General features: G+C 41.6%; 6 protein-coding genes across 12 annotated transcripts in view; 5 read left to right on the top strand and 1 right to left on the bottom strand.

Moving 5' to 3' along the window:
• Positions 1–1572, bottom strand: part of cybb (cytochrome b-245, beta polypeptide (chronic granulomatous disease)) — an 11055-nt gene extending 9483 nt beyond the window's left edge. Inside the window, exons 1-2 of one of the 2 annotated variants that reach the window (XM_010753425.3) lie at positions 1508–1572; positions 372–430 (exon numbers count right to left, since the gene is read on the bottom strand). In XM_010753425.3, coding sequence (XP_010751727.2) covers positions 372–416 — 45 coding nt within the window. In that variant the 5' untranslated portion in view covers positions 417–430; positions 1508–1572. Of the gene's footprint in view, positions 1–371; positions 532–1507 lie in introns of those variants that run through there. The other variant, XM_027291588.1, reaches the window with a different exon arrangement.
• Positions 1573–11685: 10113 nt separating this feature from the next.
• On the top strand, positions 11686–33254 carry crfa4 (cytokine receptor family, class I receptor 4). Of its 2 annotated transcripts, XM_027291595.1 has the most exons (9): positions 11686–12015; positions 18993–19099; positions 24424–24562; positions 25590–25759; positions 27645–27823; positions 28944–29097; positions 29213–29300; positions 29798–29867; positions 30080–33254. In XM_027291595.1, exons 2-9 carry the CDS (start codon positions 19012–19014, stop codon positions 30746–30748), a joined length of 1557 nt encoding a protein of 518 aa, XP_027147396.1. In that variant the 5' UTR covers positions 11686–12015; positions 18993–19011; the 3' UTR covers positions 30749–33254. The 2 variants fall into 2 exon arrangements, with proteins under 2 accessions (XP_027147396.1, XP_019113820.2); XM_019258275.2 differs by lacking the exons at positions 11686–12015; positions 18993–19099; positions 24424–24562 and adding an exon at positions 25280–25469.
• Positions 33255–35146: 1892 nt separating this feature from the next.
• On the top strand, positions 35147–44040 carry dusp27 (dual specificity phosphatase 27). Of its 3 annotated transcripts, none has more exons than XM_010753424.3 (6): positions 35147–35229; positions 37098–37238; positions 37599–37717; positions 39147–39378; positions 39575–39792; positions 40836–44040. In XM_010753424.3, exons 2-6 carry the CDS (start codon positions 37120–37122, stop codon positions 43634–43636), a joined length of 3489 nt encoding a protein of 1162 aa, XP_010751726.3. In that variant the 5' UTR covers positions 35147–35229; positions 37098–37119; the 3' UTR covers positions 43637–44040. The 3 variants fall into 3 exon arrangements, with proteins under 3 accessions (XP_010751726.3, XP_010751724.3, XP_019113816.2); XM_010753422.3 differs by having other exon boundaries at positions 37599–37726; XM_019258271.2 differs by having other exon boundaries at positions 35148–35229; positions 37105–37238; positions 37599–37726.
• A 1855-nt stretch (positions 44041–45895) lies between these two features.
• Positions 45896–58531, top strand: LOC104937237 (trichohyalin-like). The gene is made up of 4 exons (XM_027291824.1): positions 45896–46203; positions 46285–53622; positions 56006–56723; positions 57449–58531. The coding sequence occupies exons 1-4, from the start codon at positions 45961–45963 to the stop codon at positions 57508–57510; spliced, it is 8361 nt and encodes a 2786-aa protein (XP_027147625.1). The 5' UTR covers positions 45896–45960; the 3' UTR covers positions 57511–58531.
• Positions 58532–59900: 1369 nt separating this feature from the next.
• Positions 59901–70036, top strand: part of LOC104931488 (zinc finger protein 513-like) — a 27408-nt gene continuing 17272 nt past the window's right edge. Inside the window, exons 1-7 of one of the 3 annotated variants that reach the window (XM_027291594.1) lie at positions 59901–59964; positions 60320–60580; positions 62036–62158; positions 62419–62553; positions 62737–63237; positions 64226–64419; positions 64814–67037. In XM_027291594.1, the coding sequence (XP_027147395.1) occupies positions 60541–60580; positions 62036–62158; positions 62419–62553; positions 62737–63237; positions 64226–64419; positions 64814–65428 (1608 nt within the window). In that variant the 5' untranslated portion in view covers positions 59901–59964; positions 60320–60540 and the 3' untranslated portion in view covers positions 65429–67037. Of the gene's footprint in view, positions 60065–60319; positions 60581–62035; positions 62159–62418; positions 62554–62736; positions 63238–64225; positions 64420–64813; positions 67038–70036 lie in introns of those variants that run through there. The other 2 variants (XM_027291593.1, XM_027291592.1) reach the window with 2 other exon arrangements.
• Positions 67332–69389, top strand: plaat1l (phospholipase A and acyltransferase 1-like). The gene is made up of 5 exons (XM_019258313.2): positions 67332–67413; positions 68357–68486; positions 68696–68784; positions 68850–69014; positions 69144–69389. Exons 1-5 carry the CDS (start codon positions 67405–67407, stop codon positions 69207–69209), a joined length of 459 nt encoding a protein of 152 aa, XP_019113858.1. The 5' UTR covers positions 67332–67404; the 3' UTR covers positions 69210–69389.

Genomic DNA, 70036 nt, shown 5'->3' with positions numbered 1-70036 from the left:
AAAGGACCAATATTTTCTAGACATAGTGTCAGACCTGTTGTTTTGTTTGAATCATTTTTAAAATACCTGAAATTATTCAGGAGAGTCCAGGAGACTAAAAAGATGTTTTCTCATTTCCTGTATTAACAAACTTGCAGCCGTTGAAATTGAACTTGCAGGTTGGAAACTTTAGATATAGACGAATCTTTTCTCGATTTCTCAAGTTGTACAAGAACTTTGCCTTAACAAGGTAAATTCACATCACACTCAGTACTTCAAACTATTATTAGCTCAAATCGAGGCTGTGCACTGTTAAAATATGTGCTTTTGACATGCAGATTTAACAGTACATAAATGAAAGCAATATATAAAATTAGAGTAAATATACTTACAATAACAAAGATGGAGAGTCCCTCATTGGCAGCAAAGTTGCCCATGGTTAAAAGTGCTTCTGAAAAGGTGTGTGTGAGCCAGAGTGTATTAATGCGATAACAGAGAAGGAAGCAGGAAACAGTGAAGGAGGAGTGAAAAGTGCAGAGGACTGATTACTCATTTATAACCCTCTTTTTAAAAAGCAAATAAGGAAGTTTTTTTTTTTTTTCAGAAGGAAGCTGTGTTGTCTCCAGCAGCTCGGTTTCCTTTCAGTGATTCATTAATCTGACAAGAACCTCATCAAGTCTAGAAACGTATTCCTGTAAATTAAAGTCAGAGCAAACAAAAGGCCAAGAAAGAAACCATGGTAATAAACCTTTAGAAGCAACATTAATAAGAAACACTGGTTCTGTTCCAGTCATTCATATTCAGTACATACAGATGGATCATTTCCTAGCAGGCAAGTCAAAGATATTCAGCTTTAAATGGTATAAAGCAGCTTTGAAAGAGACATATTTCCCTAATAAGCAACTGAAATTATTAACTGCGAATTCAGACATTTGTCCTGTGAATATACACTGTATATCTGACCTTGTTCACTTCAGTCGGAGCCTGTATAACCAACAAATTTAAACATTTATTTCCTGTTTTGATGCAACAGAAACACAGGTCACAGTTTGTCCAACATTTTATTCTTTAAAACATAAACAAACAACTGTTTTTTTTCTGTGACTTTTATTTTAAGGAGCGGAAGCATTGCAGAGTCACAACTCATCCATCGATCAGGCCAATTTGCAGCAAGTGAACCGGAAAGCCTAAATTTAGCAGGTGTACTGCGTGCTTTTGTACTTTTAAAGGGCCGGTGTGTCGGATTTGAGGTCTGTATTTACAGAATATGGCAAAAATTGAATATAAGTCAACAAGAAGGCACCGGACAAGAGTAATAGTAGTAGTCTTTGGCGAGAGCTTGGTGAAAGACCACTGATGTATAGCGACTATTTGACGTGAATGCTGCATTATACATACTTCAAAATTCAAAATACTGCACACCAATCTCAAATACTTTTGATTAACATTGACGTTGTCCACTTCAAACCAGTGAAAACGCCAAATACAGAAATGACTAAAACTGTAAGAAGTAAATGAATTGTCTTACAGTGGTGACGCCCTGCTGCCACAATCCCAGGTTGTTGAGTCCTGGATGTGTTAACGCCAAAACCCAGGTGACTGTTGAGGAGGAAGTTGTTACTCGATGGCAACATTGTGAATTTCAGCAGAGGAAGTGGCAGATTTGTAAACCTGAAGTAAAACAGAAGATTAATTGCCACATGCTTCCTGTTTCCATCTAAACTACAGGAAGAGAAACACCTGAACCAACATCTAAATGTGGCTCACATCAGTAAAATTGTTGCATATAAGTGTATATGTAATAACTGGAGCTGTCAACTTCTGGAGCTTTTACCTGCTGGTATTCAAAGATCCTCAGAGACCCTTGAGACACCTTCAGATGTCTTAAGACAGGTCTACAGGTTGTTGATGGGCTCCCAAGTGGTACTACCAGAAGTACTTCAGGGGCTTTTTAAAGGTTCAGAGGTTGTTGAGAGACTTTCTGAGGACCTAAAGGACCTTTGGGTCCTGTCCAACCTGATTTTCCGGATGACCTGTCATAGGATCTAGTTGTCTTGAGAAGTTTCCGTAGGTCTCAGAGAGGTTCAGTTATGTTTAAGAGGGGATTCACGTTCTCTTGCAGATTTTAGGGACCCTTACAAGAATTAAAGAGTTCTCGCGGTTTCTTTCTTGTAGAGGTTTAACGGGACCTGGGGCTGGATTTACTAAACAAACATAATTCACTAATTATAACGTGAATAATCTGGTAAACATCCCAAAGTGTTAAAGTTAGAATTTAAAAAATGGTAACACAGTTATCAGTGCTGTGGCGCCGATGCTTTCAACTTTCACTCTGGATTATCGTCAATCAGATCGCTGCTGAGGGATTTAACGTCAGCGATTACATCACAACAATTGAGGATTATGTTCACATGTTATTGTTGGATGAAGTAAACTAGAAAATGCTTTCGAGCGAGATCTGCCTGGTGTTCACTGAATTCTATCTTCATAGTTTGTTTTATGTACTGTGTATGTCTTTATTGTAATACTCTTCAGTATCCGGAGATGTGTCTTACACGTACCAACGTAAGATTATTAAAATGACTGATGAGAGATTAGTGTCTGTTAATGCATCAAATCACATAACCAAGAATAGAGAGGCAATGTCTGTGTTTTACTGCCACCTAGCGTGATGAATGTACAAGTATTCAAGTACTGCACAAAACTGAGGATACAAATACTTTTTACCCTCTAAATTTCGGCAAATGAATAAAATAAAGTTTTTTACTGATCCCAGCAATTCAGAAGCAGTCTATTAAGTTATATATATGAAAATAACATGCAGGGTAAAGCACAGTAACTGTTTTGTAACCTCTAAACTAAATGAGATATCACATTGCACACTGGGTTTGGTTTCTATTCAAAGAGGCAAAATCTTTGTTTGTTTGCTCGATATATGAATATAATTATAAATGATAAATGCACTGAAGTAAATTAAATATAAAAAATCTGTATATCTTACTTACAGTGCTGAGTTTCAATAAATAAATATCTCCACAGGTGTTGCAGGTGTTCATAGGAAAAAAAAACAGATTTTTACTTCCATCACGACACATTTTCTTTTATTCTGTTATAAAAGCGGTGACAGTTATCGGGGTTTAAAGCTGCAGAGCTGATGCTTTCAATTTTCAATTTGGATCACTGCTGATTCTGCAGAGGGACTTAACGTCAGTGATTACATCACAGCAGTCAAGGTTTAAATGGCGAACATTATGCTACATGCACCACAAGTGAAATTACTGCCTTTGATACGTATGTGTCAGGATATATATATTTTATTTATAATTTTTTGATTGCAAAACACATTAAAATATAACATTAATGGACTTTGGGCTCTGTGGGGGCAACAGTTCTGGCCTCAAATCATCCATTAACTCCTGATAATGGACACCTTGTTGGGCATTATCCATCACTTATTTTATAGCACAAAGAAAATAACCAATGATCTGAGGACAATTACATTCATTTTGTGAGCACATTTGTTTGTCCGTGTTAAGTATATTTTGTAGAAATGTGTTTTCGGCCAGATGCTTGTGGAAGTGAGCGGGGTAAATGCATAATATAGACTGAACAAGTTGCAGAGTGACAAACACCAGATGTGACAGAATGAGCCCAACACTGAAGAGTATTATAGTAGTAGTAGTATTTGTATTTGACGTTCTGTAACTATAGACCTTTTTATTCTTTCATTTCTCTTTTCTTCTGTTCTTCTGTTCTTCTCCAAACAAAGAAGTGCTACTTACTCTTTAACTATTTAAATCCACATGGAGAAACTCAAAAGAAGGACATGCATAAACTTCAGTAACTTTGCTGAAGACTGATCCACACTCTTTCTTTACTTTACTAAAATGAGACGAGACTTACAATCTTAATGCATTTATGTGCATAAATTCTAGTTCCTGACCCCATTAATTCAACTAAATTCAATGCCGAATCATAACCAAAGTTATTTAATGACACTTTCCGTATCTATCTGTCTATCTGTCTATCTGTCTATCTGTCTAGGGTAGCTCAAGTCCCATTTGTTGATCTTTCTTGTACGTGTTTCCTTTAACGTGGTTAAGGGCTATCTGTTGGGACATCTTGGGAGAGGGGCCTCTCATTTCCTCTCATTTCCTCTGTCCCTCTCTTACACAACAATTATAATGTTGTTAACTTTGACTGCATGTTTTGGGGGCATAATCTCCACAGTATATAAGGGCTTGCCCCGCTTAGTTTGAGAGAGTTCTCGTTATCCGGCTGGAGGCTCTCCAAGTAACGTTTTACTTGATTACGATACTGAACTTATTGTAATAAATTTGTTATACAACGAATCTATCTATCTATCTATCTATCTATCTATCTATCTATCTATCTACCTGATTTTGATTGATTGTTGATTCGATGATTTGATTTATTGATTTTAACAGACAGAATCCAAAATAATTAGACATATTGCCAGTGTGTGACAATCTCTTAAATCATTAATAATAATAATAATAGTAATAAAAAGCCAAATGTCAAACTATGGTGCATTCTGAACAGGCATCGGCTGTTTTTATGACCGCTAAATCACACAAATTATGGGTAATTCTCCAGCCTAAACGACCTCTCTGCAGGACGTAGGAATTCTGTCCATATTTTGTGGATTTTCCAAGAAACATGCAGCATGGTTGCATGAATTCTCAGCTGATCCACAGCGTTTCATAGTTGATTTCACATAAAAATGCCCTTGGGAATAATCCTGTGAAGTACTGTGCGTCATTGATTCTCGTGTCGATCTGCTGCTGCATTCATACTTCAGAATGACAGACCTCGATATTTTCTTTAGCCGTTACAATATGACAGTCACCTCCACCCTGCTGCAGCAGTGAAGCAAACATCTTGTGTAAAGTGTCAGAAGTTAACACATAATGAAGCCCTGCCGCTGGGGGTGAAGGTTAAGTCAACACTCACATGGTATGTAATTTCGACGAAAGGCCCTTCTAGTGATTTTCCCTCCTAATCTGGGGGAAGGGGATTAGATTAAATCTGTTGCATAGTGACCGTGACATCACCACCGACCCGTTTCACAATGCACAGTCACAACAAGCTGCCAACTGAAAACGCCGCAGCTCAGACAACCAGAGCAGAAAGTTTCTGGTCTTTGTGGTGAGTCATTTTCACCACCGAGAAATTACCCAGTTTGTCCTCTTTGAATAAAAATAAATAAATCTATTGATAGTTAATTAACTAAGGTGGATGTAAACAGGAGGAGAAGAACTTAAATTCTGGTAAAATAACGGTTCACTTCATTTCTGGTGCTAAGTCTGAATATAGTGTTTTAGTTTTATATTCACTGAATGCTGGAAAATATATTGACTTTAAGAATAACAGTCTGTAATGTTTCTATATTATATTTGAACTTCAGAATAACAGTCTGTAATGTTTCTATATTATATTTGAACTTCATGATAATGTTTTTGCAAATTAAGGTAAGACACTACTTAAGCAATGCTTATTTCTGGTACTGTAGGTGGACCTTTAAACAGAATGTAAAGGCCCTCAGTGCTACTCTTGAACTGCTACACAAAAAGAAAATAATAAAAACTTGTAGCAAAAGACAGACAAGAGATGAAATCACAGCGTTCAGAAAAGAGATCAGAGAAAGACTGATCGACTTTGTGCACGGCGAAGAGGGATTTTAAATACCGACTTGAACAAGGTCATCTTTAAATTGTGATCAACGCTGATTGTTATAAACATTAGGATTATACTGGGCTGCAGATGTTTTAACTCTTATAGAGAGTGTGTGTGTGTGTATTCTGTCCTTTGCATATCTCGTGTACTTCCCTTATCTAGCACGTGTTTGCTGAAGCTGGCAGGAAAAGGTAATTAAAAATTGTTCAAGGGCAAGAGAGACAGGTTAAGGGAAGTGTCATATTGGACAAGAAACCAAAAAAGGAAATTGTTAGTGGGAAGATGTCCGAGACAGCCCATTTTGAGAAAATTGTATAAGAACCAACTGATAATGCTCCTCAGGGAGCCTTTTCTCTGTAACCCCTCTTGTGTGTTGCACTGTTAAACGCTCCTTCTTGTACAAGAATAATAAATTCAACCTAAACTTTGAAACTTTGAATCCAGTCCTCCTTATTCAAGGGTCCTTCCTTAAAAAAATCCCGTAACACTGATGCCAATTCAAAGCTAGAGGAGGTCCATTATCAGCTGCAAGTGCTTCCCGAGCTCGACCACAAAGGAGCGCGGACAGCACATTCAGAAATCACAGAGGATCTCAACGGCGCCAGAAAATCCTAAAGCCAACATCATAGAGGGCCAAAATAATGAGCGGCCTGGCTCAGGCAATGGGGAACTGGAGATGCAACACCAGGGGACAGTGAGAAAATTCCTGGAACAGTTGGTCACTGAACTTTAGGGGGTGGCTGTCGTCCAAATTTCTAAAGTTTCGGTCTCTGATTTATATCTCTAATTCTTTATTGTGAAATTGTTCTTCAAAACATATTCATGCCATCCAATAATGTTGATGAGAAGCCTGACCTCAAAACAGCTTCTCAAAATTTTAGTTTAAGGATATTTTATTGATTTAATATACTAGACTATCCTTTTGATTAATCATGGCATTATCTCTGGATTAACAATAAATTGTATAAATGTATGACTGCTCCGTATTAAAATGTATAAACAAACAGTAAAAAAAAAATATACATATTGGACATCATCTGTAAAATTTGCCAAAACAGGATCTTGACAAGTCCCAAAGAAGAAGAAAGATCCTACCTGAAGTCCAAATATGACACCCTGTCTTCAGTGCTTCAACTGCTCCAGAAGCAGGAACTGGAGGAGAAACTTCAAGTCCAAACGAGAATAAATCGGGATTTGAAACTCTTTATTGAGCAAAGTCATCGTCAGCATGCTGAGTTTCAGCTGGACTTGGAGCAGAAGAGCCACCAGGCCCTCAGGCGTGAGCTGAAGGAGGTCCAGCTAAAATCTATCTATTAATGAGGTAACTGCCATCAGTATTGATCTCAGGAACAAGCTGGAGGAAGCTCGTAAACAGCTCCAGGCGCAGAGGCTCCTGCTGAACCATCGAGCCAGAAGGGGCAGGGTGGTGACGCCAGTGAAGGATCCGCTTCTTGTGGAGGAGCTTGTGGAGAACGCAGTCGCTGAGGTTTGGGACATCCAAGAGTTAAAGCTTACACAGCAGAAAAGAGAGATTGCCTCCCTTGAGGCTGATGTGAAGTTGGCCAAAGATAGCCTGGAATTCCAACGTGAAGCAGAAAGAGATCACCTGGAAGTGGTTGAGCGGTTGTGGTCAGTGAGGTGCAAGGACCTGAAGATCAGGATAAAAGAACTGGAGGAACAGAAGAGACCCAGAAGAAAGAACTGATCTCCCCGAACGTTTGCATGCAACTCTGGACAAGCTGCAGGTGAGTACACACCGACTTTTTTTGTGGTTTTCCTGCAAGATGTTTCTGTACAGAAGCACTCCCCCAAAAAAACAACCAAAAATACAAAACCAACTTTTAGTTTTCACTCTAACCAATCTCACTCTTTACCCCCAGACCAAACCAGCCCAACCAACAACGACCAACAAGGCAAACAAGTAACATCTTCCCGTGTTCTTGTGGGTTTTCTCCGGAGTCTTGGGTTCTTCCACCTCAAAGAACCCCCCACCAAGAAAAAACAATAAAACAACAACATAAAGTCATAAATCAATTTTATTCTCTAAACTTTTCCTCATGTTTTTGAGGCCTTAAGACTTGAGATTTATCTGCTGACCCTTTGGAGGGTCTGTTTTGGAAACCACAGGTTCATAGTTTAAGCAGCTCCTGCAGTAAAATGCTGCTCTAACGTTGATGCATCAGTATTTTACTGCAGCGTATGAGTACATGACATTAATCTGTCCGACTCTGTATGTCATCACTGTCTCCTCGCTTCACTCCACACATATATGGGATGGGGATTCTTCTCTGCAGCGTCTATGCAGCGTTACAAAATGCATGAATGATGCATGAGCTCTTTCCTGCATGATGGGGATGTATATTAATATCATTGCAGATGTGTTTTTGTACGTACAAGAGAGTGTGTCGGTGAGTAGGCACGGTACCACACAGCCTGAAGAGGTTAGTATAATCTCACTGAAATATTGACATCCGTAATTCCAAAGGAAACACATTAACCAATGATATTTGTTATGTAGTCTAATTTTCTCAACCTTATTACTACCCTACAGCTTATTAAACGTGGTTTCTAGTGGTGGCAGCCAAAAGAGTTGACCGCAATCTTGGCACAAATTCAAACAACGTCTTTAAATCTACAGTACCGTACTTAACAGATATGATTTTTAGAGTAATTTATCCCAAATTACTACCAGAACCATTTGGAAATCCTTCTGCTGGAGGCCCAGAGGTCCAGACTTATACAGTGGGGCGATCGTTCCTTTGCCGTCGCTGCTCCCAGACTATGGAACAATCTGCCCGCCGACATTCGCACCACTAGTGATCTCAGCCTTTTTAAATCAAAACTTAAGACTCACTTTTTTAGATTGGCGTTTTATTCTGACTAGGTACACACGTTTTTTTTGTTTTTTTTAAATTGTATTTTCATTTGACTGTATTTATCTATCTTTGTACCTGTTATGGCTTTGTCGTAAAGCACTTTGGGTACCATCCTGCTATTGTAAAGGGCTATACAAATAAACTTGATTTAATTTGATTTAAATTAGTTATTACTGCTGCAATAAACATCAGAGTCTCAATCCAAACAAAAACCACAGTAACCACAGCAATAAGGCATTTTTTGTGCTGCAGAATGTCCGAATATCAGATCACTTTCTACCGAAAACCAGGAATCCATCATGCGTATGTTTGATATTTTCTGTTCAGATGCATCACACACGGATACGGGCATTTTTTCTTTATGTTTTTAGCCCTCCTAGTCCAGACTAAAATAGATCAGCAGACAGACTGTCTGGTTTCCCAGACAATATACTCTATTGACTTCTTTGTTGATGATTTTAAAGCATTATGGCAATGCGTTATATGTATTATATTCGGTTCCTGACATATTCTGTAAGTAATCCTACAGACAAGGCCTAGTGTGTAGGATTTAGTCCATTAATCCACCTATATAAAGCCTAATCTCCGCTGACATTTCATTTTCATGACGTCGGGGTTTCATTTCTTTAAAAGTTGAATCTGGCTCGTCTTCTTTTGCAGCGACGCTGCAACCAAGATGCTCTACCCTCACCCGAATGAACGGAAAACGCGAAGTGTGATAAGCGTGAAAGAGGACCCACGCCATTGTAGATCTAAAAGGCGAATCGGCAAATGTTAACATTCAAAAACTGAAATTTAAACTGTCTTGTGCTCTACGGTGTTACTTCTTTTACCGTCCACCACGTGCATTGAAACATTCGTGTGCTGTAGTGTTATTTGATGTGTAAACACAGGTTTATAGTGCAACCACAGGTGCTTTAGGATGCAGCTCCCCATCACTGATATGTTCTGCTCATAGGAAACTGCTTTCAAACACACACACCGCCTCTGCTCGCTCTTCCTTTACATCAGCTTGCATTTAGCCGCCTCGTCGCCTTCGCGGTTGTGTCGCAGGATCTGGAATGAATCATTCATTCAGAGCATGATGCACTCCGGCTAATTTGAGTCATGCCTCGTGGCTCCGGGGGCCTTGAGCAAGTCATGCTGTTCTCATTGGTTAAACATCAGTGAAGAGACAGTAAACGAACAGTCGAGGCCTCCCAGCATGGACTAAACAAGCTGCATCAACTCTGTGTCAGACTGATCTGGAGTAACTGCTTCACACATTCATCCTGCGATTAGAAGTAGAAAGTAGAAGACCAAAATACATTTTCAATAAGACATCATTGAGCCTCAAATTCAATTTGACCTCGAAAAACCACATGATGATCTCTGCAAATTAAGAATGATGAAGGTCCTGTGACGTGACTGAAAGCCCTGGGGTCTGCTCTCTCAGCTAGTGCTACCATGACAACAAGAACGGTTATTGAAACCCATTGAATATAAATTTTACTTTAAATGTGACTTCATTTCATACTAATCAATTCATTATGGGGAATTTTGGTGTTCATATTCCAGGTTATATGGGTTGGACAGTCTCAAAGCCTTCTGGGAACTGTAGTCATTGAATAGTTATGTTATCTACCTCATAAAATAAAAATGTGATGATTCGAAAAAAACACTGGGATGCCACGTTTAATTGAAAACAGAACAAAGGCAACTGAGACACTTTATTGTTTTTCTGGAAAATAATACGCCCATTTTGAATTTGATGCCAGCAACACGTTTGACAAAAAAAAGTTGGCAGAAGGTCAACAAAGGACACTAAATGAAAAACAGCTGGTGGAACATCTCACAGTGAATGAGAGCATCCAGAGAAAGACGGCGCTGTACAATGTCAAATTGTAAAGAATCTGTGGATTCGTCTACAAATCATAAGATCATTAAAAGATTTAGAGAAACACGAACCATGTGCTCAGTGGTGCATTAAGCCAATTTGATTTGCGGCCATAAAGTTACTCGGATCTTCTGTATATGCTTCAGCACTGTGTCTTCCACCGGCTGAACTTCCAACCTCCAGTTGCCCCTGATTTAACTATTCTCCAAGAAAGATGAGCTGGGCTACTGAAAACCTTCACACACATCTTAGAGACTTTCCAAATGTTATTGGACCAGATCGAGTTCAGACAGGGACGATGAAAGCTGTTGGGGAAAACGTCTTCTGGGTCACGTGATGCTGCAATTACAGCACAACGCGACTAAGCATAACAGGGTAAAACGTTGTCCACGCTCTTAATCCTGCATAACTTTAAGCCTTAATATAATGTGAACAGGTGAGTTGTATATAAATTCACCCTCAGTACCGTTGTCATGAACGGGGAAATTAGCTACAGAGACCAAAACTGTTTTTTGTACCAGGCTGTAAACATGTTTATTTCTGCTGTGAAACATGGGGACTTATGGAGACTGACTCACTTCTGGAGCCAGCCTCAAGTGGACGTTTGAGGAACTGCACCTCCCACCAGGAGCTCTGTAAGAGAGGAAAATTAGGACAATTCCACGTGCCCCCCCCCCCCCCCCCCCCCAAAAAAAATAGGTAAACACCGGTATAAAATGATTAAACCAGTATATATATTTCAGATATAATAATGAAATGAATTATCTCTTTGTTTTTAAGTGTTTTGGGCAGTAAAAGTTAAATAAAAACGGCCTTTAGCACATTTTTACGGTGGCTTTTAATCTTGCATCAAATAGTGAACCTGTATGCAGACTTGCATGCATGTACAAATCACCAGCAGTGAATATTGTGCTAGTACTAGTACTGAACTACAGCTGCAAGCCTTTAATTAGAGTTATTTAAAGCTTTTGATGGGATAGTTAGGTCCTACAGATGTGGGGACAACAGCTGTGCAGAGTTCGGGGGCCCAATTTGACTTTTTTGTCATGGGGCCCAAAATTCCTGGTGGCGCCCCTGACTCTCACACTGCTTCACAACCAAACTGTGTTATTGTGTTGGTTAGATGTGAAACAACAGGAATTTGCACATTTAAAGAGGAGTTATAGCACCTTGACCTTCATCTGTTTTATTTTTTATTTTTCCAGCCATGCATTTCTTCCTGCAGCCAAAGAGGAGCAGTCCTGGATGGGGAGGCCAAGAGCTGCAGCTGGTGTTTGGCTTGATGACGCGGGACCAGGTGGAGGAAAATCTCCGTACAGAGCAGGAGGAGGAGGAGGAGGAGGAGGGAGCGAGGGGAGGTGCTCGCAGAAATACACAGAGGCAGGCAGTGAACGCAACACTCCGCTGACAGCTCACCGACAAGCGGCGCGGCGGCTCCCTCCCTTCACCGGGGGATTTCCACCCGGACTACCGGCTGCATCGACCGGCTGCCTGGCTGGTCCTGGTCCCGGTGTGGTCCTATATGTTCGAGGAGTTTGTTTTCTTGGTGGTTTCAAAGCAGCAGCAGGCGGATTATTCACTTTAGAGGTAAGACGGGTTCATGTGTTTTAATCCGAGGCCACCGTGCACAGGTGTGCCTCATTAAAAGTTAGTTAATTAAAAACATAAAATAATGCAAAAATCATATAAAAACTCATTAGTTTGTTTTGATTTAAGTTATTTTGATGAGTTAAAATGTCTCAAATTAGCCTGGAAACTTTAAATATCTCGTTATTAAAACTAAAAGTGATGCTGAAGGTCTTTCTGCTCTGTCACGTGTTTTTCATCCTCTTATAATAAAAGAATATCTGTCACACTTAATCCACAATTAATCCAAATAACTCTCTTTGCTCATGTCAAGCAGACAAAATAAAAGCTCAGGCTGTTAAAAATGAAAAACATCACATCATCTGATATGATGCTTATAGCCAGTGTATCTAATTGTCTGTTTATTGTGAAGGGTTGACCTGATTTTGCCAAGAAATATCTCAAAAACCGAAGGGTGCATGAGTCAAAATGCCACTGGAATAAAGTTCCCACGATTAACTACAAAGTGCAGAAGGAAAAATACATTTCTGCTACACTGGATGTTTATTTTCACAAATTTTTCTCCAGGGGAATAATGCATGACCTTAACCCCCTAACATGTAGTCAAAAAACAAAAATAAAACAGTCTGTGATGAGAGGTCACAAGCTAAAAAAAAGTCTCTTTTCATCAACCAGAACATTTCTGCTTTCAGATATGCTCAGTCTGGATTTTCTGGACTATACTCCCCTCCTCGTCCCCTCTCAGTGCATACATGTGCTACAGCAGATAAGAATGCAAAGATGTGCCACACCTAGAACGTGACACAGGACAGACGAACGTGATGTTATTGAGGCGAACATGACTGTTCTTGTCTCTCTGCTGCAGCTGGACCAGAACTCAGATTTTCAAAGCACGGTGTGTTTTGTTTTTCTAAAAGTTGATGCATCATTATTCGACTGCAAACATCATCCATAGTCTCAGACTTTAAAATCCTAAACTAAAACGCATAAATTAGACATTTGTTATTTACTACAGAGACTGTAAATGAAAGACTTTACAGTCTGGAGATGAGTCTTACAAAACAAAGTGTTTACAGTGTGCTCAGGGAACGTGTCTGCACACTACACTGAAAGAGTTCATGTTTAGTTTGTGCGCTGTGGCTGCAAGAAGTGGGTTTTAAATAGATTTGGCAGCCTGAAAGCTTGACAGCTCAGATGGAGGATTAAGTTGTTATGATGAGGACGGCGGCGGCGGCTGTGAAAGATCATTTTTCAGGCGAGATTTTAGGATTTTTGTTTGTTATTTCAGAAAACTGTGACAGCATTTCCTTCCTCTCCACATGACACAGGTGAAAGCTTTCTATCACATGTTGCTATCAAGCGATGAGTGAATCTGACAGATCTCTTTCACCGCAGCATCTTTGGCTGTCACGAGGTTGATGCCGTCCTTTAAGAGGTGGCACACTGGGCTCCAAAATAAGGAAATTGGCAGCAGTTTGACTATTTCAAAGGCAATACTGTGTAGCTCTGCCAGTCTCCCTCTGCATTTAGTGGTAAACAGCTTAGTCAGACTAAACCAGGGCTTCTTGTCGCCTCACAGGTAATCCCCAACTATCTCGTTATCCGGCTTAAGCACTGACACAGAAAAATTTAAAAGCACGCATCAAGATCGAGTTAATAATTTTAACTGTTTTATTTCCCCCCCGTACAGAGAGAACTCAACATCCCTCTGAGCGTTTAATGTGAAACCGAAGCCGCAGGTTTCGAATTAGCAATAATTTAACACAACAAAGACGGAGTACAGCAGCGTTTAACTCTGTCTGCTTGGGATTTAGAAATTACCTTTGGGTCCAAATGTTGTCGTAGAAATGTCTTATCTAAACGTGAGATGAACTTGATGAACCGTGGGACAGAACAGACCCACATGAAGTAAAGTTCAGCACTTGTTGATTTCCTTGCGTCACTTCTGAGTCCCGGCTGTAAAAGTATGAAATCAGAACTGAATGGATCTGGGAAGCTGCAGGGGATTTCTCTGTGCAACATCATTAGTGCTCCTGTCTGCTGTGCACTGGAGTGGAAAATCCATTTAAACTTTTAGTACCATATGGCTAATCATGTGTCATAAGACCTTTTAACATCACATGTTAATTATCTTAGCAGGCCCACAGGAAGCTTGGAGCATCTTGTTTTTCTCTCAGATAATTCAGTTAACTACACGTTAAAGGGCAAGACTGAGAAGACTAAAGCTTTTTACTTTTCTCTGCCTCTACTGTACGTCACAAGTTTTGCAACATGACAAGTTATTATCCTCCAGAGACTCATTTATTCGGAGGTGGGAATTGAACCACCGACCCCACAAAGAACGACCTGAAGTTCCCAAAGTTTAGTTCTCCCTTCATCTGCCAGTGGCAACTTCTTCTCAAATGCATTCACGTGAATTCAAGAAGATGGGAGACAATACTTTATCTGCAACCGGACGTGTTGTAGCTCCGTCATTTTTAATCCATGCTTTGCAAACAATACAACGTCGCCGTTTCCTTTCACTGTCATACCATCAGACTGATTTAGAGGTACCTCCCGGACCTGTGTCGGGACCTCCTAGAAACTTATGAGTGAATCCCTTAAATCCTGCACAGGGAAGTCGGACTCCACCTGCAGCAAACTACTATTTAAAGACAGAACGTACATTTACGTACAGTTAGTTAAAGAATTAGTGACTTAGTAACTCGGGTGAATTACACTAATTTCTAGTCTCTCTCTGGCTGTGTTTATGTTCCTGCATGTCAGCGTGTGTCTGTTAATCAGTTACCGCTCAACGTGAGCATGCAGGATTTTATGATGCTGCAGTGTTTATGTCAAACATAAACCCCACCCCCTGCTGGCCCCTGTGAACGTGTGATCAGGATTGGATTCGCATGCAGCGGCAGCACGTGACTTCTTGTGAATCGAACGCTGCTCTCTGTTCAGATCTGTTTCCCGTGTGACCAGAATGCAGCTACGGAGTTGTATACATCCTCCAGATAAGACTTGTCGCTGCTGGATCTGCACGTAACGGTTGAAGCCGTGGCCACAGAGTCTTTAACTTTAATCCTTAACTTTTGACTTGAATGAGTCGGCATCGGTTCACGATCAGTTAGAAGTGAGCTGACCAGCAGCTGCACCTCCTCTTACTTTCTCCATCCACTGATTTTACTTGTCTCGGATACATTTTGTCGTCTTGTTTTGTTTGTATGTATGAACAATCCAGAACCCGATGGACAGACTACTCACAGTTCACTGAAGCCTGAATCAGACTCCAGCAATTTCATGGATCGTCAGATCAGAACAGTTGATTAACTGTCGATCGATGGAACAACAGTCCAGCTCGCACAGTTTTTTGGCTTTGAAAGACGTCCACAGAAATCCATCACAGACAGCACTGAGGGTGGAAAATGTGCTGCGGTTTTTGAATTTCTGCACAGATTTGGGACTTTACTCCAAAAAAATGTCAAAGCACATCACCGGCTCTACAACACGTTTTGCGCTCGGGGTGATCAGTGGAATGAACGTGGTAATAAATTCAACTGAATGTCATCAACGCAATCTTTCCTCATTGTCGTTAAAGGTCAGAGACTCGCCTGTGGGGACAACAAGCTTTAAATAAGCCTTGTCTCTTATTTCAATATAGCTGCTTTATGAAGGTCTGCACTCTCGAGGTGAACATTTCCCCCCAAGCAGTGTAAGAAAAGTCTGCTCTGAACAGATCAGTGTAGACACTGAAGGAAACGTAAAAACACTGAGATGAGATGAATCTCAGGCGAGTTCTGCGACTTTTCTTCGTGCGATTTCGAAGCAGATCTGTCGACTTTTATTCACATCAGATGTTTTTACTGAAGCGCCTTTTTGATTGGCATTTTTTTACAAATCAATCAACTGTTCAGTACTCTCATAAAGGCTTCGATTGTCTTCTAAAAACTGGAAAATGATGAAAATAAATTAAAGAAGATGGCGCCAATTAGCCACGCTTTATCTTGTGGGTTGATTATCGATTAATTGCCATATTTGAGTGCGCACACCTGTTGCGAGCACGCTCCACGTTGTTGTATAGATTCAGCCTCTGGACCGTCACTAATCTTTTCCAGCGGGGGGCCTTGCTCTTTTCCGGAGGGGGGATTGATCAGCCGCTGACGCGCGGGTCAGGAGGCGGTCGCCACGGCAACAGGTGAATCGAGTGCTGCGATTGGCCGCGAGGATCGGGGCGGCGGTGATGCTGCATTCCTGTATCAGATGCACCTTTTGGAAAAACGTGGCATCACGGTGTTATTCACGGTCGGCTTTCCAGCTACAGCTTGTTGTTTTGTTTTTTTTTGTCTTGCTCTGACAGATATCGTATGTGCACATAACTCAGCACAGCAGATATTATCGAAGCGCCGACACATTTCTCTGATTTTCTTTTGTAATGTCCGAGGCAGTTTCCAGGAGAGACACTTATTAATCTTCTAGAGATTTGCACAGGAAGAATAAAAGTTTCCGATTAAACATTAATTAAATTATTCAGCTTGGTCTAAGTGGAACAGCTCTTTCTTTAATTCCTGTAATTTGTACCAGATTTTAAAATGAAGCCGAGGTTCATTTTCTTCACCAGTTTACTCAGATTTATAATTATTAGATTGATGTTACATGCTTTTACCCATAATGGACATCAGTTTGCTACTTTCTGTGTTCCACTCAGCTCCACCTGATCTACGTTGAGAGTCCTGGTGTGGCCTCTGCACAGGGAAAACACACATTTTATTCCTTTTTGTACTTTTTTTTTTTTAGGCTGTTTTTCCTCCCGTCTGTATTTGAGCATGTTGCTTTTGCTCGAGCGCTGGGTTTACTTGAATTTGGATAACTTTATACACAGAAATTGAACCTCAGCTCAGAGCAGATAAGAGAGTGGTGGACAAGGTCACTCCTGATGGCAACACACTCTGCACACTTTGAACTTTGTGTCGGGATCACAATGTTCATAACAGTCAACGTGTTGTACAGGCAATAAAACAATCAATCAATCAACTGATAATCATAAGTGTAAGGTAATTACCTTTTATCGTTTAAATAATCTTTACAGCTGCAGGAAATACATTTTTTCTTTATTGTCTGAGCACAGAGCAGCTGATCTTTGGCTGCTGATCTCACTCCCTTTTGCAATATTTTAAAATGTGTGTGGGACACTCGCAATGTTTTTTTTGTGCTTAAGTTCAGTTGGCTTCTGGTGCACATTGGGGAAATAATTTGATAAAATAATTTATTAATTTATCATGAAGCTGAATCAGTTTAAGGGGCTCCTGATGCTAATCGAGGGTACATGCACTGAAAGAACGTGGAAGCTGAAATATTATGATCGATCGATGCGCTACATCTAGCTCTGGAGAACTTCCTCTCCTCTCCACTGACACCGTTAATGCCTCCACCTGTCTGAAGCTAAAATTTATTCTTGTCCATTATATCAAGCTACGGGAGTCGATGGAAGTCTCCTGTAGAGTCGCATGAAAGGACGAATGCCAGGACGCAGCTGCAGGAGGATGGAGAGAGTCCTGATCCCTGATCTCTGACCACAAAACATGCAGTCACAGTGAGGTTTTACTTTCAATAATAAAAAACTACTACGACTATTAAGCTGTAAATACCGTGCAAGGATCATAATTCTGTTTAATGTCAGATCTGAACTCTGCTCTCAGATTCAATCCAAGCTTTTTAACTAAGCGCTTCGCTTTTTTAGGTCAAAGGTTCCTTTAGGAAGACTGAAGGATTAGAAACCTGGAGCTTAACTTTGTCTGCGTGCGTCAAGTGATGCGCCTTAGTCCAGCCGTTGTTTCGGTTTCATTTCAGACGTTGATATTTAAAGATTTGTAGGATGGCGAACTCGTTTCTTTTTCTCTCGCACTTTTCGTCATCGTGTCCTCGGTACTGTACTGTGCCGTGTCAGGGGTGAGCTGAAGCTTGCCCTCGTTTTTAATCCTCCCGCACTGCAAGATCAAGGCGGGGATTATTTAATGCGATTGTTGTCTTAACGCCCAAGAATCCCCTGCTGCTCCTGTTTGCATGTCGGGTCTGTTCTTCCCCTCATAAGAGCAGTGCTTAAAATCTCTTAAGCCTTCATGTGACTTCATTACTGTTCAGTTCACGGGATGGGGATGGGGTTTTATATTTTCTGACCTTTGTGGATGCTCAAAGTTTATTTAAGACGAGTAAAACGTGCATTAAAGGGCCGGTGTGTCAGATTTTGGCCTCCCATCTGCTTTGAAAATCCCTGTTCTCAAAGTCAGAGCTGCTGCGCGTTCATCCGCTGACCGCTGATTAGTGTCAGTAAGCAACCGAAGCAGCAGGCAGGTGTGGTGCACAGGTCTTGCCCACTGTGGCGGCTGTTGCAGTGCATTGTGGGGTTTGTAGTATGAGCGGTGGGAGTGCGATGTATGAAATTATCTTGAGTTTGACACGTCTGAGGGGCCGGGTGCTCTTTGGCGGAGTCCGCCGTAGTTTCTCCTACATGCTTGGAATGAACGGGAGGCGGGTGGTATTCAGTTGGTCTCAACCTGCAACTTCACCACTAGGTGCCGCTAAATCATACACACTGGAGGTGCAGTGTGTAACCCACGCCACATGCTCCAAAAAAAAAATGCCTCCAAAGGATGCTTTGTCTGGTTCGGTGTGCGAGATGACACGCGATAACTTTTAAAATGCTCATTTTGGAGTTTGGTTTCTCTGTCTTCAATATTCAACAGTATCTCAGGTTTGAGAAGAGAGATGTTAAAAAATAAAATCAGAGGGATGATTATCTGATGTTGTCTCATGACTGGATCAAGGACGTGCTTCGTCAGAGCCACGGGGCGATCACCCTGCTGCTCTTTTAAAAATATAAATGTCCAGTTGTCTTAGAATCACATGTTCCCGCTTGCAGACTTCATCACATGCGTTGGCGTTCTGAGTTGTCACAGGGTTTTCTCAATGTTTGTTTTTTCTTTTTGCGTCGACAGGTTGACAGAAGGCGTCAGGATGCTGTGGCTGCTGATCTGTCTGTTTCCTCCCGTATCCTGCAGCAGAATCGTCCAGGACGTCGTCTATAAAGACAGACACAGCCGTGGTGAGTGTCAGAGGGCGTGAACGCTGCTTCATTTGTTCAAGTCTGACAAGTTTGCCTTGAAGCGAGCAGCCACTTAATTAGAAACTTCTCAGCAGATTACACTTGACTTGACCTTTTGAACTAAGTCTGTTTGCACTCATTAAGTCTCATTAAAGACCTCATTGCATTTGTTTGTTGTAGATCTTTGTTAATCCTTTCTGCTGTATCGTATACACAGTGAGGTTTTATTTATCACAAAACATGATTAGTTTGACTACTTAGAATATTTCCCTCTGAGAGTAGAAAGAGATTTAAATGAGTGTTACAGTCTGACAGAGGTGGGTGTGCGGACAGACGGCAGCCAGCTGTGTCGGTCATTTTATTTCCACTCAGCCAGATGTGTCGACAGCTCGTCAATACCTCCCGCTGAGCCGCACACAAACACGCCCTGTCAGTCGGTTCAAGTCAGGACACACGTGTGTCGACAAACCGTCACGTCAATGGTTGATGGTTGTGGATGAAATTACGGTTGCTCGTGTCCATTAACTGCTGCATAATTGGTCATGGTTGTTGCCATAGCAGCAGCGAAATGAAAGCTATTGCTTGCCATTTAAATCGGACACAACTACTTCTATGTTTTAATTATTATTTATCACGTTCAAGGTTTGTCTGTGTGATTCCTGTGATAATGGATTTTCATGTTGTCACATTTATCCTTGGAAAAGACGCCACAGCTGTAAGTTACTTTTCAGATTTAAGATCTGATGCAAAGAACAAAACTAACATATGATCAAAACATATTGTTAAATATTAAAGCAGGGACCCTGGTTTATACTCGAACAGCCTAAGGGGTCGTCTTTTGATGAGCACTCTGCCGTATCACAAGATCACTAATCAGAGCTAGTTGTGTTTGATAGATATTAGGCTTGATAGGCGTGTTCGGAGCAGACTCTGAGAGAAGTTCTGGCAATGCTGGAGAAGTGAATCCTATAACAATAAACAAAAAATTATGCTTTGACAACTGACGTCACTGTTGCAGCAGGGTGTGAAAAGATCCCTTCTTGTGGCCTCGCTTTTCTAGTGTTAATCATTGTACAACCCCTCAGATTTATCTGACATAAAGAGTACAAGAGTAAGTGAATCAGTCCCAGGAGGCATTTTGCTGCATGCTGAGTTCCTATCAATCTGTCAGATTTACTGTTTAATCTAGATCTTACTGACATTTGTTTGGTTGTGTTCACGTAAAAAGGTCACTCAGATTTTGCAGCAAAAGAACTCAGGAACCCTCAATCTGTCAGTGTTTTGTAATTTGCATTTAATTAGTCAAAGTGACTTTCTATCAGTGGGTTTGTGAATGTCAAACCTCTGGAAAGGAAAACAGTCTTCAGACAAACTGCAGCAGCATCACATGCCTTCTTTGTTTTGGTCTCCCAAAATGATAGATTCATGATTATAATAAAAGTCCTTATTAGGTCAAAATGTTTTTTTGTATCACATTTCTTTGTTTTGTGTCTCTGTCGGAGTTTTGCTTTTTTTTGTAGTGGTTTGGTATTTCTTTGTGGTTGTTTTGCATCCCAGTGTTGTTGTTTTGCATCTCGGTGTGGTTGTTTTGCATCTCTGTGCGGTTGTTCTGCATCTCTGTGTGGTTGTTTTGCATCCCTGTGTGGTTGTTTTGCATCTCTGTGTGTTTTTTTGCATCCCTGTGTGGTTGTTTTGCATCCTTCTGTTGTTGTTTTGCATCCCTGTGTGGTTGTTTTGCATCCCTCTGTTGTTGTTTTGCATCCCTCTGTTGTTGTTTCACATCCCTCTGTTGTTGTTTTGCATCCCTGTGTGGTTGTTTAGCATCTCAGTGTGGTTGTTTTGCATCTCTGTGTGGTTGTTTTGCATCCCTGGGCGGTTGTTTTGCATCCCTGGGCGGTTGTTTTGCATCCCTGGGCAGTTGATTCGTATCTCTGCGGTTGTTTTGCATCCCTGTGTGGTTGTTTTGCATCCCTGTGTGGTTGTTTTGCATCTCTGTGTGGTTGTTTTGCATCTCTGTGCGGTTGTTTTGCATCTCTGTGCGGTTGTTTTGCATCCCTGTGTGGTTGTTTTGCATCCCTGTGTGGTTGTTTTGCATCCCAGTGTTGTTGTTTTGCATCCCTGTGCGGTTGTTTTGCATCTCTGTGCGGTTGTTTTGCATCTCTGTGCGGTTGTTTTGCATCTCTGTGTGGTTGTTTTGCATCCCTGTGTGGTTGTTTTGCATCTCTGTGTGGTTGTTTTGCATCCCTGTGTGGTTGATTCGTATCTCTGCAGTTGTTTTGCATCCCTGTGCAGTTGTTTTGCATCTCTGTGTGGTTGATTCGCATCTCTTTGTAGTCATTTTACATGTCTTTTCATTTTTACCTCGGATCTCTTTGTGGCTCTTTTTGCATGTAATTTTATTCTTTTGTCCGACTTTCGGTCACTTGGCCAAAGGGACCCCCTGACCCATTGGACTCCTGGCCCTGTGCCTATTCGGACTATACAGAAATAAATCTGTGGAGGGGACAGTTTGAGAACCGTCCACATCGTGCCCTAGAGTAACCTCGTACAACAAAATATAGACGTCAATGTGTTTACTTTGACGTCTAAAGCGAGATTAATGTAAGAATTACTCGCCCTCCTGTCCACTTGATGCCTTGATACAATTAACCGCTGATTTAACTCCCCGTTAAAATAAATTTACAGACGCTGTGTGGCACCTGCAGTAAATCCATTACGCTTGGGCTGGTCTGACTGGCTGCAGGTGTGAATTTGTCCGATTTTATTGCATCCTTTCTTTCTTTCAGTTCTGAGAAGTCGATGTTGTTGATTAAAAAGTTCCTGCAGTGTGACCTACTGAGCTGAGCGCCTTACGACATGCACAACAGGCCTTTTGTTTCCCTGCTGCCCTCAGACTGAGGCCCTGTGCATTCTCTCATGGATTACTGCTGGCCCCCCATTGCTATGATTTGTGGAGGTCACATGATGTCTCACTGCCTCACTGTAGTCTCAGGGTTACAGCCAGTTTATAAAGTGGATTTTTATGGGTTATTATATTTATTTTACACAGAAGCCTATTACTGACATCATAGTTAGTGACGGCAATCAACAATTTTTATCTCAAGGTCCACTTCTATCTTCTTTCACCTGCATGAAGTGGTCTCAACGGGAAGTGAAGTTTGCTCAGTTGTCATTGACGACAGGTACAAAAGTGTTTTTCAGGAAAATTGAAAGGATTTAAACATCCGCAGCTTCATGACAACTGAGCAAACCTAATCACCGTGTGACTGAAACGAAGCGGCAACCTCCGTTACTGTGACGTGAAGCCAGTGCATAAGTGCTAAAAGCTGCGGGGCCATTTGAGGTGGCTCCATAAAATATGGACGTCATATCCATGACGTAACCCAGAGGTTTCTAAAGGGAGGTGTTGTGTTTTTGTACCAGGCTGTAAACATGTTTATTTCTGCTGTTTATGAATTCATGCTGTTTGATTTTTTCACTGCTGGTCTGAATCTCAGTCATGGGACAAGGGAACAGTCTATTAGACAGAGATGGATTGAGTAGAGTGTGTGTCCTGATATTCCGGCTGACTGCTCGCTTCATTACCGCTCCATTATCAAGCCTGTCCTTTCATTAGTTTGTTTTTCTGTGTTTGATTTCCCTTCCAACGAATCACAAATGTTGCCACTAAATCTGTGTTAGCCAGTTTAAAGTCTCTTCTCCTAGAAGATCATATGAAACCGGAAACCTATCCATTGGTACCAACAGTGTCATGGAAGCTGAATAATACTCAGGTGAAAGTTTAGCAACAGAAAACAGAGTGTGGCCTTTTTCAAAGGGTCCATTTAGGGTCATCCCATGCAGCTTTGGGCAAACACCGTGTACTGTCTGGGGTATTTGAATATTTCTGCACCCCGGGGCCCCGAAACAGTGTCGCATTCACACAATTGGGTTGTATTCATGTACGAGGATGCCATGTCCTGATAGTTAGACCATTTAAAACCGTGTGAAAGGACCTGTTGTGACCTTGAGCCTCATTAAACTGTAGAAACACAGACTAGAGACAGAGGGCTTTCAGAGGATGGATGGGTTTCCTGTAATGAGGGGGTTGATGGGAGTTGGGAAGTTTTTGATACGATTCATTTTTCTTGAGTGTTCGTCAGTGTCTTGGAGTCGTAATGTTACAATGTGGGTAGGGATGTAACGATGCATCGTGACACGATTTAAAATCGGTACAAATGCGTGACGACTCCCATCGGTTGACAGAAAAAATTAATCGCAATTCTTGGCCAATGGGAACCCGCACAGCGCGTGCTCTCACTGGTCAAACAGGCTTCCCGCCACATTGCGTGAGCGTGGCGTATTTGGTCCGTCCTGCACGCGACTTCAAACCCCACAGGGAGTGTTTCAGGAGCGAGCGCTTAGACCGCCAGACTTTGTTTACTTGTTCAGATTTGGACATTTTCCCGGTGTATGTTCTTCTAAACATGCTTCTACATCTGTAAATATGTTATGTAGTTAGTTAGTTTCGCTTTTGTCTGTTTTTACGACCGGCAGTTTGCACGGGGTATTTTATTTTGAAAATCCGCCGGATTCTCTTTGCTTTTCTGTGTCTGGCTTTCGCCCGCTCCAGGTGCTCTGTGGAAATTGACGCGTGCTGCTCGCAAGTTTTAATGTTTGTATTTTATTGTTATGTAGAAAAATTACCAGCCACATTGGCTGGTGATCAAAAAAGTTAATTTAGAGCCCTGGTTACGCCACCTCGTGAGCGAAAACTGTACACCACACCAGTTAACAGCAGTTTACTGTGAGATTGTTTCTAAAGAAAGCAGATATTTGTCATGTGTTTTGTTGTTTAAGATGTAAGTTGCACTTTTTATAAGAGAGTTTCTGTAAAGAAAGATTTTTTTCCTACAAATAAAAAGTATAATAAATATTTTTTTTTTTGGTCATAATTGTCTGTAGCTCATTTTGATTTTAAAAAATCGTGAAAAAATCGTATCGTGAACAAAAAATCGTGACTCGAACCGAGTCGTGAGTTGAGTGTATCATTACATCCCTAATTGTGGGTGAATTATAAAACATCGTCATATGCTCAAGTCATATATTTAAAGGTGTTTGTGTAGACTTCTTTACCACCCCTCAGATTTATCATTCTTCTCTAAAAAACAGTCTCAAGTACAGAGCCAGAGGAAACTGTGCACCGGGTTTTAGGGTGACGGTTCTGTTGTAACGAACTGAACAAGCAGTTTTACCTTTTTAAAGGTGACACAGCAAACATGAACGGAAAGGGATCAGGTAACAAACAGGTGTCTGTGTGTGTGTGTGTGTGTGTGTGTTCACAGTGGAGGTTGCCGCGACAACAAGGCCTCACATCTATTTCTGCCGCTCGCCCAACATGGAGGACTTCACCTGCTGGTGGCATCCGCTCGACAACCTGACGGACGGCGAGCGGGTCACCTACGTCTTCAGCTACACCAAAGAGTGTGTACGCAACACACACACACACACACACACACACACACACACACACACACACACACACACACACACACACACACACACACACTTACACATGCTTCACTCAAGTACGATTCATTTTAATGTTTATTATTTGATAGATGTACACATAAAATACCTGAAGCTATTGCAGGAGTACTGCAGTTTGTATTTATCTAAACTTAGATGTTAATAAATCAATAACAGTCAATAACTTAAACAGCTTTTATTAAGTTAATTTTACTGTCAATATCTCCGTACTTTAGCTTGAACAACATTTTTAAATGCACTTCGTACACCCTCTGCTAATAACTTAACGTATAACGTTTGCAGAATTTTACAATAGTGGACAAATAATTAAGAATTTATCACAGACAGGACAGTGGACAGCAAGAACAGAGGTGTGAACACGTCCCTCCAGGTAACGTGTCCGGACTGAGATTGCATTTTAATACGAGGTGTAAAGTCCTCACATCGGATAATTTATTTTTTAGCGACTAATCAACGTTCTTCATTTACACAGGACGTAAAGGAAGTCCTCAGGCTGCAAGATGGTTACTCGTCATGCTAAAAATGTTAAAAATAAAGAAATCTAATGAAACAGGAAAGGGTCAAACACGCTGGAGTACTGAATTAAGGAGTTAACGAGCCCAAACAGTTTCTGGGTCGTATAAAATCCGCCTTTTTATGCTCCACTTCAGCATGTCAATACTTCAGAGAAGCAGAAATCCTGAAAGCAGCTTCACGTGGCCTCGAGCCAGTGCAAGCTGCCCATGTGGCACATACAACAGAGAATCTGCCCTCGGTAATTAGAGCGAATTGGATTCACATCAGCACAGCTCCATCAATCGATGTCTTGTTCTCCTGCAGGGGTTTGTTTCTAACCACAAATGTAAGTCTGGGATTATGTGATAAAACTGATAAAAGCATTTCCAGTGACCTCAGTGTTGTCTGAGAGATCGCAGAGCATGAGCATATTAAGTTAAAAAAAATGTCTCTCCAATGTTCACAGTAAGGGCCCCAAACATGAATGTCCAGACTACGTGAGCGCCGGCCCCAACAGCTGCCACTTTGACAGCAGCCACACAACCATCTGGATGATCTACTGTATGAACGTGACCGCCGTCACCGCCCGGAGGAACTACACCTCCCAGGAGCACTGCCTGGACGTGGCAGAGATCGGTAAGGACGAGATGGTAGTGTTGGTATTTAGCAGGACTCTGGAATGGATGGAATTTGGTGCAATGAACCCAAAAAGAAAACTCTCAGCAGTTTCAAACCTAGAGAATAATGTCGCATGCTCATTGAATATTAAAGGTTGTAAGATTTAAAATATCCCCACACGCCTGTGATGCTTCAAAGAGCAGATGGATGACCTCCAGTGACAGCGGGGGTGTATCTATAAAGGCAGCCGAGCGTAGAATAAATAAAGCGACGTGCCCTCAGGTCTCTCAAAGTTTTCTGTCATTCTAGGACACAACTTCTAAAATGACTTGATCTTACTCTGTTGTATTTAAATATTGATAAATATTGCTGTCAGATACTCACAGCTGTCATATGATACCGGTATATTAATAAGCCTGTCAGTCTGTAGGCAGTAATCCACACAGTACTCTGCCAAAAGGCAACAGTTGGTTGCACAGAACATTGCATGGCATTAAATCTACAGTAATAAATACAGAATATGCACGTAATATAATATGCATATGTTTTCATTAGTGTATAATCACCGGTCCTCCTACACATATGTTTAAATAATGATTAAATAATAGTTAAAAAGCAGCGTGAAGGTCACGTAAGCATAAGCCGTGCTCCTGTTTTGGAGCAGATACTATGTAAAAAAAGGCACGGCGCCTCTGGCAGCAGCTAATCTCACTAATTGGAAGCTGATTGTTTGTTGTTATCCAGACGAGCTGGTTCACAGACGCAGCAGAGCCGACGTGTGTTAAACAGGCTCTGCGTGCGCGCCCATGTGACAGTCATGCAGGGAATTCAGCCGCAGAAACCATTAACACCAAAATGTCGGCGACGCCGGTCTGTCTCTCAGAAGTAATTATGAATCGGCTGCAGCTTAATCGTTTCATTTCATTATCAGTCAGGTATTGAAATGTTCTTTAAAAAAAGAAAAAGTCATAAAAACCTGAATTTGCTCCAATTTTCAACATAAAAAACGAAGAAAAGCGGCAAGAACGTTTGTTTTTTTCTCAATAATGAAACAGTTATCATTTCACAGACAGAATGAAAGGTTTACCACTAATTGCAGCTGATTATTCGAGGTTCAGTTTAATTGTCATGCAAGACTAGGATTGCATATTGCAATAGTGTTTTGCAAGAAATAAACACAAAATGTGAGCACTTAGTCCATTCCTGACTAACCACGGGCTCTGACGCTGGACTTTTCATCAGCCTGCAGTGATTCAAGGTCCGTTCACTGTTACTTTGGCTCACAGGATCTTTTTTAGTAACGTTCTAACATGAATTTAACATACAAACGAAGGCGAGACATTAAATATGAATATAATGCGGTATGTCTGCGATCTTCAGAACATCTCTCATGGCCCTTCAGGGAATTACATGCTGTTTTGATGAATTCACTTAACTGATTCATTTCGTGTTTCATTTAATTCATAAACGGCGCAAACTGCACAACAAGCAATCAACATTTAATAAGAGTCCCGAGTCTGATCAGCTCTGCTTGACGGTCATGAAAGCTGAAATCAAACTGTCCAAATGTTCTGCCAAATGAAAACGAGTATCAGCTTCACAGTGATTCCATGCGTATGAAGTACATATGTACAGAAACATGCAGAAAATGAATAATAAATGAACCCCAGGAGGTTATGAAGGTTCAAAAACGGACGGTTCACTGCTGCATTAATTATACATCACCAGAGTCCTGCTTTGTCGGGCGGATGTTTGATATAGATTTGAAGCATGTGACTCACATCCTCGTGCATCCTCCAGTGTCCAGGCTCTTAGATCAGTGCTATGTGGGCTAGAAAGTGTTTGAAGAAACATAAAAATGACCAAAGAACCTTGTTAACGCGTGCGCTCGTGTCGTCCACAGTTCAGACGGAAGCGCCGGTCAACCTGACCTACGAGCTGAAGGACGCCGGCGGCGACGAGATGGGCCACAACGCACTGCTGTCCTGGACGTACCCGGTGCCCTCCGACCTGCAGTACGGGTGGATCACGCTGGTGTACGAGCTGCAGTACAGACGCGTTACGGAGGCCGACAACTGGAAGGTCCGTTCAGATTATCACTGATATACTAAAATACTGCAGTATAGTACAAAACTGAGGTACTTTCCATGTTACTGCACTTCATACTGCTGCTGCTTTACTTTGTTTTAAACCTTTCCAGGTTAACATTAATACAAAACACAAGTACGTTTGATACTTTAGGTATGTTATGATGCTCATGTAGGACAGTAGGTTTTCATTTTGTCAGTTCAAGAAGGAAAGTATCAAGAAAAAAGGAAATTAAAGAACGGAGAAGGATCGTTGGAAGAGTCTATTCTCAAAAAAAGTCGTTTTAGGAACACAATCTTTATTTATCAGGCTTATATTGAAAGGTTTAACATGGTCGTCATAACATGAAGCTGTCCTCCCCGGCTCGTCGATATATCTTCAGAATACTGCAACACGTCCTTTACAAAGTCTTCTTCATCACGTCTGTCCAGCCTGTGTGAGAAAGCCCTCATCCTCTGACCTTGGTTACCATAGTAATAATCTGAAGGCTGCTTGCTTCCCTAAACACAATCATGCAGCTGCTCTGTGTTTCAAGGAGAAGACATTCATTCATTTGCTTGTTTGCTTGACACTGAGTTAACCCCTCCGCCCTTCCGGTATTACTAAGCTTGAGCTTCGGCAGAAGACCGAACCCACAGCGCCGACGTAACACGAACAAAGACGAGGGTAGGCTGCACTCTGTGTACGTGTAAGAACAGAGCAGGTGAGGATCCATCGGAAAGAATTAGGTCAGTCACGCCCAGCCGGCACAGACAAACACAGAACACACAGAACACACAGGGCAGGGACAGATCCTAACACGTCTGTGTCACACCTGAATTTAAGGTGTAGAAAACACTTCAGATTTAGCAAATAAGATCTGATGATTAAAATGAGCCTTAATGTTTCATTCACAGACGGCTTTGCCACATCGATCCAAGTTCAGTTATTGGATTGTTATTTACTAAATAGGCTTTCTTGAAGAATTAACTTAATTTGCATTCATGGTATGAAGTCAAGGTTAAGGATCCGATTTTGAGAAAAGTGCCTTCAACTCCTGCTCAAACTCATCAGAGGACAGTTCCACGGTGGCTCGTCAAAAGTTTAAATGATGTAACGCGTCTGTCGTCGGCAGGTGAAACACCCCCTGCCGGACCCTCACGTGGAGCTGCTCGGCCTCCCCGTGGGCGACTACGTGGTCCGAGTTCGCTGCCGGTCGCATAACTACGGCCTGTGGAGCAAATGGAGCTCCACGCTGCTGATGAGCATCCCCGCCAGGCCGCCTGCAGGTACTCCCAGCTTTAACCGTCTCCCTTATTATCTTTGTCTGTCTAATTTAAAAAACACAAAAGCCCTAAAGCTGTAGAGGACTCTGATGAAGTGTCTTTGCTCGAACGTGTGCAGGTAAACTGCTGCTGCGGATTCTCATGTCGGGAGTCGGCGTCGTGGCTCTGGTGGTTATCATCTTTGGTATTATCCTGCAGAGCAAGAGGTGAGAAAACACATTTATTACTTTATGGTTAACGGATAATTCAAAATGTTTCCACATCACCACGTGCTGCAAAACTGCTTAGATGCTGTGACTGATTAGATTGTTATGACCTATTCCAGTGTGGGTTTTTCCTGCCAAACACATCCTGTGATTTCTTAGATTTCTCTTTCTTAGAAATCCCACAGAAAAACATCTTCCTGTTTTATTTTGCACAAAATAAGCAATCATCAGCGTGATAAAATTAGCAGAAATTTCCGTTTGTAACCGCCTGATTCCACCTAACCTTATGGCGTTGCGTATTAGGAGAAGTGTTACGACTTCTCCTAATGAAGGAGGCGTGAGCGCCAAGCTGAGAAGATAAACCCCCTGACACTGACACACTGACACACAAGAAAAGTATCAGGGCTTGACACACATTCCTGATCCAGACACCTGAAAACCTTCAGAAGAAGTCACGAGGTTCCTCTATTAATCTCTCCTGCGTCTCTTACCTTCAGAATAAAAGCGTATTTCCTGCCACCCATTCCAAAACCCCGGATCATGGGCATCGACCCGCTGCTCCTGAAGGTAACACAACACACACACACACACACACACACACACACACACACACACACACACACACACACACACACAGTTTTCAGGGTCATTTGGTAATTATTTCTTCTCACCATGTGTTTCCTTCTCTTATCCTTCTCTCATTTCCCTCCCTCTTCCATTTCTCTTTCATCTCTATCTTTTCCTCTCCTCCTCTCCCTCACCATCCTTTCCACCCTCAGAAGGGGAACCTGGATGAAATCAATCACCACTTCAGCAACTTTCACAGCTACAGACCTCCGAGCTACACCGAGGAGGTTTGGCACCATGTCAGCACTGACGATACCTATCACACCACACCGAAGGACTGCAGCGTCCCAGCCGACCCGACAGACAGGGAGAAGGACGCGTTAATGGTTCCATGTGACGTGACGCCGGCGGCCGCCCAGCAGTTCACACTCCAAAACCCGAAAGCGTACATGCAGAGCCTGCCGCCCTACTGCTCCTTGCCTGCTGAAGCCTCCACCCCGTCACCGGACGTGCCTTCCCTGTGGCCGAGGCCAGAGATAATGACGCTGCCGGGGTCGGAGTACAGTGTGATGGGACATCCCAACCTTCCCAACGCCGTCCCAGCTCCTGACCCCACCACTGTCGCAACCAACCGCTCGCCACAGGACTTCTACACCTGCGTCCAGCTCATGAATGAAACCGGTGAGGTGCATCTGGTGCAGTGCCTGCCGCAGGCGTACTGCCGGGAGTTCTCGTCGCAACAGAAGGTCGATTTAGATGAAGAGGAGGAGAAGAAGAAGAAGAAGGCCAACTACCAGGTCAGGGTGAACGATTGCGGCGACGTTGAGAGGAGCGAGGCGGCTGACCCTCTGCTGCCTGTTGCTGTCAACACCCTGGGCTGAACAGAGGTCGACAAATACTGTGAAAACTAGTGAATGTGCTGAATCATGGAGACTGTTGCCATGTTCAAAGTAAGAACCTGACTTGACCTGAGCAGGAGGTGAAACCACAGGACATCAGCCTTTTTTTATCTCTCAGAAGTGCAAACCTCACATTGAAAACACGTCAACAAACCGACAACGCAGGCTCTACATCGCTGTGTTTAGATCACCAACACATTTTTCTTTTCTTTCTTTCTTCTGAACCTCCCTCTGCTCACCTGCCCAGAAACCGGATGTTGTTCAGCTACTTTCAAGTAAAGATCAACATTCGTCCTCATCCAGAGGACCTGTCGAAGAGTTTAACACATGATTTATGGGTAAAGGAGTCCATCACACCTGAGAGAGAAAGTTGCCTCGTGCTGCTTTAATGCAAGCAACAAGATAACATAAAAACCACATCACTACATGCTGCTTCTCCCGTCTCTACGAAGCTTCACGTCAGGAGGTTTTTTTTTCTGGAAAAACGGTGCAATGCCATTCGATGTCTTTGGGTTGTTTCAGCTCTGGACAAAAGATTGTGACTGTGAAGAGTGTGTGAGATTTCTGTTCATCACACTCAGGAAGTTCAAGAAACTTCTACCGCTGCTCAAATATACTTCATATGTCAGGCACCCCCTCTCTGACCATTATTTAGAAAGTATATCATATTTTTTTTATGATAGATCATGTTTAACAACACTTAACACTAGTGTTGTAGGTAGTGTCAAGTCATGTGAGTAAAAAGAACGTTTGGAATTCACCATTCGGCCAACAAGCCCAGCAACTTCTCCTGTCCTTGGATTTCTGAGGCGTCAATGGAGGAAAAACCAACCGTGTACTGACATGGCCATCTTCTTTTGGCTGGTCTTTGATGCCACTGTGTTCTTGTATCTGTCCATCCATTTATCAGTTCACTGCTATCCATCAAGCTCCAGGTTGTGGTGGCTAAGCAATGTAGCTTGGACTTCCTTTCTCTGCGATGATGCCAAGGCTTTACCAGGCGTAATCCCTTTTCCTTGAAAATCCAGGAGATGTCAAGGAGACAGCTTGTTCAACTCCTCGCTAAGCCTAAAGAACCTGTGAGTCCGCCCACTTTGGCCTGTCACCGCAGTCTTTTCGTTACAACCTAAAGTTCATGAAGACAAATGAAGGCTGTGAATTGTACAGCTCTACTGCTATTGGTGCACTAGAAAGGAAACTCCAGTATATTCCTACCTGGTCTATTTCCCATGAAGTTAATGTCTTTTCTGTGCAGCCACTTTCTGTGTTTAATCTCAGGCAAGATTTTAAAATGATTCATGGAAAAATTATATATATAAGGCCCGTTTTGGTGGTTATTTTTTGCAAGACAATGCACCTAATCTTCCTGAGTGCAAAATTAGCATGACTCATAGTCTCTGCCAGGTTGAAATATACTGTAATTCCCCTTTTTGTTTTTAATAGTTGGGGTCATTCATACTGGAGAAAGATGGAGCATGAACAGTGCTTGTTTTGTGTGGTTCGCTTTGAGGCACTTGGTTTGTTGCCCTGGGAATGTAAAACCCCACAAATCAACCATTTTCCTCCAGGCCTCATTATGCTTAAAATGAAGTCCTTGTTGTTCTTGTTGCCTAATAGAGTGTGAAACTCCCTGTCCGACTTTGCAATTGTGGTGGTTTTGCAACATTGCAAAACAAAGTGAGGGCAACACCTTAATTTCTCATTGTGTTGACCCAACAAAGACTCTAAAGAGAGATCTCGGTGAGAGTTTGGATGTGAAGCTTTCGTCACACAGAACAGGCATAAACTTTCATCTAGATGTGGTTGGACAATCTGTTGTACCAACAAGGTCATTTCAAACTTACTCAACCCTTTACCACAACCTTGAATCGAGATGCACAGATGCTTGAACCTCTTCGTTTGAGATCCTGACCTTTATCCCGACCCTACGCATTCTACTGCAAACTGCCTCGATGTTTTCCGGTCTATTTGTTTGTTGTGCTCCAGGTCTCCAACTGGAAACTAGAAAACTTGACAGCTCTGCGTATCTTCCTGCGGTAAACCTGACAGATTACCGCTAAAAACACTAATGGTAATATCACTAAGCACCAAAGAGGAGCCACTAGCATTTGACGAATTAGACAATTTTCTACTATTGAGACATCCTGTAACCACAGCGTTGACGTACCTCCAAGTAGAGGAGTATTCTTAAAATGACTTGCGTCCTTGTGGTCTTACTACTGTAGGTGTGTACCTGTACCATGTGACCTGTTTAACAAATCGCTCACAGGTGGATCGGGGTGTCAATCAGGGATCACTTGAAAGAACATGGACCACTTACTATAACATACTTGTTATTGTATGCTGATGACACCGCCCACAGCACTTTCTTTTGGGGGAATTCAGACAGCAGTTATTATTGTGCTGTCATTATAGTTTTCTCATATATGTTGCAGTGAGAAGTTGTGCTGTTTTATCTAGTTTTGTTCCTGTATGTGCCTTTTTTTTATTTAATAGCAGTATTTGTTTGCTTTTCATCCTCTGCTGTGTTGAAATCTCTGCAAATGGCCCAACTGGCCAACGTGCCACTCCTACACAGCTGGAAATGCTTTAACATGAGGAAGAGTGAAGAGTGTTTTAAAACCAGCTCAGTGTACATTTTGTCCTGTTATTGTAAAAAATAAACAAGGTTTCAGTTTAACATGGAACTTTGGTACTTTGTTCTTGTCAGACAAAAGCACTTTGGATTATTTTTCAATGCAATAAAAAGTGTTAAAAAAACAAACATTTGCAGGCTCATCTTTTATAACAAACCTCCGTGGCTGTGAAGTGAAGCCAAAAGCTGCAGTTCCTCTTGTCGTCCATTTGAGGCCGGCTCCAGAAGTGAGTCAGTCTCCATAAGTCCCCATGTTTCACAGCAGAAATAAACATGTTTACAGCCTGGTACAAAAAACAGTTTTGGTCTCTGTAGCTTATTTACACATTCATGATAACTGTACTGAGGGTGAATTTATATACAACTCACCTGTTCAGGTTATATTAAGGCTTAAAGTTATGCAGGATTAAGAGCGTGGACGCTTTGATTGACAGGTAGGTGCCGTTACAGGTGGCTTGTTTGAGCAACCAGGCTTCATTCGGACCACCAGGTTTTTTCATAATTTTTATATTAGCCGGAAGAAGCAGGACTATGAACGTGGTGGCACATGATGTCACACATACACCATACAAAGTGTTTAGTGCCTAAATTGTTGTAAGTTATACCCTTAAAATATCTCTCAGGAAATGAAGAAGACATGCAACAGTCATGGTAGGTTTTCTTTCCGTAACCCACATGAAAGTAATCGTTGTAGAATCACTCCGACTTTTAAAAAGCTGTCCACTCACACCTCACTGGACTCTTTCTCCTCTGTCTCAAACAATCCGAGTGACCTCACATCGGTGACCGTGTGACTTAAATTTGCTGCAGGTTATAAATAGACGCGTCGATTATCAGCTGACTTTTAGATAAACACGAGCAGTGTTCAAGCTCAAAAGACAAAGATGTTCCTGTGAGGGGAAACTCTGCTTTGCAAAGGCAGAAACGTAACAACAGTCTTTCACACTAAAGTAACTGACCCTCACAAAAATCACAAGGTCTATGGATTATTTTGGATTACACATATAAAGATTAAAAACTCCTTTTTCAAGGTTACAAGGCTGCAACATCCAAATCCATTATTACATACTGCATATATCCAGATATCTGAAGGACAGCGCCCACTTGAGGCCGGCTCCAGAAGTGAGTCAGTCTCCATAAGTCCCCATGTTTCACAGCAGGAATAAACATGTTTACAGCCTGGTACAAAAAACAGTTTTGGTCTCTGTAGCTAATTTCCCCGTTCATGACAACTGTACTGAGGGTGAATTTATATACAACTCACCTGTTCAGATTATATTAAGGCTTAAAGTTATGCAGGAAATTCAGAAACCTGTTGGTGACGGCAGAGATACGACGTCTATGTTTTATACTCTCAATGGATCCACCTGGACATTTAAATATGTCAACTTGGGACTGTTGGAACGTCTGAAGGTCAATTATTGTTTGACCATTTTCTGACCAAACGTATCCTGAATCCCACCAAGACTAACTCCTCAACTTTTTCACAACTTTTGAGGCTTCACGCAGAAGATTCGAACAGGGAGGACAGACACAAAGAAGTACAGAAGGAAAGGAGGTAGTAATGAATGAAGGAAGGAGAATTAGAGAGGAAAAGGGAACAAGGAATGTAAAATCTGAATGAGTAAACAGTAATACTCCCCTGTCTTCACAGCTGTACTCGAGTAAATGTACTCAGTTACTTTCAGCTCTGGTGTCGGGTGTCTCTACAGGCCTGGTGGGGGGAGGTGGGTGAGGGACTCTCTCTAACTTTAGTGTCGTTCTGGCCGCCGTCAGCTTCAGACGACCTGCTTCAGAGTGACACTGACTGACCGCCATCAGCACCGAGGTACGAGAACACACACACACACACACACACACACAGATGTGTTGTTTTATATGAAGCTTCTTCTTGTCTATTTCTGTGAGTTTTCTCACTTCTCATCAAGTGCTGATGATTTTGTGTTTCCAAAGCTTGGAGCTGTGTGGCCTTTCAGCGTGCTGCTGATCTCAGGCCTGTCAGGCTGAGAGGCAGCTGTTGCTCGGGTTAAATATAGATGCGCTGGAAGGCCTCAGATCACACACTTAAACACACACACACACACACACACACTCTCACATTGTACAAACAGATACACAGCAACAGCAGTTTGAAAACTTCATTTTTTTTGTACTTTAACAGGACAAATATTTGTGATTTTAACAGTTAATTTACTTGTTATGAATCCTTCAAAGTTCATTTACTTTAAAAACAACAGCTCCTTAGCTTAGCTTAGCATAAAGACTGGAAACAGATGGAAAAAGTTAGCCTGGCTTTATCCAATAACAAAATTTGCATTTAAACATGTTGTATCTATGTAGATATTTATATGTGTGGATGTGGTGGACCGTTTCTGATGCTGGATCAGTCATGTCTATCTTCTCAGCTGACCCCATTTCCTAAAACTCATACAAGAAATGTAAGCTTGACTTCTTTTTTGTTGCTTTTTGCTGCTACAAGCCAAATGTCTGTCAGGCCTCGTCGTTCTTGGTTGTTCCACACTTGGACGTTTGCCTTGATTTCCAGTTCAGCCACGCTCGATTCGTTTCAGACCGAGTTATCTCGATAACCTTTGGACGGATTGGCATGAACGATGGTTCAGATATTTATGGATTTATTTGTGTAGTGCATTTCTTAATATTAATTTCCAACCCTTCAACCACTGTGCCAGGTTACAGCGCTCTGCTTCTGACTCACGTGTCAAAGTGAGTCACTCTTTTCTGTTTTCCTTCGTTGACTAATCAGAATTAGCAACAGAACATTTTTAGAACTTATTATCACGAGGTCAAAGGCTGTCCAAAACTGAGTTTTAATCAGAACAGCTCATGAATTAATTCATAAATAAACTAACATCAGATGAAGAAATGATCTAAGTTGTGAAATAATTACCAGGTAAACAGTTACGAGGTAAAACCCACACAGAAAAAGGTTAGTAGGTGTTTTATGTGCCATGTGAAGATCTGAAAGTCAACAATGAATGTTTGAAATCAGTGTGAAAGATGAATTTAATGAATTAATTAATGCAGAGAGACCAGAATTGAGGTTAAATATACCTACCAGCTTCATCATTTTGACCGCTCGAAGGCGACGGAGGGAAGCATGAGTCATACCTGAGTAGAGGACCTGACAGTGATGTAAACGGGAAAGAACAGAAGCACGTACAACCGTGTGAAAATCTTTTTTTAACTTAACTTGAGTTTTCATCGAGTACTTACCGTACTTAAATACCTTAAATGATTTTTCTGTGTTTGAAGGTCATGCCATGTGCAATTCTTCTTTCCGTACTTATACACAATTTCCCTGCGGGGATTAAAGTAAAGTATTTCTGATTCTGATTATAGTCCCTGTTAGTTCTTTTGATTGGAGTTCCCGCTATTTCTAACGCAAGTCTCACATCTACTCAACACCCTGCTATGTAAATTATGAATAATAGGCAGCACTTGAAGCCATTATTCGACCCATTGCTGGATACTTGTAGCTCGGGTCCGGCTGTTCGCTTTATGAGCAATTTGCCGCCCACTTTGTGCTGCAGAAGCGTAGTCGGTTGTTAACTTTAAGGTGAGATTTAACATCGTCCACAACGTGTACAAAAATCATACAAGAAATAACAGCAACATGTGATGTAAATGTCGACAAACCTGTCACTAACAGCGTCTGATAAATAACTACACAAACAGGGAAGGAGGAAGCTTTGTTGCCATGGCGTCGAACAATGAGAGCGAGGAGTCTGAAGATCAGACGGTTCCTGGTGGAGAGGAGGAGGAGGCGAGGACCGTCCAAGGGATCCAGTCTCATTACCTCCGCTGTCCGTCCCCGAGGTAGGAGACCATGTGTTTACAATTAAAAAGGAATTAAAGAATCAAGAATAGGTCCAACACAAGCTTGGACACGGACACATGAAGCTGCACTTCTCTGGATTCTTTGAGCCAACATAAATCTGTAAAGGCCCCCAACCGAGCAGGTTTTACTGTCGAAATAGTCACTAAATCTGGTCCAGAAAGATCTTAGTTTTATTTTCTTAACCTCGCTTAATTGCTTTCCATGTTCCTGTATTATTGTGTGGTTCATCTGACAACTTTATTACATATTTTGTGCCAAGTCCAAATAAGTAAATCAACACTTTCTGTCTCTCTGCTTTAACTTTTCATGTGGTTACTTTCCCGGCTCTCTCTTGTCAGTTTCTCCATGGCGTCCGAGTCCAGGTTCTCCATGATCTCGGGCTCCGATGCGGCGAGCATCTTTATGGAGCCCATCCACCTCTCATCAGCCATCGCCGCCAAGAAAATCATCAATGAGGGTGAGACAGGTGATGAGAAAAACACGACACTACGAAACAGCTTGTGTTTTCTCGTAGTGGTTTCGGCATATTTTGCCTTGCTGTTTTTCGCCTTTGTTTAGTATTTGTGAATGTGCAGCTGTTCTCTCTTAACAATATTTAATCAAGTCATACATTCAAAGACTGCACTTGAGTGCACTTGTCCAAATGTCCATTATATTTTGCTCTGGTGTCGAACAATGAGTTGATCACTTGCTTGAATTTGCATTAAAGTACCATAACAGCTTAGATACAGGTTCTTTCAGGCTTTATGTTATTTCATTCTCAAGTGGTGTTAAACCTGGGGTCTCCAATCAGTGTAAAACTGACAAAATTATGACTTAAATCAGGAAGTATTTGTTCAAGAAGTCATCAAGGTTATGAATTTGGGTTCAATATCCATCCCATCACTTTGTGGATGAGGTGTTTTGAAGCTTTAAGTTTGGTATAATGGTTATCTCGCTGTCAGAGTTTTTCATATTACAGATAAACTAACTAAAATATGATTCTAAGAGGAGAGGAATCAGTTCAGGTTCAGTCTGAAACTGAGGCTACACATGGTACAAGGACAGAGATCAGATTGGATCACCATCCTCACAGTTTTCATGAGCCTCTGGGCGCTCTTCACTGATCTAATTTGGGTCTGTATAATAATGATCTCCACATTCAACAGCTCTAATTTGGACAAATATCCATGAGTTACTGTGAATGCACGCTCCGTTCCCTCCGTTTATTACGGCCTCAATGGAGGAGCAGAGTCGAGCTGATTGAAGGAATTAGATCATATGAAACATCAGAGAGCTGCTCCTGTATCTGAGTTCTTCTTTGACATTACGTTACATTAACGGCAGCTTAATGAATGATACATGTCTCATCTGCTGGGAGGACGATGGTCCCTGATGCATACAGCTGTGGCATTAATGAGTAGTTTGTTTTGATGTTCTGCTAGGGCTGTAGCTTCACAGCATGCACGCATCAATGTTGTTTTAATGTATGTCTTGGTCTTTGAGCTGTCTACATGTGCCTTGTTCATCCTTTAGCGTGATATTAAAAGTATACCACAGCAATCATTCCTGGGGCAGATCTTTGCTGCCATAAGGGAGGCTTTGGCGCCTTTATAACCATAGTCAAATAGCTCAATAGTCGCCAAGTCAAGAAAATGAATAGCTACATAATACACAAATCTTCCAAGTTGGCCAACATTTAGCCACATTTGGCCCAGTCTTGGATCCTTTTGTCTATTGTCTGATTACTCTTACCCTCTGGAGGCAACAGACAATGTTTTAGGGTTTCCGAAGGAGCCCGTGGATATCCAGAAAATGGATCCCATTAGAAAGCTTCTGGTGCCAAAATCCCGGTTCCTTGCCAACAATCAACTGGTATCACAACAAATAAATTCTTTCCTTCTTAGAGTTGCCGCCTCGCAGCGTGCGGGCCGAGTCCATCCCGGAGTCTATGTTGGAAACCGCCGAGCAGCTGATGGTGGAAGACCTCTACAACCGTGTCAAGGACATGATTGATGACCGCAGCCCCTACAATACCCCCTGTGTGCTGGACATCCAGAGGGCCATGGTGCAGGACCGCATGGAGGCTCCCATCAACCCTGTGGACGAGGTGTGGCCCAACATCTTTATAGCCGAGAAGTAAGTCATCACAGCGGAAACCATGTTTCTCTAATGAATGACAACAACCTGTTGTTTGAGACCTTACCTGGCATTACCACCAACATTTTTAGGAATCCATGAGATCCTTCCTAACAAACAAAGACGCAGTCTTGGCAGTTTTTTCATTCATGCTACTGCTATTTTATATATTTAATAAAACAGGACTCTTTTACAGATCTGTTGCGGTCAACAAGGCTCGTCTGAAGCGAATGGGCATCACCCACATCCTTAACACCGCCCATGGCACGGGGGTCTACACAGGCGAGACTTTCTATGCCGGCATGAACATCCAGTACATGGGCATCGAGGTGGACGACTTTCCTGAAGCCGACATTGCGGTGCACTTCCGGCCCACCGCCGAATTCTTGGATGAAGCTCTGCTGACACACAAGGGTGAGAAACGGTTTGTTTTGTCAGAAAATCTGAATATTAAATGTAATAAATGAAACAACAGCTGTATGAAAGATCAGATGTTTACTTAATTACTACTATTACATGTACTTCTTCTCTTATATACCCAGTGGTGTAGTGCAGCATATACACAGGTATACAGAGCATACTCACTTATTTTTCATCATTAAACTCCTCACGTTTCATGAATGGATGGAGCAAGGTGAAATCTGCTCTTCTTTTGTGGCAGATGTTGGTTCCACAGTGCTAACATACTCCCTGAAGACAAGTAGCACAAGTTGAGTGACTATGTGCGTAACAAGGACAATACACAACACATTTATTTGAGCTAAAAGGACATTTTTTATTTACATGTTCCCAGGCAGGTAAGGGAATATTTTACAGCCAACAAAAGAGTCATTGGGTCAAACAGTTTCAACACCTCAACTCTTATAATCTTATTAACAAACTCTAGTAATAACTGTGTGTCTCCATTATAAATTGTCATAATGCAAGCAGGGTTAGGGTGCTCGAGGTACACTCAAATGCAGACGGCTTGTTCAGTTCAAATAATTTAATAACAAAATGGCAATGAACAAAAGGCTTAGGATGATGTGGCGGACAAGGGGTCACAACCAGGGAATGCGGTCCAAAACAGGCAAACAAATCCAAGAACCAAAAGTCCAAATAAACAGGCAAGGTCCAGGAAAACAAAAAGCAAAATGCAGTAGGACTAAGCACTAGAAAAGGGCTTGACACACAGTACGGTGACAAACTAATAAAGACTGAAGGGGAAAACACAGACAAGGGAAAGCTAATGGAGAACTGGTGAAACTAATCAAGGCGTGGCGGACAAACAGGCAGAAAAGAGGTTCAAGGATCGGAAGTAAAACAAGAAAAGACACTGAAGGAGAAAATACAACAACTTAACAGAAACCCAAAACCACACAATATTTATTTATGTGTTTATGTAGAAAGTAAAGATAAATGTCAGTATTAGCCTCAGAAATACAGAAGACTATAATTACTGTTTTGTTTCCTTGCAGGAAAGGTTCTTGTTGTTTCCATGATGGGCATCAGTCGCTCTGCTATACTGGTGGCATGCTACCTGATGATCTTCCAGCACATGAGCATCATGGAGGCCCTGACTTCCATGAGGAAAAAGCGTGCCATCAACCCCAACGAAGGCTTCCTGAAGCAGCTGCGAGAGCTCAATGAGACCCTGATGGAGGAGCGTGATGATGACGACGAAACGCTCAGCCAGTGCTCCGTCATTGATGCGCGCACGCGCGCTCAGATCTTCGGTGAGGGCGTGGACGACGATGACGATGACACGGACAAAGAGGAAGAGCAGAGTATGATCGAGGTGAAAGCACACTCCATCACGATGGAAGAGGAGGAGGACAAAGAGAGCGTGATGAGCAGTGTCGCCTCCTCTGCAGCTGCTGCGGCGCTCAGGAGTGGATTGATCGGAGCGCAAAATGGGATGGACAACCAGGGATCGGCACACAACCAAGAGAAGATCGTTTTACCTGAGGAGGGTGGTGGAGAAGATGGTGACGATGAGGACGGCCTCGACAGCATGATCCACGAGTGGCAGCGGAGAAATGAGAAATATCAAAACGATGACTGGTGGGAGAAGCAGCTCAATAGCGACGATGAGGATGGGGAATCTCTCGCTGAGGGCAGACCAAGGAAGACGAAGGAAGGTCTAGACGCTGATGTAGAGAGTATTACCAGCGAGGACGTACAAGCTGTAAAAGAGCGGGTGAAGCGTCGGACCAGACGTCCACCCTCAGACACGATGTCCACCTCCAGCTGCACAAGTTACTCTGATCTTTGGAAACAGCGATTGAGGGAAATTGAGGAGCAAGCTGCTGCTCGCTACCGCAAGAAAGAGGATGACGAAGGCAGCGAGAGCACAGCTACAGAAGGCGGAGAAGGAGGGAAGAAGAAGATTGACGAAGAGGTGGAGAGCTTACTCTCTGACACCAGTTCCATGTACAACTTTTGCCATAAGAATAAGGAGAAGATGTCGCCCTTGGAGCGTTGGCGGGTGAAGAGGATCCAGTTTGGCTGGAACAAGAAAGATCGAGAGGATGGAGAGAAAAGTTCAATCGGAGATGGAGAAAACGGAGATGGCGAGGGACAAACCAAGACTCCATCCCTCCAAGATGTTAATCTGACAGCATATCAGTCGTGGAAGTTGAGGCAGCAGAAGCGTTACGGGGAGGAAAACACAGATGAGATCTTGGAGATGAGTCGTGGTGAGGACTCTGCAACAGTTAAACGGAGGCAAAAACGTGAGGAGATCCTGGAACGTTCAAGGAAAAATTTAGAGGAGAGTCAGTCCATGTGTGGATGGGAGAATGAGAGCTGCGTCAGTGGAGGTACAATACCTCTTTCTGCCTTCTGGGCTGGAGCTGGAGTCACAGGTCCACCAAGTGTTGCCAATGATGACAACATGTCTATGCTCAGCGGCAGGTCATCTGTCATATCTTCAGTTTCGCAGGCTCGCAGTACGAGATCAGCAAAATCTACAGTCCCAGTCAATCCCATGACACCAGTTCCTCCCATCCTTCCAGTTCCTACTGTCCAGGGTCCCGGGGGTGAACCAATGGTGAATCTGGCTAGCATCCAAAACTGGATTGCGAATGTCGTCACTGAAACTATCAAACAGAAGCAAACCGAGATGAGCCTGCCTCCTCCATCACGTGCTGGATCAGATCTTAGCTTTGGCGGCGCAACAAGCATGATTTCAGGCCGTGGCATGGATGATGACAAAGCATCCTTGTTGAGTGGCACGTCCTATTCCAGTAGACTGTCTCAGGGTCGCGGCAGGGCAGCATCAGTCCTCTCGGGTGGCGGGCAGAGCAGTGTCACTGGTATCACTGGAAGAGGCTCTGCTCTGGGATCTAGCCTTGGCACCACCTTGGGCTCCAAGAAAAACAAGATCACCACCACTAGCGTCCCACTTTTCAGCCTGTTCCAAGACCAGGTCGATATGGGTAAACTGGATGCCATAGACAAGGAGATCAAGTCCGAGATGAGGGACAAGATGGCTACCTATGAAAAGAAGAAGATCTTGGAGGACAACAAGCGGAGCACCCTCTACAAGAAAAAGAAACCAAAGGAGGACGAAGAAGAGGAGGAGGAGAGGATGAAGAAAGAGGAGGAGTTTCTTGAAGAAACAAAGAAAAAGGAGAAACCTCAAAGGAGTTATGGTCTCTCTGGGTGCTTGAATCTCAACCCTGCCCTGGAGAAAGACAAGAACACCAGCATTGACGACTGGCTGAAAAGTGTCAGACCTCCTGAGAGGAAACCAGCCTCCGCAGAGATAGCAGAAGATCCCTACGACGATCTCGATGCCTCCGCTTCCGAATTTGATTTCTCAAGCCGCAGAGCCTCATATGCTGTCAATGATGAAGAAGATGAGGAAACTTATGGCATTTCATCCAGATACAGATCAAGGTTACATGAGGATCCATTAAGTGAAGGCACAGAATATTCCTGCAATGGGTTCACGCAATCCAACAGCCGAGCGGGGAGGTCGTACGGTAGTTACGACGAAAGCGACGAGGCGACTGAGAGCTACGGCGACCTCTCAACAAAGAGAAAGTTTGCTCATCATTCACGGTATGAAAGCAGTGACACGGAAGGGACGAGGAGTAGGAGGGAGGAAACTACAGAGGAAGAGGAGGATGACATTGCTACCTTTATCGCTCAAACCAGGCAGAGGATCAGAGCTCGGGCTGCCGCGGAGGCCGAAGATGACGAGGTGCTCGCAGCTTGGAGGGCACAGCAGGAAGCGAAATCACAGAGCAGAAGCGAATCTGCAAACTACTGATGCAAGGAGTTTTTAGAAAACGAGAGTTAAGGGCTAATTCTGTGCTGCTGCTAACTTATTATGGATACATTTGGTTTTGTTTTCCAGAAATTAAATATCATCTGAGGCGTATTGTGCAAAACATCTCAAACCTTTTGGACACAAACGTCGTGAGGTGGATTAAGGACTTATTTTCTGCACTATTGTTCAGTAATCACTATAATAACATTTTGTAAAGTGTGTTTCACTTTTTTTGAATTGTGGATGTCTGTATTTGGAAAAAAAACCCTGGTTTATATCAATATAAATAAAAAGAAAAAGCAATTTTGCCTGCTGAGTGTTTAGCCTGTATTATTACTAATGACTAAATATAAGTAGAGTTAAGGTTTTGGTTGCATATTTTCATAAGAGTATAGTGAAACTCTATATTTGTACTGTTACATTATTTTATTATTGCAATAAATGATCTGATGAATTATGTTATTTATTTATTTAACAGATTCTTCAAAACAGAAGCTTTAATAAGTAATTTCAACACACCATAACATTAATTTCACTGTCTGTGTAAACACACAGGACAAAGAAAGAGATGAGCTGGGAAATAAAGATATTTTAATTGATTTAACCTTGTATTTCTGCATTATACGCACAGGCAGAGTTTGATCTAACCACGGCTCTATACATTTGATTGCAACAGGCACATGAAGGTCGTAGGGCGTTGTCTGTTTTTCAGTCACAACTCTTTTTTTCTTGTGACAAGCCAAGAGGATAATTTCCTGGAAAAGTCTCAAAAGAATGACTTAAAGCAGTAATAATAGTGAACGTGAGGGTGCAGATAATTGAGAAACTAAAAACAGCGGAGGGATTTGCACTCCAATTGGATGAATGACACATATAGGCCAATAACCCAGCATATAAATAGGTTAATAAGGTGAAATAAAAGTTGAATAAAGTAAATATAAGTTATTATAGGCCAGGCATGATACATTTTAAAATATTTATTGCATGTGTGGGTCCCTGTTCTGTTTGTGTTGAAGACCCCTGACTTAAAGTCTGTCTTTCTTTTATTAGAAACAGATGTTTGAGACTGAAATGTATTCCAGAAGAAAAAGTTATACAACCATCTAGTGGACATTGGTGGTAATGCTTTAAGGATAGTTTATCATTTAGTGAATTACCGACTGCTCCAACAGCTGAGGAATCCACACTTACATATCTATACACCTAAAAAATAAAGAATTGTTAAGCTTCTTTCAAATTTGATGTATTTTCCAAATCTTTATTGTATTGCAACAATTTCTAGAAGATGATAGCAGGAAATGACAATGAGGAGCTAGATGTTACAACCAGGGCTTTTAACTGAGTTAACTAAGTCAGTTTTGACATAGTTTTTGAGTATTTTCAATGTGTGATTGCAGCATGATTTTTTTAATCATTTCTGGTCCTAATGAACTCCGTAATTAGTCAGTCAGAACTTCAGAATACTTTAAATATATTATGCTGATCCTGTATTTTCAAATGCAGGACATTGATTTGCAGCAGCATTGCTTTAGGTAATGATCTGAATACTTCTTCCACCAAAACAATTAAGAGACCACCTGAAAGATTAAAGTATTACAAACCCGAGGCTGAAAACGTGGCCTTCAGGTCACCAGACTGTGGACTGAGAGATGACGTACGCTGCATTTGTGCCAACGGGCATTAATCAAATCCTTTTTTTTGGGTGAGTCTGAATGCTTTCCTAACATTTATAAGTGGTTTTGAACTTGTGAGGGACAAATGCAGGTTTATTTCTTCGCATGATGGCGAGCAGAACGGCTGCAGACATGCTGCACAGTTTGGACCTGGAGGAAAACTCAGTAGCGTCTCAGGTTATTCAGGAAGGAGGGCTGTTTGGGCAGACTCTGTCATTACAGGACACGATGGAGCCGATTTTGTCTGAGGACAACAGTGAAAAGATTGCATCGGGTGAAGAGAAAATTGCTCAAGAAGCAGATGAGAAGAAGACAGAGGAAGAAATGCCAAGGGATAAAGTGACCATGGAGGAAGACCAAGAAAAGCAGGTGAGGAAAGAGGAAGGAGATCAACATGTTAAAGACTGGAATGAAGAAAAAGAGGACGAGGAGTTGCAACAAGAAGGAGAAAAACAAGAAGTACAAAAGGAAGTAGAGGAGGAAGGAAGGCCAGAAAAAGTGGAGGAGAAGAAGACTGAAGGTGAGAATGAAGAAAAAGCAAACCTGGAGGAGGAACAGGAGGTGCATAGTGGATGTGTACAGAAAGAAACAAATGCTGAAAAACAGGAAGAGGAGAAAGAGAAGAAGAAGGGAGAGAACAAAGACGCTGAAATGGCACAAATGGTGGAGGATGAAAAAGGAGACAAAAAGGTAGAGATAGAAGCAAGAGAGAAAGAGGAGCAAGGAGAGGTAAATGTAGAAGAAGAAAAGGTAAAGGAAAAGGATGAAGAGGACAGACAGCTAGAGGAAGAAATGAAAAAGGGAGAGATAGAGCTTGGGGCTGAAAAGCAAGAAGAAGAAGAGGTGCTTATGGAGGAAGGAAGAGAAGATGAAATAGCAGAGAAAGAAGAGGAAGATGAAGACAGAAACAAGCATGAAAGGGAGAAAGAAGGAAAAGGAAGTGAACATCATGTTGAAAAAGAAAAAGAAGATCAGATGGAGGACAAACAAGAACAAGAACAACAGATTAATGAAAGAGAAGAAGAGTTGGAGGACGAACAGACTGATGAAACAGTAGAAACGAAAGAGGCAGAACAAAAGGAGGCACCAAGAGAAGAAGAACAGACTGAACAGGTAGAAAAGATGGAAGAAACTATAGAAATGGAGACACCCAAAGAAGAACAAGAACAGACTGATGAAACAGGAGAAAAGCTGGAGGAGGAAGACAAAAAAATGGAGGCCCAAAAAGATGAAGGAGAACAGATCGAAAAAGTAAAAAAGATGGAGGAAAAGACGGAAAGGGAGGCACCAAATGAAGAACAACAACAGATTGAAAAAGAAGAAAAGATGGAAGGAACGTCAGAAATGGAGACACTGAAAGAAGAACAAGAACAACTGATTGATGAAACAGGAGAAAAGCTGGAGGAGGAAGACAAAAATGAGGAACCAGAAGAAGAACAAGAGCAACAGGTGAAAGAAGTAGAAAAGATGGAGGAAACAGTAGAAATGGAGACACCAAAGGATGAACTCCAACAGATCGAAGAAGTAGGAAAGATTATAGGAATATCAGAAATGACGACACCGAAAGAAGAACAAGAACAACAGACTAAAGAAGCAGAAAAAATGGAAAATGTGACAGAAACAGAGACACTAAAGGAAGAACAGGAGCTACAGATTGAAGAAAAGATTGAGGAAAAGACAGAAATGGAGACACCAAAAGAAAAGGGACAACAACAAATTGAAGAAGTAGAAAAGATGGAAGATGTGACATCAACAGAAGACAAACAACAGACTGATGAAACAGTAGAAAAGATGGGGGGACAAGAAGGAAAGGAGGAACCAGAAAAATACCAGGAACAACAGATTGAAGAAGTAGAAAAGATGGCATCAAATGAAGAACCAGAACAGCAGATTGAAGAAGTAGAAAATTTCGAGGAAACAAGAGAAAAGGAGGCACAGAAAGATAAAGAAGAACAACAGATTGATGAAACAGGAGAAAAGCTAGAGGAGGAAGACAAAAATGAGGCACTAAAAGAAGAACAAGAGCAACAGGTGGAAGAAGTGGAAAAGATGGAGGAAATAGCAGAAATGGAGACACCTAAGGATGAAGACCAACAGATCGAAGAAGCAGGAAAGATCGAGGCAAAGGCAGAAAAGGAGGCACCAAAAGAAGAACAACAGATTGAAGAAGTAACAAAGAAGGAAAAAACGTCAGAAAAGGAGACACCGAAAGAAGAACAAGAACAACACATTATAGAAGTAGAAAATATTGAAGAACAGACAGAAAAGGAAGCACCAAAAGAAGAAGTACAACAACAGATTGAAGAACTAGAAAAGATGGAGGAAACAGTAGAAATGGAGACATCAAAGAATGAACTCCAACAGATCGAAGAAGTAGAAAAGATGGAGGCAAACACAGAAATGGAGGCACCAAAAGAAGAACAACAACAAATTGAAGAAATAGAAAAGATTGAAGAAACGTCAGAAATGATGACACCGAAAGAACAAGAACAACAGACTAAAGAAGCAGAAAAAATGGAAAATGTGACAGAAACAGAGACACTAAAGGAAGAACATGAGCTACAGATTGAAGAAGTAGAAAAGATGGAAGATGTGACATCAACAGAAGACAAACAAGAAGAAAAACAACAAATTGATGAAACAGTCGAAAAGATGGGGGAAGAAGAAAGAAAGGAGGAATCAAAAAAATACCAGGAACAACAGATTGAAGAAGTAGAAAATATCGAGGAAACAACAGAAAAGAAGGCACCAACAGAAGAACGAGAAGTAGGAAAGGAAGATGCGACAGTAACAGAGGCAACGAAAGAAGAAGAACAGGTGGACGAAAAAGCAGAAGAGATGGAGGAAGAAGAGGCACACAAAAAAGAACAAGAACAAAAAACTAAAGAAATAGAAAAGATGGAGGAAATGACAGCTATGGAGGTACCAAATGAAGAACAAGAGCAACAGGTGGAAGGAGTGGAAAAGATAGTGGAAACCACAGAAAAGGAGTCACAGAAAGAAGAACAAGAACATCAGATTGAAGAAGTAGAAAAGATGGAGGAAATAGTAGAAATGGAGACACTGAAGGAACAAATTGAAGGAGTCGAAAATATTGAAGATGCAACCCTTACGGAAGCAACAAAAGAAGAACAACAACAGACTGATGAAACAGTAGAAAAGATGGAGGAGAAAGAAGAAAAGAAGGCACCAAATGAAGAAGAAGAACAAATTGAAGAAGTAGAAAAGATGGAAGATGTAACAGTAACAGAAGCAACAAAAGAAGAACAAGAAGAGTTAGAAAAAGTAGAAAACATGGAGGAAATGACTGAAATAAAGACACCAGAGGAAGAGCAAGGACAACAGACTGAAGACATGGTAGAAAAGATGGAAGAAACCTCAGAAATGGAGTCACTGAAAGAAGCACAAGAACAACAGATTGAAGAACTAGAAAAGATGGGTGAAACAGTACAAATGGAGACGCCAAAAGAAGAACAAGAACAACACATTGTAGAAGTAGAAAATATTGAGGAAAAGACAGAAACCGAGGCACCAACAGAAGAACAAGAACAGATTGAAGAAGTAGAAACGATCGGGGCAAAGACCGAAAAGGAGGCTCCAAAAAAAGAACAACAGACTGAAACAGTGGAAAAGATGGAAGATGTGACAGTAATGAAAGCAACAAAAGAAGAAGAACAGACTGATGAAAATATTGAAGTAGAAAATATCGAGGAAACAACAGAAAAGGAGGCACTGAAAGATGAAGAAGAGCAGATTGAAGAAGTAGAAAGGGTGGAGAAAGAGAAAGAAATGGAGGCACCATATGAAGAACTAGAACAGCAGATTGAAGAAATAGAAAAGATGGAGGAAACAGCAGAAACTGAGACACCAAAGGAAAAACAAGAACAACAGATTGAAGAAGTAGAAAATATCGAGGAAACGACAGAAAATGAGGCACCGAAAGATGAGGAAGAACAACAGATTGATGAAGTAGAAAAGGTGGAGGAAATGACAGCTATGGAGGCACCAAAAGATGAAGGAGAACTGATTGAAAAACGTGAAAAGATGGGGGAAATGACAGCAATTGAGTCACCAAATGAAGAACAAGAACAACAGATTGAACAAACAGTAGAAATGATGGAGGGAGAAAAAGAAAAGGAGGCACCAACAGAAGAACAAGAACAGGAGATTCAAGAAGTAGGAAAGATGGTAGATGCAACAGTAATGGAGGCAACGAAAGAAGAAGAAAAACAGACTGAACAAACATTAGAAAAGATAGAGGGAGAAGAACAGGAGACACCAAAAGAAGAAGAGGAACAGCAGGTGGAAGAAGCAGAAAAGATGGAGGAAACAGCAGAAATAGAGACTCCAAAGAAAGAACAGGAGCAACAGACTGAAGAATCACAAAATGTCCAGGAAAAGACAGAAATTGAGGTAGAGAAAAAGGAACAAGAACAACAGATTGAAGAAGTAGAAAAGATAGAGGAAGAAAATGAGGCACCAACAGAAGAACAAGAACAACTGATTGAAGAAGTAGAAAAGATGGAAGATGCAACAGTAATAGAGGCAACAAAAGAAGAACAGGTGGAAGAAAAGGCAGAAGAAATTGAGGAGGAAGAAGAAAAAATGGCACTGAAAAAAGAACAAATTGAAGAAGTAGAAAGGATGGAAGAAACAACACAAATGGAGACACAGAAAGATGAAGAAGAACAACAGATTGAAAAACTAGAAACGACGGAGGAAAGGACAGAAATGGAGGCCCCGAAAGATGATGGAGAGCAACAGGTTGAAAAAGAAGTAAAGATCGAGGAAGAAGAAAAAAACGAGGCACCAGCAGAAGAACAAGAGCAAGAAATTCAAGAAGTAGAAAAGATGGAAGATGTGACAGTAATGGAGGCAATGAAAGAACAACAACAGACTGATGAAACAGTAGAAAAGATGGATGAAGAAGAAAAAGAATCAAAAAAAGAACAAGAAAAACAGACTAAAGAAGAAGAAAAGATGGAAGATGCAACAGTAACAGGGGTAATGAAAGAAGAAGAACAACAACATATTGAAGAAGTAGAAAAGATGGAGGGAGAAGAAAAGGAGACACCGAAAGAGGAACAAGAACATGTGGAAGAAGCAGAAAAGATGGAGGAAACAGCAGAAATGGAGACATCAAAGAAAGAACAGGAGCAACAGATTGAGGAAACAGTAGAAAAGATTGAGGTAGACGAAGAAAAGGAGGCACAGAAAGAAGAACAAGAACAACAGATTGAAGAAGTAGAAAAGATCGAGGAAATGACAGATGTGGAGGCACCAACAGAAGAACAAGAACAACAGATTGAAGAAACAGTAGAAGCGATGGAAGATGCGACAGTAACAGAGGCAACAAAAGAAGAAGAACAGCTGGAGGAAAAAGCAGAAGAGATGGAAGATGCAACAGTAATGGAGGCAACGAAAGAACAAGAACAACAGATTGATGAAACAGTAGAAAAGATGGAGGGAGAAGAAAAGGAGACATCGAAAGAGGAACAAGAACAGGTGGAAGAAGCAGAAAAGATGGAGGAAACAGCAGAAATGGAGACATCAAAGAAAGAACAGGAGCAACAGATTGAAGAATCACAAAATGTCCAGGAAAAGACAGAAATTGAGGTAGAGAAAGAAGAACAAGAACAACAGATTGAAAAACTAGATACGATGGAGAAAAGGACAGAAATGGAGGCACCAACAGAAGAACGAGAAGTAGGAAAGGAAGATGCGACAGTAACAGAGGCAACGAAAGAAGAAGAACAGGTGGATGAAAAAGCAGAAGAGATGGAGGAAGAAGAGGCAAACAAAAAAGAACAAGAACAAAAAACTGAAGAAGTAGAAAAGATGGAGGAAACAGCGGAAATGGAGACAATGAAGGAAGAACAACAAGAACAGACTGATGAAGCAGTAGAAAAGATGGAGGAAAAAGAAAAGGACGCACAGAAAGAACAAGAGATTGCCAAAAGAGTAGAAACAATGGAGAAAGAAGAAGAAAAGGTGGCACAGAAAAATGATCAAGAACAACAATTTGAAGAAGTAGAAAGGATGGAGGAAAGGACAGAAATGGAGGCACTGAAAGATGAAGAACAACAGAACGAAACACTAGAAAAGATGGAGGAGGAAGAAGAAAAGGAGGCACCAACAGAAGAACAAGAACAGGAGATTCAAGAAGTAGGAAAGATGGAAGATGCCACAGTAATGGAGGCAACAAAAGAAGAAGAAAAACAGACTGAACAAACATTAGAAAAGATGGAGGAAACAGCAAAAATGGAGACACCAAAGAAAGAACAAGAACAACAGACTGAAGATTCACAAAATCTCCCAGAAAAAACAGAAATTGAGGTAGAGAAAGAAGAACAAGAACAACTGATTGAAGAAACAGTAGAAAAGATGGAGGATGCAACAGTAATAGAGGCAACAAAAGAAGAACAGGTGGAAGAAAAAGCAGAAGAAATTGAGGAGGAAGAAGAAAAGATGGCACCGAAAAAAGAACAAGAACAACAGATTGAAGAAGTAGAAAGAATGGAAGAAACAACACAAATGGAGACACAGAAAGATGAAGAAGAACAACAGATTGAAAAACTAGAAACGATGGAGGAAAGGACAGAAATGGAGGCCCCAAAAGATGATGGACAGCAACAGGTTGAAAAAGAAGTAAAAATCGAGGAAGAAGAAAAAAGCGAGGCACCAGCAGAAGAACAAGAGCAAGAGATTCAAGAAGTAGAAAAGATGGAAGATGTGACAGTAATGGAGGCAATGAAAGAACAACAACAGATTGATGAAACAGTAGAAAAGATGGATGAAGAAGAAAAAGAATTGAAAAAAGAGCAAGAAAAACAGATTGAAGAAGAAGAAAAGATGGAAGATGCGACAGTAACAGGGGTAATGAAAGAAGAAGAACAACAGATTGAAAAAGTACGAAAGATGGAGGGAGAAGAAAAGGAGACACCGAAAGAGGAACAAGAACAACAGGTCGAAGAAGCAGAAAAGATGGAGGAAACAGCAGAAATGGAGACACCAAAGAAAGAACAAGAAGAACAGATTGAGGAAACAGTAGAAAAGATTGAAGTAGAAGAAGAAAAGGAGGCACAGAAAGAAGAACAAGAACAACTGATTGAAGAAATAGAAAAGATGGAAGATGCGACAGTAACAGAGGCAACACAAGAAGAAGAACAGCTGGAGGAAAAAGCAGAAGAGATGGAAGATGCAACAACAATGAAGGCAACGAAAGAACAAGAACAACAGATTGATGAAACAGTAGAAAAGATGGAGGAAGAAGAAAAGGAGACACTGAAAGAACAAGAACAGGTGGAAGAAGCAGAAAAGATTAAGGAAACTGCAGAAATGGAGACATCAAAGAAAGAACAGGAGCAACAGATTGAGGAATCACAAAATGTCCAGGAAAAGACAGAAATTGAGGTAGAGAAAGAAGAACAAGAACAACACATTGAAGAAACAGTAGAAAAGATTGAGGTAGAAGAGGAGACCGAGAAAGAACAAGAACAACAGATTGAGAAAGTAGAAAAAATGGAACATGTAACAGAAACTGAGGCACCGAAAGAAGAAGAAAAACAACAACAGATTGAAGGAGTAGAAAAGATGGAGGAAAGGATAGAAATGGAGGACCCGAAAGAAGAACATGAGCAACAGGTTAAAGAAGTAGAAAAAGTGGAGAAAATTACAGAAATGGAGGCACCAAATGAAGAAGTAGAACAACAGATTGAAAAAGTAGAAAATATCAAGGAAATGACAGAAAAGGATGCACTGAAAGATGAAGAACAACAGATTGAAGAAGTAAAAAAGGTGGAGGAAATGACAGATATAGAGGCACCAAAACATGAAAGAGAATTGATCGAAAATGTTGAAAAGATGGAGGAAATGACAGCAATTGAGTCACCAACAGAAGAACAAGAACAACTGATTGAAGAAGTAGAAAAGACTGAAGATGTGACAGTAACAGATGTAATGAAAGAAGATCAACACATTGAAGGAGTAGAAAAAATGGAGGGAGAAGAAAACGAGACACAGAAAGAGGAACAAGAACAACCAGTGGAAGAAGCAGAAAAGATGGAGGAAACAGCAGTAATGGAGACACCAAAGAAAGAACAGGAGCAACAGATTAAAGAATCACAAAATGTCCAGGAAAAGACAGAAATTGAGGTAGAGAAAGAAGAACAAGAACAACAGATTGAAGAAACAGTAGAAAAGATGGTGGAAATGATAAAAATGAAGGCACTGAAGGATTTAGAACAACAGATCGAAGAAGTAGAAAAGATGGAAGATGTGACAGTAACAGAGGTAATGAAAGAAGATCAACAGATTGAAGAAGTACACAAGATGGAAAAAGATGAAGAAAAAGAGACACTGAAAGAAGAACAAGAACGACCGATTGACGAAGTAGAAAAGATTGAGGAGAAGACAGAAATTGAGATAGAGAAAGAAGAAAAAGAACAACAGATTGAAGAAGTAGAAAATATCCAGGAAAAGACAGAAAAGGAGGCACAGAAAGAAGAACAAGAACAACAGATTGAAGAAGTAGAAAAGATGGAGGAAATGACAGATGTGGAGACACCAACAGAAGAACAAGAACAACAAATTGAAGACACAGTAGAAAAGATGGAAGATGTGACAGTAACAGAGGCAACAAAAGAAGAAGAACAGCTGGAGGAAAAAGCAGAAGAGATGGAAAATGCAACAGTAATGGAGACAACGAAAGAACAAGAACAACAGATTGATGAAACAGTAGAAAAGATGGAGGGAGAAGAAAAGGAGACATCGAAAGAGGAACAAGAACAGGTGGAAGAAGCAGAAAAGATTAAGGAAGCAACAGAAATGGAAGCACCGACAGAAGAACAAGAACAACAAATTGAAGAAAAAGCACAAGAGATGGAAGATGCAACAGTAATGGAGGCAACGAAAGAACAAGAACAACAGACTCATGAAACAGTAGAAAAGATGGAGGGAGAAGAAAAAGAGACACTGAAAGAGGAACAAGAACAACAGGTGGAAGAAGTAGAAAAGATGGAGGAAACAGCAGAAATGGAGACACCAAAGAAAGAACAGGAGCAACAGATTGAAGAATCACAAAATGTCCAGGAAAAGACAGAAATTGAGGTAGAGAAAAAGGAACAAGAACAACAGATTGAAGAAGTTGAAAAGATGGAAGATGTTGAAAAAAAGGAGACACCGAAAGAGGAACAAGAACAGGTGGAAGAAGCAGAAAAGATGGAAAAGAGGAACAAGAACAGGTGGAAGAAGCAGAAAAGATGGAGGAAACAACAGAAATAGAGACACCAAAGAAAGAACAGGAGCAACAGATTGAAGAATCACAAAATGTCCAGGAAAAGACAGAAATTGAGGTAGAGAAAGAAGAACAAGAACAACAGATTGAAGAAACAGTAGAAAAGATTGAGGTAGAAGAAGAAAAAGAGACAGAGCAAGAACAAGAACAACAGATTGAAAAAATGGAACATGTGACAGAAACTGGGGCACTGAAAGAAGAAATACAACAACATATTGAAGAAGTAGAAAAGATGGAGGAAATGATAGAAATGGAGGCACCGAAGGATGAAGAACAACAGATTGAAAAAGTAGACAGGATGGAAGAAGATGAAGAAAAAGAGACACCGAAAGAAGAACAAGAACGGCCAATTGACGAAATAGAAAAGATTGAGAAGACAGAAACTGAGATAAAGAAAGAAGAAAAAGATCAACACATTGAAGAAGTAGATATCCAGGAAAAGACAGAAAAGGAGGCACAGAAAGAAGAACAAGAACAACAGATTGAAGAAGTAGAAAAGATGGAGGAGATGACAGATATGGAGGCAAGAAAAGAAGAACAGGTGGAAGAAAAAGCAGAAGAGATGGAGGTAGAAGAAGAAAAGGAGGCGTCAACAGAAGAACAAGAACAAGAGATACAAGAAGCAGAAAAGATGGAAGATGTGACAGTAATGGAGGCAATGAAAGAACAAGAACAACAGACTGGTGAAACAGTAGAAAAGATGGAGGGAGAAGAAAAGGAGACACCGAAAGTGGAACAAGAACAACAGGTCAAAGAAGTAGAAAAAAATAAAGAAACAGCAGAAATGGAGACACCAAAGAAAGAACAGGAGCAACAGATTGAAGAATCACAAAATGTCCAGGAAAAGACAGAAATTGAGGTAGAGAAAAAAGAACAAGAACAACAGATTGAAGAAACAGTAGAAAAAATGGAAGATGTGACAGTAACAGAGTTAATGAAAGAAGATCAACAGATTGATGAAACAGTAGAAAAGATGGAGGGAGAAGAAAAGGAGACACCGAAAGAACAACAAGAACAACAGATGGAAGAAGCAGTAGAAAATATTGAGGTAGAAGAAGAAAATGAGACAGAGAAAGAACAAGGACAACAGATCGAGGAAGTAGAAAAAATGGAACATGTAACAGAAACTGAGGCACTGAAAGATGAAGAACAACAACAGATTGAAGGAGTAGAAAAGATGGAGGAAAGGATAGAAATAGAGGCACCGAAAGATGAAGAACAACAACAGATTGACGAAGTAGAAAAGATGGAAGATGTGACAGTAACAGATGTAATGAAAGAAGATCAACAGATTGAAGGAGTAGAAAAAATGGAGGAAACAGCAGAAATGGAGACAACGGTCGAAGAAGAACAACAACAGATTGATGAAACAGTAGAAAAGATGGAAGAAGTTGAAAACAGATTGATGAAACAGTAGAAAAGATGGAAGAAGTTGAAGAAACACCGAAAGAGGAACAAGAACAACAGGTGGAAGAAGTAGAAAAGATGGAGGAAACAACAGAAATGGAGACACCACAGGAAGAACAAAATCGACCGATTGACGAAGTAGAAAAGACAGAAATTGAGATAGAGAAAGAAGAACAACAACAACACACTGAAGAAGTAGAAAAGATGGAGGGAATGACAGAAAAGGAGCCACCAGAAGAAGAACAAGAACAACAGGTGGAAGAAAAAGCAGAAAAGATGGAGGAGAGAGAAGAAAAAGAGGCAGAGAAAGAAGAACAAGAACAACAGATTGATGGAAAAGAGGAAAGAGCACTACCGTCATCACCTCCAGAGTCTGAACTTGCTGGAACGCTGAGTCTTGATGGCGCAGAAACAGGTAATGAAGCTCCCAGAGTCCTCACAGATGAAGAGAATGATTCAGGCGCTGCCAAAAACCACAAGGACATTTATCCCACGTCAGTGAGCAGCGACAATGAGGCGGAGGGAGCTTCAACCCAAACTCAAGCTGATTCTCTCACAGATACAAATCTACCTTCAGTCGATGCTCATCTGAATCTGACGGATCCTACAGAGGTGGAGATACAGAATTTGGAGGAACACGAACAGACTGAAACGTCAGAGACATCAACTCCTGCTCCAGGACAAGTTGACATCCAAGATATTACACCTGAAGGTAACCATGATCTAGACTCTTAAAGCACTACTTATAGATCACTTTCACCTCCAACCTTATCACCATACAGTGATTTAAATGAAAAATATGACCGATCCTTCAAATTCAACCTTCGGGAGGTAAATGTAAAATTTGCCAATTTAGATTTCCTTAATTTAAATGAATCAAAACTTCAGCCAACAAGTGTTTAGTTGTTTTGACACGATATGATTTATTTCTACTTATGTCTGTTCTTTCACTTGATCAAGTTACAATATGCTAACTTTTGATTATGAATTATTCATGAATGTGAATGTGATAACTAATCAATTTAAGTTGTTCTGACAAAATACATTGAGTTAATGAGTAAATGTATGTTTAAAGGGTTAAACCAGTTTATTTGAGGTCAAATAGAACAAAATGAACCCAAATAACAATACAATAAGTCTAATTAGTAAGAGCAATAAGCTGCTGCAAATCCTAAGTTATTTGTTGTTGTATGTGCCTAAATGTCTAGCTGGAAGTTTTACACTTTGTGTTATAGTTTGCAGTGAAGAGATGATATTACGTAACTACAGCAGCAATCTGGCTGGAACACAATTACTTACAGTTGAGATTCAGGGCACAGAGTTAATTCATTCATTAAAATCTAATTAAAATTCCACAAGACTGACTCAACTGCCAAATTGACGATGAAAAAACCTCCATAGAGCCAAAGAAATCACATGCTTTAATCTTTGGACCAGGCAGCAAGGCACCCGGTCTGACCCAAAACTCAGCCGACATAATAAACTGTGGAATCCTGTGATGGAAGTGAAGGAAGACAAAGGAGACAAAGAGGAGGAAGGAGGTCAAAGCACTCATAAGATGAACGCCGAGGTGGATGCAACAGGCGACAAGAAGAGCAGCAGCCATCAGTCATCAAAGTACAAATCTGTGTCCTACAGGAAGATCCGGAGAGGAAATACCAGACAGAGGATTGATGAGTTTGAGTCCATGATGAACTTGTGATCAAACCCTGAATACCAGAGGATTTGGATCTGTCTTAGCTTTTTGTGATCCTGTGCTTGTGGTTGATTCCCCCTAGTGGTAACATATAGAGAAAAGTAGTGGACCCAGGTCAGACATATATTAAATGTCCACTCGTGGCAGTGACAGTGAGGACTTAAGGCAGGGAAGGGCTGTATTGTTCATCTTTCCACTTTTGTGCATGAAGCGACACAAATAGAATAAACTTTATTTAGCACTTTACAAATTTTGATGATGATGAATGAATCTTCAAACACAAATTTGAGACTCGAATAGGTTACAATAAAAAGATTATGTCTTGCCCACTGAAATTTAAAACTGATCAATGTTATACTTTATTTTTATGCTTTTACTCAAGGTATTTCCATGAAGAGAGACATTGCACGTGACCAATATGATGGTACATAAATGTTAGAAGAATCATAAATGAGAGAACAGAGTGATGTGATTAATTTGATAATAACCACTGTATTTTATTTATTGTTGAATTTAATGATATTTCATGAACTTACTAAGAGAGTTTTGTTTTGTGTATGCTATTTCTCAGTGGTATGCAGCAAAATCAGTAAATACTAATTAACTAGTTAAATCCACTGCAGCAGTTATTGGTCTATATGGGTTTCTAAGTAGTTTTGATACAGTACTTACTGACATTCTCTTACTTTAATTATTTTCTTCTGTGTGTTAAGCTCATTGAGAGAATTGCCTGGCTACTTTGAAGAATGTATTTTTCCATATTATGCTTTGTTTACCACATAATTCCACGTGTGTTATTTCATAGTTTTGATGTCTTAAGTGTTAATCTACAATGAAGAAAATAATAAAAAAACATTGAATGAGAAGGTGTGTCCAAACTTTTGACTGGTATAGACAGCAAAATGCAGTTTAGCATCTAACCAGGAGCGCAAAAGGCAGTGAAGTGCAGATATGACCTCAAGATCAATTTCTCGAAATAACAACTGTTGTCATCATAGGATAAGGAAGAGGATTTGTTTTCCTGAGATAACAACATAATCACTTTGAGATCTCGAGAAAACAGGAAAACATACAATGTAGCAATGTCAGAGGAGCAGAAGAATGTTGCAATTGCAAAGATTTAATATGCTAGACTATTCTTTTGTTTTCCTGAGATCTCAAATTAATTATGGATTTATCTCAGCGAAACAATGTTTCGTAATCTTGAGACCTTGAGAAAACAAATGAAATTAACTCCTTATCACAAGAAAACAGAAGAAATAAAATGTATGAATGATCCAACAATATCAGACAACAAAGTCTGATATAAGTAGATATAAGTACATGAATATATATTTAGAATGAACGTGTCTTACAAGTAACTGTAGGGATTGCATTGGTGCAGGTAGAAGTATAAAATATACAGTGTATGTTAATAGTAAGACATTATATACAGAATAAACAGCTTATGGTGTGTACACTAGATAAAATATGTACAATATAGACGTGGGCAGTACTATAACACGCATTTATATATGTGTTATATGTATTTAAATAAATACATAAAAACTAAAATATATATTAAAACACAAACATGGTCAATCACTTTTTGAAGTTGTTGCACATTATTTAACTGTAAATTTGATCTTTTATATACCTTTAATACTTTTACTTGTTTACATATGTTGTTTTTGTTTTTTTGTATATTGGAGTTTTGTAAAAACAAAAATAATTTCCCTTTGGGATTTATTAAAGTATTTCTGATTCTGATTCTGAAAAGTGAAATTATTTTAAAACCTGCAAAGTGAATGTTTCTTAAATCTCTCCGGAAACAGGTCAATTTTATATATTTGCTTACTTTTGATTATGAATTATTCATGAATGTGAATGTGATAACTAATCAGTTTAAGTTGTTCTGACAAAATACATTGAGTTAATGAGTAAATGTATGTTTAAAGGGTTAAACCAGTTTATTTGAGGTCAAATAGAACAAAATGAACCCAAATAACAATACAATAAGTCTAATTAGTAAGAGCAATAAGCTGCTGCAAATCGTTATTTGTTATTTGTCGTTAAAAGTTATTTGTTGTTGTATGTTCTTAAATGTCTAGCTGGAAGTTTTTTACTTTGTAATTACAGCAAATCTCTCCGGAAACAGGTCAATTTTATATATGTAGTTCATGTATTGTTATAAAGACTTCAAATCCCAGGATCCTCTGCGGCAGAGAGCTGACGTCACCCGGAGCCCGGACCCGGCGTACCTCTGTCAGCAGCAGCGGTGTGTATATGTGTGTGTGTGTATGTGTGTGCGCAACAAAAGACTTTGAGTTCGCCACATTTGTTCGACGGCTGTTATATTTCTGTGGACTTTATCACAGGTGAGTTAACGAGCACAGGTGACGCCTGTAAATGTAGTTTTTTATTTTTTCAAACTCGAGGTTTGTAGTCCTAACGGCTGGATTCCGACCGTTGGAAGTTGACTCAGGCTAAGCTACGGCGGCTAACAAGATGGCTCCGTCTATTTACCGCTGAAACAATAACAAAGACTCACTCGCAGGGTTTAACTTTAAAAAAAATGTGTGTTTAACAAAAACCCAGCGTCGTGTTCACGGTTTATTTTATTTTATTTAAAGGTTTTATGTCGGTGTTGCTAACGTTAGTGATGACACCGCCGCTGTTACCGTCCGTTGGAGGAAGAGGAAGAGGAAGGAGGTGATGATGATGATGATGACATGCAGTTAGCTGGCTGCCTGTGGCTGCCTGACAGTCGGACAGTCGGACGGATTTTCAGCCCGCTGTGCGTGGCGGTGTCCCCCCCCACACACGACCGGAGCAGGACCGACGAGAGGCGAAGATGCCGCGGAGGAAACAATCCAACCCTCAGCCGGTGAAACGTGAGTCTGGTGTCTCCTTAAAGTGTCTTTTTGTCCACTTAAATACAGATTTTTAAAAAGTTAGGAAGCCAAACGCTGCCTGACTGCTCTAACATGTTGACACTGAAGGCTTCCTTACATTAGATTAGATTAGATATACTTTATTCATCCCACCACGGGGAAATGTACTTGTAAGTGTAGCTACACAACAATAAACAGACAGAAATATCTATAACCTACACAATAAACACGAAAAACAATCAAACAAATGTTGTAAAATGCGACTACGACATGATCAGGTGTTGTAAAGTCTGACAGCAGTCATGGAGGAAGACTCCCGGAGACGTGTTGTCCTCTAAGTGGACGTGTTTGTTATCTCATCCTGAATGTTCTGGCTCAGATGGACCGTCCACTTCCTCTCTTCCTCCTCTCTGCTTCCTGTCCCCGCTTCCTCTTCGCAGTCTGACCTCCACCGCGCGCCCTCGTCTTCTTCCTTTCTTTCTTTCATCCTTTCCTGTTTCTCTCGTTCCCTTCCACTCACCTTTTACCTCCGTTTTATCTCATAATCGCCGCTCTGGGAGTTTCTTGTTCTTATTTCCTAACCGTGTCCTTGCAGAGGGTTCGTTTTGTGGCGTTCCCACCCTGTGTGTGTGTGTGTTAAGTAAGCAAGCAGTCAATCAGAGGATCCGAGCTTCAGTAAACAATAAGACAGTTTTCACTGGTGTGTGTCTAAATGGCAGCTTGCCATGTGAGGATGTGCACGGCTAAGACGTCCGACAGAGGAAAGGCCGTCACGTCCTCAGATTCAGATTTGTTTTATTCAGTCGGGTAGTTCTCTCTCAGAGCGGTCTGTCGTCCTCCTTCAGCTTTCTTCTCATTGACAAGACGGCATTTCTTAACTTAACGGTGTTAGTTTCATCTGTAGTGTGTCAAAAAGGCGCCCGCACACCCAACGAAATTCAGGTGCTAAATATAAAATGACGAGCTGATTTTCACGTTGCGTCTTTGCCCGCGTTGCTAGAAAAGAGACTTCAAACTAAAAGACAGAGCAAATGGGAAATCATAAAATAATTTGCAGGACAGATTTAACATTTCACGTGTGCAGCCTCAAGAGATTCTGGATCTGGCTCCTCGTTTGAGACCCCACGCTTCAGGCTTTGTGTTTATTGTTGATGTCGCGTTTTTCAGTCACTAATTAATTATGAACCGAGCTCTAATGTTCTCTCTGTGTCTCATCCCTTCTTTCACTCCTCTTCCTTTTCCTGACTCAACTCTTCCTCCTCCGCACTTATCTCATCCTCACTCATTTCCTTTGCTTATCTCCTCTTCACTTCCTCTCCACCCCTGCTACTGTGGTCCATCTTAAACACACGTGGCGTACAAAGCCCCCCCCCCCCGCCTTTTTTTATTTTTTAGGAAACTTTTTAAAGTCTGTTTTGTGAAGCAGCGATCATGAGAAATGTTAAATGTGTGCAGTGGAGTCGGAGGCCGGGGCGGAGGTGTGCGAGTCGGGCTGCCTGGTTCTGGAGAGCGACTTCCTGCTGAGTGGAGAGCTGGAGTTTGGAGACTCTGAGATCATGGGGCTGGATAGAGAGTCAGGTCAGTGACACACACACACACACACACACACACACACACACATTATCTTGTCTTTGTCTGGTCAAATCGCCAAAATAAAAGCTCGGTAAAGGCGAGGGATGGTTCAGTTCAGTTCAGACATGGTGTCAGCTAACAGGCTCCCGTCAGACCTGCTCTCCAAGTGTTTAAATAAACTACAGCATGTTTGTCTTCATCTCTCACGCGTCATGTTGGATTACCCGTGAAGTGGAATCTCTTCATACTCTTGTGTTCCTCTTCAGGGATGACCGTCTTCTCTCTGAGCGTCGAGGACGACCCTTCAGCACCGACAGGCTCCGCCTTCCCGGCGTTCCTCTCCTGTAAAGGATGCGGTCAGCTCCTCGGAGACATGCCTCTGGCGGCAGGTTTAGATCTCGGTAACAGTTTTTCTTCGTCAGATGTTTAATCCGTGAGCTTCACCAGGCCATGTCTGTGTCCTCCAACACTTTCTTTCTTCTTATTTTTTCCCATCAATATGTCGTGTCCAGATTGAAGCATGTCCAACCTGATTTGAAATAATGAAAAAGACTTGATTTTATTTCTGACTTATTTTGTTCCAGGTGTGGGCCTGGACCTTGGCGCAGAGCTTTATTGTCTGACCTGTGAGGAAGGCTTTCAGCATGAAGCGTCAGTCGACTCCTCTCAGGTGGAGGAATCAAACCTGGCCGACGGATCCATCAGCGACGGCTCCGACAGAAAGAGGAGAAGCGCGAGCAAGGCGGGCGAAGCCGGCGACCTCCCTCCCAAACTGTTCTCCTGCTCGCTGTGCGCCTTCACCTCTCGCTACTCCAACCACCTCAAGCGCCACATGAGGACCCACGATGGCCAGAAGCCGTACCGCTGCCCCGTCTGCCCCTACGCCTCGGCGCAGCTCGTCAACCTGCAGCGCCACGCCCGCACCCACACCGGGGAGAAGCCGTACGGCTGCCACCAGTGCAGCTACGCCTGCAGCTCCCTCGGCAACCTGAGGAGACACCAACGCATGCACACGCAGGAGAGGCCGCAGAGGAGGCCGAAGGAGAAAAGACGAGGGAGGCGGAAAAAAGCCGAAACTGAAGAAGGTAACGAACGCCTGCAGATCTCTGAAACATAGTCGAAGAGCTCGGTGGTGTTACAGCCGACTCCTTGATGACTGCAGGCTGCAGACCTGCACAGTTTAAAACTCACTGAGATGAATGAAGGATGCATCATTCCTGTGAGAGACAGAGAATGTAATGAGTCAGGTGGGTGTGGATCTCACCTGCATCTCACAATACCGGTTTTCTCCTATTGGGGGAAATATCATTTTTAAAAATATCCAATAGCTCTGTTAATATTTTAGTCCATCTTGTCACGTCCAGTCGTATGCTCGAGGACACATGACAAGTTACTGAGACATTGACAACTGTTGTTAGCTTTTCTATCAATAAATCATCGTATGCTTCTACTTAAACGCCCAACTTTCATGAGATAATATCACAGCAGAACTTTTTACACCTTCCATAAATTTCACCTGAAAGTCGAGTATCCCTCACTTTTTGTGAGCAGTGTATCCACAGAATTATTTATTTAAAAAGATTAAATAAATCCCCCCAAGATGAGGTGAGCACAGTTGATTTTCGTCTCACTGTCAGAAAAAGCCCGCAGGGGGGAATTTTAATTTTGGAAGCGCCGAGCAGAAAAGAGGAAGCGACAAGCTGAAACTGAAAGAGGCTGAAAAATGCAGAAGAGCTCTCTCTGGTTGAGCGCTCGCAGAGTCGTGGCTAACCTCTGGTGAATTCACCTGCAGCTGATGCGTTCAGCAACACTTTGACAAACTCTTATTCTCAAATAAGATGTCAGTCAAACCAAGAGAGGGAAGAAAACCCAGAGGCCTTTTTAAAAAATATATTTTAGAGATGAGTGTATAAGAAGAAGAAGTCAAAGGAGGAAGTTTGAAGTTTAGCTGGATGATGAGTTTCTCGTTATCAGTGTGTCACTCGAGGTCTATTCTTGGTTGGGTTGATCGAGGTTATTGTTCCTGAATAAGAAAATTAAAATGTTCCAAATGTTTTTCTCTCCTTCTCACAGTCGTGTCAGACCTGACCCTCCGGGTGTCCCAGGACTCGGGTTACCTCCAGACGTTAGGGGGCCTCGGCTCTCCCTCCGCCCCGCTCCCCGTCCTCCTCTTCCCCCTGTGCTGCCGGGCGTGCGGCCTCACCCTGGAGGAGGCCGACCTGGACGGGGAGAAAGCGGAGGGAGACGGGGAGAGCGACGGAGGACAGGTACGCTTCCCGAAACTCTGATTCACTGATTCTGTTTTCCTTCTTCTTTTTTCGTTAATTATGAGTCATGCTGAGGTTTTCATCACATTTCATGAAGTCAGTGCGCTGCAGTTGTGCAATGTGTTGTTTGTTTCCATAGCAGTAAGTTGTCTCTGTCAGCAGAGAAGGAATTAGTTCATACTTCCTCCTACTCCTCAAACATGGAAGATTCAATTTGGGTGAATTTATTTGTTGATTTTTGTTTTTTTAGCCTTTTTTCTTTTCCATGTTTAAAATAAACTTATGCAGTCACGTGCCGTTGAGTTGTTACTCTATTAAAACGAGAAAATGCCAAGCGAGCTGATGGTGTGTGTGGACTCAAACCTCTGACCGTGATCTCTGTTTGGATTGTCAGGTGTGTCGTCGCTGCTCGTTGGACCTGCTGTCCAAAGATGGATCCGGGCCTCCCTGCAGTCCGACCGCGTCTCGCGGTTCCCGGCGGGGTCAACGTGGCACCAAGCTGTACCACTGCCCTCACTGCCCCTTCCTGTCCCACTACCCCAACCACCTGGCCCGCCACGCCCACACCCACTCTGAAGAGAAACCCCACCACTGCCCGCACTGCACCTACACCTCCACGCACCTCGACAACCTCAAGCGGCACATGCGCGTGCACACGGGCGAGAAGCCCTACCAGTGCCCGTCCTGCAGCTACGCCTGCGGGAACCTCGCCAACCTGCGGAGACACGAGCGCATCCACTCGGGCGCCAAGCCCTTCCACTGCGGCGTCTGCGGCTACTCCTGCAACCAGAGCATGAACCTGAAGAGGCACATGCTGCGGCACACGGGCGAGAAGCCGTACGCCTGCGCCGAGTGCGACTACACCACGGGGCACTGGGACAACTACAAGCGCCACCAGAGGAAACACGGACACAACGCGGACAGCTGGGACAAACACGCACCTATCAACGGCCTCAGCTGGGGCAGAGACACTCAGGAGAGCCAGAGTCAGGGACAGGAACACAGTTAACACACTGTGTGTGTGTGTGTGTGTGTGTGTGTGTGTGTGTGTGTGTTGTATACACTGGTGAACCTCCAGCTCAGGTTGGAGTTAAACTCAGGTGCCTTTGACAGACTGAACGACTGTAATGCTGCACTGACTTTATCAAGGGGCATTAATCTTTGTGTGTGTGTGTGTGTGTGTGTGTGTGTGTGTGTGTGTGTGTGTGTGTGTGTGTGTGTGTGTGTGTGTGTGTGCGCTGCATAAACACACATCACACACTTTTTTTTTTTTTTTTAGCAAATGCAGTTTCACAAAAATCCAACGTGCAGTTCTCAAATCAGAATGTGACTTTTCTAAGCCGTACGTGTGTCACGAAGCCGGTCCGACGAATCGAGATGTTTATTTTTTTTCTCTACAGATAATCTATATTTTTTAAACGTGAGAGGATTTTTCTTTTCGTGATATCAGGGTGGATCATCTTCTCTCAAGCTTTAAGTCTGGCTGAGCGTTTTAATCCTTGACCTCACCTGAGAATCTTCAGCCTCATCTCTGATTAGTTTGTTAAACGGCCGCTGAAGAACTCCTGTGTCAGCTGGAAATGACGATAACTTGACGAATATGTCGCCCACACTGAAGAATCAAGTGAAAAAATAGCAAGCAGTGTCAGGTTTTACAGTTTTGAATGCAGGAAAGTTTAAGATATCGAGAATAAATCGTGATGTTTCTAAAGCAAAAGACTGAATGTGACGAGAGAGAAAAGCAGTTTTGAGGCGTGACATTATAAAAGGAAATGCAGGAGGCCTTTTCACACGTGACATCATGATCAAAGATCTATTTTCTTAACGCTGATATTTTGTAAAGCTTGACGTTATTTAAAGGCCATTTCTCCTCGAAGAGAGGAGGAGCCGTGTTGTTGTCGAGGTGTTACATGCCTTTTCTGTCAGTCTTGGATTTTTTTTTTTTATCTAGATCCTGAAAAATCCTGAAATTGAAAGACTTTAATTCCAGGAGGAGGTCGGCCTTTCATATAAATAATCAAACGTCTTTATTTCAGTTCATTTCTTTGCAATTATTTAGTCGAATCTGGGTTCAGATGTTCGTGAAGTTCGACCGCTTCTACCAGCGTATTGATCCCGAAGCGGTTCCTTCAGGCTTGTGTGTTTTTTTTCTAAGTTCAGGCTCAGTAAAGCAGCTCCGCCTCGTCTTCAAACTCAAATCTTAATGTCAATACTGTGAATTTATCGGGCTGAGCTGCGGAGACGTTAAAAAGACACGGTTGTTCCACAAGCTGGCTTTTTTTTGTTTTGTTTTGTTTGAGCAGTGACCTTAAAATAATCTTAAATATAAAGCCCCTGGAGCTCGAGGGCTTGTCATATCAAACTCATCTCATTTCTTTTTTTAAAGCTTGTTTGCTTTCGTCCTCTTTGTCAGGCATAAAGACTGTAAGCAAAGGGAAACGGCTAGCCTGACTGTCCACACGGGACTACCAACACCTCTGAAGCTCACTGATTGACACTTTCTGTGTTTTTGTTTGTTCGACCTGCACACGAGCAGAAATAAAAAAAAAAAAACTGTGTAAACGCGTCTTGTCTTCGCAGTGCCTTCACGTCTCTAATAAAAACATCTTCTGATCGAAGCCGAATTGTTGAAGCTACTTCCTCTTTCGCACTCTGTTTAGGAAACACCTGCTTCACACACACCCCGAGGACACACACGGAGACTCGTGATCCTCACCCAGAAATGTCCCCCCAAAAAATCACCCCGACCCACAAAAACACACCTAAAGTGAAGATAAGCTACAACACAAATTACAACAGAGGGGTTTTTATGAGGTGTGGGTGCGAGTAAAGGGTCCATCGAGGGCTGAGGTCAGTCTAGTGTGACTGACACTGATGATAAAAATATAACAGCACAGCCTTTATGTAAATCAGATGAGTGTGTGTGTGTGTTGCGGGTTTAACTTCACAAGCGACTGAAGAAAGCCACAGTAAATACCTAAACCCATGGGCCTGGTGAGTACAACATGACGCTTTTTAATTAATTTGTCTTTTATTTGCATGTTAATCTGATGTTGATTTGTCATTGACGTTGCAATGGCTGTAATTAATGCTTTGTCTGCAACAAAGAACATTTTTGGGAGGTTGAAAAAAATCTTACACACTGTCGGTTTAGCTCTTAAATCCATCAGAAAGAGCAACGGACAGTCATGAAGAAAGATGTGAAGCATTACTACCAAAGTCCAGTGGTTAATGTTGGGATTTTTATGCTTGGAAGCTAAAAATTAAGGCACCACAGAGCATTGAAAAGCAAAGGTACAGCGACTTCCTCTTAAGTTTGAAAGTATACCCAGTGAAGTGTGACAGAAAATCCAACTCGGTCTGCAGTCTCAGTTACACGTTTCTGTCTTTGGTGTCCCATAAAATCAATTTAAAACATCTAGATTTGTTTTATTTCTGTAGATTTTCAACCGGAGACTTGATGGAGTCAAGCAAACACAATAGAAGATGTTTGTGAATCAATAATTTGACATAAAATATTGATTTCTTTAGTAAGTAGCCGTGTATTAAGCAGGATAACGTACAGCGAGCCGGTCATTATTGCAAATATATCCCAGTGGGACTCTTGAATGAACCTGAAGAGCTTTATTACGGCCTTCATTAATGACTTAACATTGCTGATGACGTTTTATTAGAGACTCAGCAGCATTGCACATTATATTGACATGTATAATACTATCAAAGATTGTTGGACATTAAAGGAGAGCCATGATATTTTGTTGGATGTGTTGGTTTCAGCAGCCTGTTTCGGGGTGTCTAATGATCTTAGATGATCTTAGAAGTAAGGTTTGGAGGTTCTGGCCTCAGCTCCTGTATATCACCTCTAGTAAGTGTGCTGGTAGGTCACAAACCAGGCAAAAAAGATGAATGACTTTCTGTCTGTCTGTTGCCTCTGCAGAAAAATTCCCACCCCAAGTTGTTCCCGGGAGACATCGTGGAGTATCCCAGGAACAAATACTTCTCTCATTTCGCGGTGTACTACGGCGAGAAGGACGGCGTTCCCTACGTCGCTCACCTGACATGTCGAGGTTGGTGTTTGCGCTCGTTGTCTACAATGTGACTGTTGTGTCTTGAAGTTGTCTTTAAGTGGTATTCTAGTATTAAAATTTGAGTGATTGTGCTGCAGAAACCTGCCTTATTCTTAGACACAGGCACTGCTTTGACTAAACTAACATCGAAGACTCAGTTACAAACATAAATGACTTGATAAGTTGGAGGTTTTCGTCTGTTTTGTCAGATTCAGACTCCAAGCTGCCGCTCTTTGGCCGAGCTCTGAGGTCAGAGGTCAAGCTGGATCCACTGGAGCTGCTGGGGGAAAAGTACAAGGTAAGCTCGCATGATAATCACATGAGATCTGAATTATTGGTTAATTCCCTTTTGAAATGTCGCAGGTCAACAACATGTTGGACAGCACGCACCCAGCCAGAGACTTCCACGGCGTGGTGAAGCAGGCTATCGACGACATGATGGGACGTGAGGTGACGTTCGATATCTTGTTTCATAACAGCGAGCACCAGGCGACGCTCTTCAGATACGGAGTCAAGAAATCCGAACAGGTCAGTGGATTATTTTATGGTTCTGACTCATTTAATGTTGGAATAATATCAGCATGTTAAAGATAATGATTTCTGAGCTGAACTGATCAGATGTGTTATGCAACACTGATGTTTGCCTGTGCCTTACAGATAGAGAAGGTTTATAAACACATCATGCCGGCCTGGAAGAAACTGTTCGAGAAGAAAAAACTGTGAAATGTTCGCTTCTGATCTCAACCACTGGAGGGCAACATTCAATCCATCGAGCCAATATCAAGAAGCCACTGTCTGCACAAATGTATTTTCTGTTTGTATCCATTGATTGGCCTACATGTGCATATTTACCTTTATATGCGTTCATGTCAAATCTTACAAATCTGTAATAAATACAAGAGGGTGTTGATGATTTCAAGGAAAAACAGTCAGACATTTACAAGGTAATATCTATAGTTGTGATATTATGACTACTTCTCATGAAACTACAGCTATCATCACAAAATATTTAGACTTTATTTTTAATTTTTTTTTAATAGAAACACAAACCTTCAAATATTTCCAAAAAAATGATGGTTTAAAAAAAAATCTCTGTCCTCTTTGGATTTTATTCTGTGTTCTTCTTCTTTACGTGTGCTGCATTTTTAATCAAACGTGAATACTTTTAAATCATTTTACCATCTCTCTGTTTTCTCTGAATTGTTATTTCATTACATGTTTTGTTGTTTGTTGTAGTCTTTAACTTAAATAAACGTTTTGTGTTTCACAACATTTCCAAATTCTTCTTTAGTAAGTAAAAAAAATCTGTTTTTGTATATTTGTGTTATTTCTAATTCTCAGATTTTTGTCCATCATGATTATTTATCAAAAAAATGTCATCACCTTTCCTTCCCTCACTCCTTCATGAGTATTTTGTGTTTTGATCATACAACAAGTAGGTCCGACCGAGCAATCTGATTGGTCAACTGGACGTGCTCAAATCCTGCATGACAGCACACCTGACTAAAAATATCACTCCGCCACCTCCACATTGTCACGTCCTGAAACTA

The sequence above is a fragment of the Larimichthys crocea genome, chromosome XIX (assembly GCF_000972845.2).
Source record: "Larimichthys crocea isolate SSNF chromosome XIX, L_crocea_2.0, whole genome shotgun sequence".
Taxonomy (NCBI): Eukaryota; Metazoa; Chordata; class Actinopteri; family Sciaenidae; genus Larimichthys; species Larimichthys crocea.
The sequence above is the reverse complement of the archived record's forward strand: the minus strand, read 5'-3'. Positions and strand labels throughout refer to the sequence as shown.

Excerpts from the sequence above, each read along its gene's own strand:
- crfa4 (XM_027291595.1), top strand. The coding sequence starts at position 19,012 with ATGCTGTGGCTGCTGATCTGTCTGTTTCCTCCCGTATCCTGCAGCAGA. Across the intron at positions 19,100-24,423 it reads TAAAGACAGACACAGCCGTG|TGGAGGTTGCCGCGACAACA; the intron begins GTGAGTGTCAGA and ends GTGTGTTCACAG. Across the intron at positions 29,301-29,797 it reads ATTATCCTGCAGAGCAAGAG|AATAAAAGCGTATTTCCTGC; the intron begins GTGAGAAAACAC and ends TCTTACCTTCAG.
- dusp27 (XM_010753422.3), top strand. The coding sequence starts at position 37,120 with ATGGCGTCGAACAATGAGAGCGAGGAGTCTGAAGATCAGACGGTTCCT. Across the intron at positions 39,379-39,574 it reads AACATCTTTATAGCCGAGAA|ATCTGTTGCGGTCAACAAGG; the intron begins GTAAGTCATCAC and ends ACTCTTTTACAG. Across the intron at positions 39,793-40,835 it reads AGCTCTGCTGACACACAAGG|GAAAGGTTCTTGTTGTTTCC; the intron begins GTGAGAAACGGT and ends GTTTCCTTGCAG.
- LOC104937237 (XM_027291824.1), top strand. The coding sequence starts at position 45,961 with ATGGCACAAATGGTGGAGGATGAAAAAGGAGACAAAAAGGTAGAGATA. Across the intron at positions 46,204-46,284 it reads TAGCAGAGAAAGAAGAGGAA|ATGGAGGACAAACAAGAACA; the intron begins GATGAAGACAGA and ends AAAGAAGATCAG. Across the intron at positions 53,623-56,005 it reads TAATGAAAGAAGATCAACAG|ATTGATGAAACAGTAGAAAA; the intron begins ATTGAAGAAGTA and ends AGTTGAAAACAG.
- plaat1l (XM_019258313.2), top strand. Across the intron at positions 68,487-68,695 it reads CGCTCACCTGACATGTCGAG|ATTCAGACTCCAAGCTGCCG; the intron begins GTTGGTGTTTGC and ends CTGTTTTGTCAG. Across the intron at positions 68,785-68,849 it reads TGCTGGGGGAAAAGTACAAG|GTCAACAACATGTTGGACAG; the intron begins GTAAGCTCGCAT and ends GAAATGTCGCAG.